A 72089-nucleotide genomic window follows, 5' to 3' on the forward strand; every position below is an offset into this window, starting at 1 on the left:
TGCTACATTGTCTATGTATATTGTATACACTGTCTACCGATAAGTATTTGGACACCCATGCAAATGCAAATGAAGATACCTGCGGTTGTGATGTACGTCACGCCTTAAGCCCTCAAATATTGTGTAGGAAACAGCATTGGCATTAGTCGCATGCAAGATGCAGAGTTGTCCGATTTTGAGAAAGGGGAAATTGTGGGGCACCACAGAAATGGTCAATCCTTTACCGGTTAAGGACCGGGCCCAAAAGTATGTTAACCCCTTAGCGACCCTTGATGTAACTGTACGTCATGGGTCGCATGGGGATGTATGGAGCGAGCTCACACGCTGAGCTCGCTCCATACACGGCAGATGCCGGCTGTATAATACAGCCAGGACCTGCCAATAACAGCAGCGGTCGGTGCCCGAGCCGATCGCTGCTGTTAACCCTTTACACACTGCGGTCAAACGTGACCGCAGTGTGTAAACGGCGGCACGGGCGCCGCCATGTTTCGCCGATCGCCGCCCTCCTGAACGTCACATGAGGGCGGTGATCGGTTGATATTGAAGGCTTCCAGGCTTGTCTCTGCCCGAGATCTATTACAGGATGCCAGAGGCCAGAGGCATCGTCTAATAGAAGTGCTGCGATTCTGCTATTCACTGCAGTACTGTAGTATTGCAGTGAATAGTATGAGCGATCAGACTCCCTAGGTTTCAAGGTACCTAAGGGGTCTGATCATAAATGTAACAGAAGAAAAAAAAAAGTTTTTAAAAGTATTAAAAAAATAAAAAAAATATAAAAGTTCAAATCACCCCCCTTTCCCTAGATCAGCTATTAAAGTAATTAAAGAACATTAAACATAAACATATTAGGTATCCCCGCGCTCCAAAATGCCCGAACTATTAGAATATTAAAACATTTATCCCGTACTGCGAACGGCGTAGCGGCAAAAAAAATAAAAACAGCTAAAAAGCGTTTTTTTCAACACTTTGCCTCCTATAAAAAATTGAATAAAAAGTGATCAAACCATCAGATCTTTCCCCAAATAGTATCAATAGAAACGTCATCTTGTCCCGCATAAAAAGACACCACAACCAGCTCCATACATGGAAATATGAAAAAGTTACAGGTGTTAGAACATGATGACACAAAAAAATTTTTCTATTTTGCAAAGTTTATCATTTTTTTAAAAGTATCAAAACATGTCAAATACTATATAAATTTGGTATCACCGCGTTCGTACTGACACGTAGAACACAGGTAACATGTCATTTGTACCAAACAGTGAACGCTGTAAAAATTAAACCCATAAGAAAATGGCGCAAATGCATTTTTTCTCCAATTGCACCTCATTCTGAATTTTTTTCCAGCTTCCCAGTACATTGCACAGCATATTGAATGATGCCATTACAAAGTACAATTTGTCCCGCAAACAATAAGCCATCATGTGACTCTGTGAACTGAAAAATGAAAAAGTTATGGCTCTTGAAATGTGAGGAGGGAAAAACGAAAGTGCGAAACCAAAAAAATGGCCGGGTCCTTAAGGGGTTAAAGACCAGGCCTTTTTTTTTTCAAAACTGACATGTGTCACTTTAAATGGCAATAACTTTGAGACGCTTTAACATAGACAAGTGATTCTGAGATTGTTTTTTCGTAACACATTGTACTTCATGTCAGTAGTAAATTTTGGTCGGTATGTTATGTCTTTGATTATTAAAAAATATGAAATTTGACGAAAATTTGGAAAAAAATGCAGTTTTCAAACTTTGAAATTGCAAGTCTTTCAAATAGAAAGTCATACCACCCAAATGTTTTCATAAATATAATTAACCATGTCTTTCATTTATGTAGAAGTCAAATTTTAATCTCTCTTTAATTTTTTTCAGATATTATAAGGCTTACAAATCAAGCAGTAATTTTCAAAATTTTCAAGAATATTTCCAAAACACATTTTTCAAGGGACCAGTTCAGTTCAGAAGGGAACTTGAAAGGCCTCTGTAATAAAACCCCCCATATGTCACCCCATTCTAAAAACTGCACTCTTGAAAGAATCCAAAACAGCAGTTAGAAAGTTTCTTAACCCTTTCAGCATTTCACAGTAATTAAAACAAAATGGAGGTCAAATTTACATTTTTCAATTTCTATCACTAATATATTCATTTAGCCCTAGACTTTACACATTTACTAAGGGTTAAAAGAGGAAATGCACCCCAAATTTTGTTGCACAATTTCTCCGAACACGACAATACCCCATAAGTGCTGTTACCCTAATGTACGGGCAGGCGGTCGCTCTCAGAACGGGTGGAGCGCTAATTGGATTTTGTAGGCCAGATTTTGATAAAATAGTTTGCAGGTGCCATGTCCCTTTTGCAGAGCCCCCAAGGTGCCAAAACAGTGGAAAGCCCCCAAATGTGACCCCATTTTGGAAACTAGACCCTTCAAGGAATTTATCAAGGGGTATAGTGAGCACTTTGACCCTACAGGAGTTTTACAGAATTGGCCCAGCAAATTGGAAAATGACATTTTTTGCTATAAAATGTTGCTTTAATCCCAAATTTTGCATTTCCACAAGGGGTTAAAGGAGAAATTGCACCCCACATTTTGTTACACAATTTCTCCCGAACGTGACAATACCCCATATGTGCTGGTACCCTAATGTACGAATGGATGGAGCGCTAATTGGATTTTGTAGGCCAGATTTTGCTAGAATAGTTTGCAGGCATTCAGTAAGTGCTTTAGCATCTTCTTAGAGTATCCGGATTTTTTGTGAAATGTTGAAAAAGATGCAAAAAATGTAATTAGTATTTTTGTTCCCCCAACGTATTTATCTAGGGGTATAATTTAGGAAATTTAGAGTTTATAACAATAGGAATTTTCAGGTTTATGCAAAAGATGGGGCTTGGTGGCAATCACAGAATTAGAAGTAGAATCTACAAGAAGAGCTCTAATAATGAAGAACAGTGCGGTATCTCTCATAACAAGGAACAATACACAGGCCTGGTTGTGAGGGGCATGAGGGACAATGGTAACGGGTATCTCTGCGTCGCCCATTTTTGGTGCAGACACGGCATTTTTTTGTGCGTTAGCTCGTGTTGTTGTTGAGGGAAGTAGACTAATAAAATGCCTTTCAGTGAGTCGTTTGACATCTTCAGACTGGGGGTTCTCTATGGGGTCCTGAGGGTCAAAAAGGAGGCTGTGAATTATTTCCTCCTGGAAATCCCGGTATTTGTCGGTGCCTCCCTTCTTTTTATAAAGTAAAAAGGCATTGTGAATTCCAATTTGAAAGCGGTAAATGGCCACTTTTTTATACCAGGTTTTGGTTTTCCTTTTTATCAAATAGGGCTGTAAGATTTGATCACTTAAATCCACCCTCCCCCATGTGTTTGTTGTACTCGGACACACTTATTGGCTTATGTTTGTCTGCTGTGGCCCCTCTTTCCCTCACGGCCGTTGTTCCTGTGGGGTGCATTGTGCTCAGCACATAGACATCTCTCCGATCTCTTTATTTCACTGCCATCAACTCTTCACAAGAATAAGAACAGGACTCCCCCTTTTGTATGCCCTTCCCCACTAGCTGCTGCGGAAAACCAGCTCGGCTTTTGCGCATGGTTCCACATGCTCCTGTGCTTGCACAATGCAAGTGTCTAAATAGGGCCACACCTGAATAGAAGTTGTCACAATACAAGTGGTACCCTTTGTGTAGCAGGGGCTGCATTATCTCCACCACTATTGTACTGCTGATGGGAATATTAGGGAGGCATCCTGGGGAATCAATTTTTTTATCTCGTCCCTCATAGATTCTGAAGGCGGTGGTGTATCCGGAACTGCTTTCGCAAAGCTTATATAGCTTTATGCCATATCTTGCCCGTTTGGAAGGGAGATATTGGCGAAAGCTCAGTCTACCGTGAAAACTAAGGAGGGATTTGTCCTCACTGACATTTTGCTCTGGGGTGTAATGTTGTAAAAAGGAGTGGTTCAAATCATTTATGAGGGGTCTCAGTTTGAATAAACGATCACGGTTTGGATCATCACTTGGGGGGGCCTGTGAATTATCACTGAAGTGAAGGAACCTCATTATTCGCTCATAGCGAAGCCTGGACATGACTGCCAAATATATTGGGGTTGACTGTGCGGGACTTTTTGACCAATATGACCTGATTGAGGGCTTTTTTACAATACCTATATTTAGCGTGAGGCCCCAAAATTTTTTCATTTCCACCAGATCTGTGGGTGTCCAATCTTTGGCATGGGCAGATGAAGGTTTTTGGGTTATATACTGGGTGGCGTATAAATTCGTTTGAAGGACAATTTCATTGAGGAGGTCGTCGCTTATAAATAAACTAAAATAATTAATGTGGGTAAATTGGGAATCGTCCACTGTTATGCCAGGAGATGCAGTAAATGGGGGCACTCTAGGGGCAAAAGATGGAGCAGGTGCCCACTGGAGGGAACGCACATCAACTAGTGGGAAAGTGTCACCGTCTGCTGCCGCACTGCTAGTTCCTGCACCTTCACCATCTGAAGTGTCAATTTCATCAGGGAGAACGTCCCCTGAAGACAAATCTGAAATGACACTTATATTGTCATTTTCATTGCCTGCAAATGTTTCAGTGTCAGACGCATCTGATGCATCTGACCAAAGAATGGCGTATGCCTCCTCACTAGTATAAAACCTCCTCGCCATAATGTCACTGATTGCGAGCCCTCTTTGGTAGAGTGGCTGTAAAGCGCCGCAGAATATGTTAGCGCTATACAAGTGACAGATATATGGCGGGTATATATATATATATATATATATATATATATATATATATATAGTGCTAGAGAGCTGATTATTGTGAGCCCTCTTTGGTACAGTGGCTGTAAAGCGCCGCAGAATATGTTAGCGCTATACAAGTGACAAATATATATATATATATATATATATATATATATATATATATACCTATATGGCGGGTATATATATATATATATATATATCTCCCTATCTACCTCTGATATACAGATATACAGTGGGGCAAAAAAGTATTTAGTCAGTCACCAATAGTGCAAGTTCCACCACTTAAAAAGATGAGAGGCGTCTGTAATTTACATCATAGGTAGACCTCAACTATGAGAGACAAAATGAGAAAACACATCCAGAAAATCACATTGTCTGATTTTGTAAGAATTTATTTGCAAATTATGGTGGAAAATAAGTATTTGGTCACCTACAAGCAATCAAGATTTCTGGCTCTCACAGACCTGTAACTTCTCCTTTAAGAGTCTCCTCTTTCCTCCACTCATTACCTGTAGTAATGGCACCTGTTAAACTTGTTATCACTATAAAAAGACACCTGTGCACACCCTCAAACAGTCAGACTCCAAACTCCACTAAAGACCAAAGAGCTGTCAAAGGACACCAGAAACAAAATTGTAGCCCTGCACCAGGCTGGGAAGACTGAATCTGCAATAGGCAACCAGCTTGGATTGAATAAATCAACTGTGGGAGCAATAATTAGAAAATGGAAGACATACAAGACCACTGATAATATCCCTCGCTCTGGGGCTCCACGCAAAATCTCACCCCGTGGGGTCAAAATGATCACAAGAACGGTGAGCAAAAATCCCAGAACCACGCGGGGGGACCTAGTGAATGAACTGCAGAGAGCTGGGACCAATGTAACAAAGCCTACCATCAGTAACACACTACGCCGCCAGGGACTCAGATCCTGCAGTGCCAGACGTGTCCCACTGTTTAAGCCAGTACATGTCCGGGCCCGTCTGAAGTTTGCTAGAGAGCATTTGGATGATCTAGAAGAGTATTGGGAGAATGTCCTATGGTCTGATGAAACCAAACTGGAACTGTTTGGTAGAAACACAACTTTTCGTGTTTGGAGGAAAAAGAATACTGAGTTGCATTCATCAAACACCATACCTACTGTAAAGCATGGGGGTGGAAACATCATGCTTTGGGGCTGTTTCTCTGCAAAGGGGCCAGGACGACTGATCCGGGTACATGAAAGAATGAATGGGGCCATGTATTGTGAGATTTTGAGTGCAAACCTCCTTCCATCAGCAAGGGCATTGAAGATGATACGTGGCTGGGTCTTTCAACATGACAATGATCCAAAACACACTGCCAGGGCAATGAAGGAGTGGCTTTGTAAGAAGCATTTCAAGGTCCTGGAGTGGCCTAGCCAGTCTCCAGATCTCAACCCTATAGAAAACCTTTGGAGGGAGTTGAAAGTCCGTGTTGCCAAGCGACAGCCCCAAAACATCACTACTCTAGAGGAGATCTGCATGGAGGAATGGGCCGACATACCAACAACAGTGTGTGCCAACCTTGTGAAGACTTACAGAAAACGTTTGACCTCTGTCATTGCCAACAAAGGAGAGAGAACAAAGGATTGAGATGAAATTTTGTTACTGACCAAATACTTATTTTCCACCATAATTTGCAAATAAATTCTTACAAAATCAGACAATGTGATTTTCTGGATTTGTTTTCTCATTTTGTCTCTCATAGTTGAGGTCTACCTATGATGTAAATTACAGACGCCTCTCATCTTTTTAAGTGGTGGAACTTGCACTATTGGTGACTGACTAAATACTTTTTTGCCCCACTGTATATATATATATATATATATATATATATATATATATATATATATATACAGTATATATATATGATCTATGTATAGATTTGGGGATAGGGGATTAGGAATTAGGGGATTGATGGGTTTTGGGGCAGGATCGGGCAGTGGAAACTGTGTATATAAGTGTTTTTTTTTTATCAAGGCAATGTCTCAAGTCTCTCTCCTTCTTCTCTTCTCCTCACAAAGTAACAATGTGTAAGGAGAAGAGGAGAGGGAGGAGACTTAAGACGCTGTCTTGTACTGTAAATAAAAGGGATCGCTGTGACTTGCTGTCACAGCGATCACGTGACCGGGGACCAATCAGATCGGTCCCCGGCATCTTCACCAAGTCCCAGGCTAGAAGTGGGGGCGGGACTGTTACCAGGGGGGGCGCGATCTGCTCCGAAATGGCACCTAAAGACCGGACGTATTTCGACAATAGTCCGGTCTTTAGGTACCAGCACATGAGGCCGTAAATTTACGTACAGCGGTTAAAGGACATAGCAAGCAAACTGAATTACCCAAAATCGACAGTGGCCTATGTGATTACGAAGTGGACGGTGAACGGTGATTGTCAGAATGTGCACCGAGTCGGCAGACCCCCGAAACTGCAGTCGTCCAAAATCGCTGAAAAAACTTACCTGTCTTCTCCAAGCCGAATGGAATAAAATACCACTAGCCGTCATACAAGGACTCGGGGAAAGCCCCGGAGGGATGAGGCTGTAATTGCCGCTCGTGGAGGCTCTACCATCTATTGAGTAGGAATAAATGATGTTTTCTATTCTACCACAGGTGTCCAAATACTTATTGGTAGACAAGGTATTCATCCAGTCCTGACATATTGTCGGCTGTGTAATGTGTGAATTCACATATAGTGCAATCATCTGCAGGACGGTCAGCACTAAGGATTGTGACCCCACAGTACAACAACACTAAAGTCACTGTTACCCTCCCCCCACACACATATATATCACTGCAGCAGCATCTTCAGGGGTATAAGGGGCAATAGCTTTATAATAGAATATAATACAGAGATATTCTGTCTAGCTCAGTGTATAATAGTGGTGTGGGGGAGGGGGCATTATGTTACCACATGGCACATTACACATCATCATTTATTACTATTATTACATATTTCCTTTCTTCTCCCCAGCAGATCAGTTTTTCTGTTCTTTTCTGATCTGAATAAAATGATAAAACATTTTGGGAAAAACACACAAGCTAAAAGTCCAGCACTGGAAGCCATTACTGCAAATATCTCCACGGCCACCATGTATTTCCCTCTGGTGCTCAGATAAGCCGGGATCATGGCCATCCAGACACTACAGAACAGCAGCATGCTGAAGGTGATGTACTTGGCCTCATTAAAACTGTCCGGTAATGTCCTCACCATGAAAGCCAGAAGAAAGCTGACAGCGGCCAGGAGCCCCATATAACCCAACATGGAGTAGAACCAGAGATCTGAGCCCTCATTACACTGAATGATGATCTTCTCAGGATAAGACTGAGTGTCCAGGTCCTGGAATGGGGGAGAAATAGACAACCACAGAACACAGATGACAACCTGGAAGGAAGAACACAACAACACTATGGTATAGGGCAGCTTCACACTCAGCCATTTTCTCCAGGGGCTTCCAGGCTTGGTGGACTTAAAAGCAACACAAACCATAACAGTCTTGGCCAGAAGTGAAGAGACTGCCACTGAGAAGAAGACTCCAAAACTGGTTTCACGTAATCTACAAGTGACATCACTGGGACGACCAAGAAACAAGAAGACAGAGAGGAAGCTGAGGATGATGGAGACCAGGAGGAGATAACTCAGGTTCCGGTTATTAGCTTTAACAATAGGAGTGTCCCGGTAGGAAATAAATATTCCAAATATGGAGCCGGTCACAAGACATCCGAAGAACGAGACACAGGAAGATACAGAAGCAATGGTGTCATTATGGTAAGAGATGAATTCCATTACTTTGGGCAGACATCGGTCTCTCTTCTCATTAGACCATTCAGCACTTTGGCATTTACTGCAGCTGTCGGCATCTGTAGGAAGATTTCATTACATATTAGATATCATAAAGGACATATCTGCATGGACGGACTGGGAACTCAAGGTGACCCTGGAAAAAATCTAAATGTTATAGGTTGGATAAATCTGCAGAAGTCGGGGGCAGCATATGTGGGTAACACACGACAACTGATTTAAGACTATCAGAGCCCATAACCATCTGGCTGTGTTCCTGCACTCAGATACTGGAGCTGTGTACTGGGAACATAAAACTTTGCTGGAGTTAAGTTAATTCTATGTTACATCTTCGTGTCTGGTCATTGTCCAGCTCTGAAAAAGTGGACAAAAGAGGGTGTGATCTTTTTTTTTTTTCCTTTGGTAGATTGGGAGCCTACATAGGGCTCACAAGGTATATTTTTTCTTTCCCTATCAGTATGTCTTTGAAGTATTGGATGGAAATCCACACAAACACGGAGAGAACATACAAACTCCTTGCATATGTTTTTTTTGGCCCTTGGCAGGATTCAAACCCAGGTCTCCAGCACTGCAAGACTGCAGTGCTAACCACTGAGCCACTGTGTGGCCCCAGGGTGTGATCTTGTGAGTGTGACTTCACTCCTGTACTGTACAACCTTTAGGGCAATTCACACGGAGTTAACGCGCTCGCATTCTGGCATGTATATAAGTGTCAGAATGTGAGCCCTCAAAACAGATCCTATTCATTTCAATGGGTCATTACGGGCGTATAACGTGCGTAATTTTGCGTGGGTAATTTTGCAGCTGCGTTATACGCCCGTAAAGACCCATTGAATGGGATCTGTTTTGAGCGCTCACATTCTGACACGTGTATACATGCCAGAATGTGAGCGCGTTAACTCCGTGTGAACTGGCCCTTATACTACAATATAAATATAACTTGAAGTTGGTTTGTGAGCTTGTGAATTTTGGCTAAATTTTGGCTAATAAGAAAGTAAATATAACTCATAGTGAAGGAAACGTCCCAATATGGCAACAATGAGAGAAAAATGAAACAATTATAATTCCTAGAATGTTACAATGATAAGACTTAGCAGGCGAAGAACACTTAGCCATTATGGTCTTATAACAGGATTGTTAAATGGATAAAATGGTCATACAGATGTGTCCTTCATTAACTTTACTATTGGTGGAACCTGCAATCCCCATAGAAAACAAAGAGCTCATCTCGTAATATATCAAAATACATCGATTTTACTCAATGCAAAAAAATACCTATGCTTATAAACATGAGGACCACACTGTTTCTTGTCACTATCCCCATAATAGATATACATGACCATATGAGGGCGGCTCTGAGATTAGTTATTATACATACACTATGTCATTGCTTATTGGATTTGTCTCATCACTAGCCATCTCTTGGTTTGTTCTGAGTGTTATATATTGCCATGTATATCCATTCTAGGGATGTTGCCAAAAAACTGCTGTGGTCCTCATGTTTATAAGCATGTGTATTGTTGTATTCAATAACTTAATGTATTTTTATATATTTTGGGTTGAGATATTTTTATTCTATTAGAATCCTGTCATTTTCTGTAATGAATGGATTTGTTCTTGTAGCTTTATGATGTCCACATATGAGTATCATGAGATGACCAGATATGTGTATCATGAGATGACTGGCTTTTCAAAACAACATGATTTTTCTATATTATGTCAGAAGATGCCTATCCTCTATTGTAATAGCATTTGAAGCTTGTTACAGGTTATTTCAGTAAGACAGTACTACTACTCCTACTAGAACATCATCACACTTATCAGACAGTACTACTACTCCTACTATCATATACCGGTTACATTGGAGATCTCTCCCTCGGAGCAAGGCACACAGTCATAGCAGCAGGAGTGAACTGTTTCTCTTGTCTTCTTCCTGCTTCCAGGTAAACATGGCTCTGAGCAGCGGGATACTGGGATCTGAGAGAGAAGACAAGAACCTTTACTACAGTGAAACACACAGAATGTCTATGTTTCATAGAAGTAATGAGGTGACCTCAGAGGGTGAACTACAGAGGGTATAGTGTCGAGGTGTCCCCAGGTCATTGCTCTTCCTTCATCTCTTGTTACATCAGTGTGACATTTTTCTGATAGGTGAAGTGTTTGCTCCAATATACCGTTTGATTTGAACTCTATCCTCACAAGATGGCAGTGCATAAGGGAAATGCTAAAAGAGAAATTTCCCAGTAGCTGCTGGTGAACCCTGGGAGTAGGGGCACAACAATACAGTGAGCCCTAACCTGTCCCTGCCTACTTTCCAGAACTGCCCTAGGCGACAGGTGACAACTGGGTGGCAGTCCCTTCTTAAGATATAAGTGATAACACAGAATGCAGACAAGACAAACAACAACAAAAGGGAGGTCAGCTAGCCAAGGTCGATAACAGTCGAGCAGCGCAGTACAGAATCCAAATCCGAGAGAATAGTCAAAAGTAAAGCCAGAGGTCAGAAATATGAATAGAGATAAGAAACAGCAAGAGTAACAGCCAGTACACATGAGGCAATAGCAAGGCAATACCAATGTGAATGTGAGCAAACAAATAAGAAGGAAGAATCCCCCCAGACCTGATAGGAAGATAAGCTATCAATGCCACATGTAATGCTAAGATTAACTATTAGAGGAGCAGAGGGAAATCAATGTGAAGGAGATGGGTGTGGTGGAAAATCAACTACCGAAGTGAGAGAATAGGACAGTGTTCAGACAACACAAGAAGAACCTTAAACAAAGAATCATAGCCAGACACATCTCCTGCGCCGCAGCATGCGGTCGGAGGATGGCTCTGAAGCCCATATCGTCAAGGATGTCTCATCACAGTTGGACTTTTTACATGATAGCCAGGACTATGATATCATTAGTGACCTAATACTCCTATAGTCCCTCATGTCTAGCCAAATGAGAAAAATAAGCAAAAACCCCAACAGTACACTATCACATTAGTTTAAGAACAAACAGCAAAAGTCACAGGAAGAACAATCCAAACGAGAGAGTCAAACAAGAACAAGGGGATAACAAGATTAGACAAGGAAACATAGAGGAAAAAAACATGGAAAAAATATCAACAAATAGCAATAGGGTCTGAGTCTGTTAATCAATAATGTCGGCCAGCCAGAAAAGACCCACCCTCAGCCACGTGACAGCCACAGGCCCAACGAGTCCAGCTGGGGAATTAGGGTGTAAAAGAAATGTGGTTATAGAGGACAGAGAAGAGGAAATAGGAAATGGGGCCAAGCAAGTGTGCCAGACATCCCTGATGAGCACGAAGGGACCCAAGAGGCTAGACCCAGGAGGAGAATATGGGTCCGACCAGATCATAGAGCTAGGGTGATGCGAGGCCAATCGTAACCTCTCAATCTCCATCCATATGTAATATGCATAGAGGGTAGGCCAAGCCAGAATCCTCTGCAACTGAGCAGCCGATAATATAAAACCAAGTTAGGAAAAGAAAGTCCCCCTCACGCCCTAGGAGTCATCATTAGCTGCCTAGAAAGCCTGTGTCTTCCCCTGGCCCACACAAACTGAAGAAGTGAGCCCTGCAGCGGCCGAAGGGGGATCAGCACTGGGAGGGTCTCAAACAAATAGAGCAACTTAGGCAAAACAGTAATCTTGACTACGGCAATGCAGCCAAAGAGAGACAAAGGCAAACCTCACCACTTATCAAGAAGAGCCTAGATGTGCCTATAGAGCGGGGGGAAATTAGCTTGATAAAGCTGAGTGAAAGAGCCCGTCAACTGTGTACCTAAATATTTCAGGGAGGAGGACCAACAAGTGTACCCAAATGAATCCTGAAGGCCAGCCAGATCAGAAGGGGAGATACGGATAGGCAAGGAAGTAATAGTTTTGGAAGTGTTAATCTTATATCCAGACAGCTGACCAAAACAGGAAAGTGAGGGTTAGTGAGGGTAAGGAGAATATTGTCTGAAATCAGTGAAAATTTAAATTCCCAATCACCTACACGAACCTCCGAAATATCAGGGCATAAATGAATGTCCATTGCCAGGGGTTCAATACAAAGAACAAATAGGAGGGGAGACAACGGGCAGCTCTTCCTAGTGCCATTATGCAACCAGAACAGGGGGAGGAAGCATAAGGGAGTTTAACCATGGCGGATGGGGACGAGTAAAGACTCCTGATTGCAGAAAAAAAAGGGCCTTGAAAACCATAAGAGGTCAAAGCCTCAAACAAGAAAGGCAAACCCAGGCATTCAAAAGCCTTTTCTGTATCTAAGCTAAGTACCAAAAGCTCAGAGTCAGAGCATGAAGCAACATCAATAAGATCGCTAGTTCTCCTGGTATCTTCGGGACAAAACCGACCTGATCCTTATGGACCAGGGAGGGGAGACACATATTCAGTCTGGATACAAGGAGCTTGGTATAAAGCTTAAGATCGACATTCAAGAGTGTAATGGGCCTATAATTTCTGCAATCAAGGTGGTCCTTACCAGGTTTCGGAAAAAGAGTGAGAAAAGAGTGTGAGAGGGAGCGCGGGATGGCCTCACCTGCCATAAAGGGCAAAAATAAAGAAACAAGGTGCGGAACTAGTTCCACCTTGAACACTTTGTAATACAAATAAGTGAGACCATCTGGGACATGAAGGCTTTCCATTGGGAAGCTCCTTAAGGAGTTGTGAGACCTTGTCAGCTGTGATGGGTTTGTTAAGGCAGGCAAGGTCATCGGACGAGTGCGTAGGCAGGTGACAGGAGGCCAGAATGTGCTGGGAGGTCCGCAGGAAGGTCCGACAGAAGGGAATATTAACTAGAATAATAGGCATGAAACATACACGCAATTTAAGTAGGGTCATACACAACAGCTCTATCAAAGCACCGCAACCGAACCTACCTCCCGTCAGTCACGTAACTGGTGAGCCAGGAGGGTATTGGATTTATAGCTCTGTCATAGTACCACTGTTTAGTATAAAGCAACAGTTTGGAAGTCTTTTGTAAAAGAGCCTCTCGGATTTGGGCCCAAAGGTCTTTCTGAGTTTTAAGAAGGGCTTGGGATGGGCAAGTTGTCATACCACTCTCCGTGCGACGCAGACGGGACTGAAGAGCCAGAATTAACATTCCTCTATAACAGGGAACTGAGGGCAATGCAGTGTCCTCTCATCACAAGCTTATGGTGCGGTTCTCTTTTAATATCCTATATGTTTCTGTATCATTTAATATACTATATACAGATTCCAAATAATCTTTGGTGTTTAGGACCACCACCACTCCCCCCTTGTCTGCCATAGTGTAACCAGGGAAGCCTTTGAAAGAGAAGCAAACATAACCAGAAACAGATTGAAACAGAGGGGTTACCCGGAGTGGTCTGTGAAAAGAGCGTATGATATAGCAATAGGAACTGACAGAAATAAATTACTGTATGATACACAGAAAGATAAACAGACAAAGAGGGATCCTAAAGTTCATTTCACAACCAGATACAGTTTGGGGTACAATGACATTGTTACCATTATTAAGGACAACTTACCCATACTAAACAGGACTCCATATTAAAAAAAATAATTTCGAATCGATGTAAGTTTTCATCAAAAAGAGGAAAGACCATAGGAAACTTCCTATCCCCCAGCATGTACATCAGCGATAAGGAAAAGAAATCGAACACATGGTTACATAGAAAGGGCTTTTCTAAGTGCAGACAATGCCGATGTGGGGTGTGCAGATTTGCTGAATCCTCTGAGATATTTTATAGTACAGATGTAAAACGGAAGTATAAGATCAAGGATTACATTAATTGTAATAATAGTCATGTGGTATACATGATTTTGTGTGAAATATGTAAAAAACACTACATAGGTCAGCAGTTCTCAACCTGTGGGTCGCGACCCCGACGGGGGTCGAACGACCAAAACATAGGGGTCGCCTAAAGCCATTGGAAAATACATATTTCCGATGCCTTTAGCAGCTGAGAAGCCGCACTACCTTTTGCAGCAGGGTAAATCCTAGTGGGCTGAAGGACCTGTGATGATGTCATGACCATGTGATCGGACTCTGTGGGCGGAGCTATTCAATACAGTGCCGAGTTACACAGGAAGAGGAAGCTGCAGTGAATGGAGACTGGAAGGTAAGATGGAGAGAAGAGACAGCATGTGTAAGCAAGAGGGTGGAAGGGGGTGCAGGCTGTGTGTGAGTATAATAGTGGGGTTCAGGCTGTATGTGAGCATGATAGGGGGGTTCAGGCTGTGTGTGAGCATCATAGGGGGTTCAGGCTGTGTGTGAGTATGATAGTGGGGTTCAGGCTGTATGTGAGCATGATAGGGGGATTCAGGCTGTGTGTGAGCATGATAGGGGGGTTCAGGCTGTGTGTGAGCATGATAGTGGGGTTCAGGCTGTGTGTGAGCAAGATGGGGGTGTGTTTCAGGTTGTATGTGAGCATAATAGAGGGGTTCAGGTTGTGTGTGAGCATAATAGTGGGGTTCAGGCTGTGTGTGAGCATGATAGGGGGTTCAGGCTGTGTGTGAGCATGATAGGGGGGTTCAGGCTGTGTGTGAGCATGATAGGGGGTTCAGGCTGTGTGTGAGTATGATAGTGGGGTTCAGGCTGTGTGTGAGCATGATAGGGGGGTTCAGGCTGTGTGTGAGCAAGATGGGGGGTGTTTCAGGTTGTATGTGAGCATAATAGAGGGGTTCAGGCTGTGTGTGAGCATAATAGTGGGGTTCAGGCTGTGTGTGAGCATGATAGGGGGTTCAGGCTGTGTGTGAGCATGATAGGGGGGTTCAGGCTGTGTGTGAGCATGATAGTGGGGTTCAGGCTGTGTGTGAGCAAGATGGGGGGTGTTTCAGGCAGTATGTGAGCATGATAGGGGGGTTCAAGCTGTGTGTGAACAAGATGGGGGTGTTTCAGGTTGTATGTGAGCATAATAGAGGGGTTCAGGCTGTGTGTGAGCATAATAGTGGGGTTCAGGCTGTGTGTGAGCATGATAGGGGGTTCAGGATGTGTGTGAGCAACGGGGAGGGGTTCAGCAGATTTTGTGGAAGAGAGCTTTTGTGATTAATCACTATGTTTAAATTATGTTTGATTTGTAGCAATGAGAATACATAATGCATATCAGGTATTTACATTCCGAATCATAACTGTAGCAAAATTAAGGCCCATTCACACGGGCACAGAGGGGATAGATTATGGTGAGAAATCCACATCATAATCCGCCCCCTCACAATGGAGGTCTATGTAGACCGTCAGGCTTGTTTTTTGCGTGAGCGGCATGCTGCCACTCACGAAAAAAAAAACAGCGGGCTGCCCTTCAGGCGGATTCCGCGGCTAGGTGAGCCGTGGCGTCCGCCTGGCGGCAGCAACCTCCAAAATTGGCCCATTAATTTGAGCCGAGTCTGGGGGGAAAGCCGTGACAGTCGTGGCAAGCGTGTTTAGACCCGAGAGTGACGCGGCTCCCCGCGTCACTCTCAGGGCCTAAATCCACTAAAAATCCGCTATACCGCCCCCTGTGTGAACTAGAGCTTACAGTTATGAAGTAGCCACCAAAATTATTTTTTGGTTTGGGGTCATCGCAACATGAGGAACTGTATTGCGGGGTCACGGCATTAGAAAGGTTGAGAACCACTGACATAGGTAGTACTACAAGAACTTTGAAAGTCCGTATATCGGAACATCTACAGAGTATTAATAAAGAAAATAGTACCAACAAAACGGGAGTAACCAGACATTTCAATATTAACCCCTTCCCGCCGATGGCATTTTTTGATTTTCGTTTTTCGTTTTTGACTCCCCTCCTTCTAAACCCCATAATTTTTTAATTCTCTGCTCCAAGAGCCATATGAGGTCTTAATTTTTGCGGGATTCAGAATGGGGTGGATTTGAAGAAAAAATGCATTTCTGCGACTTTCTTACGGGCTTTGGTTTTACGGCGTTCACTCTGCAGCCAAAATGACATGTCCCCTGTATTCTGTGCTTCGGTACGGTTCCAGGGATACCAAATTTATATGGTTTTATTTACATTTTGACCCCTAAAAAAAATTCCAAAACTGTTAAAAAATTTTTTTTCTAAAAGTCGCCATATTCCGACGGCCGTAACTTTTTTATACATAGCTGTACGGGGATGCATAGGGCATCTTTTTTTGCATGGCCGGGTGTACTTTTTAGTTCTACCATTTTCGGGAAATGTTATTGCTTTGATCACTTTTTATTCAAATTTTTATCAGAATCAAAACAGTGAAAAAATGGCGGTTTGGCACTTTCGACTATTTTTCCCACTACGGCGTTTACCGAACAGGAAAAATATTTTTATAGAGTTGTAGAGCGGGCGATTTTGGATGCGGGGATACCTAACATGTATATGTTTCACAGTTTTTAACTACTTTTATATGTGTTCTAGGGAAAGGGGGGTGATTTGAACTTTTAATTCTTTTTATATTTTTTTATATTTTTTTTAATTTTTTTTTTTGCATTTATTAGACCCCCTAGGGGTGTTGAACCCCCAGGGTGTCTGATCACTATTGCAATGCATTACAATGCTAATGCATTGCAATGCATTGCAAAAAAGCATCCTTTCTGCAAAAGAGAGGATTTGCAGACAAGCCTGGGAGCCTGTACAAGGCTCCCGGCTGTCATGGCAACGGGACGTCAGCCCTGGAGCATGCTCCAGGAGCCGGCGATCCCGGCCAAAATGGCCTTTGACCGCGGCGCCGGAGGGGTTAATGCCTCCGATCGGTCCGGGGACCGATCGGAGGCATTAGAGCCGGTTGTCTACTGCTTAAAGCAGTAGACACCCGGCGGCTATGGTGGCCGCCCGGCTCCCGGGCGGTCGCCATAGTTACAGACCCAACATGCGCCGTACTATTACGGCGCATGTCGGGAAGGGGTTAAACATGCAGGAGACATAACAGGGTTAAGTTTCAGAAGGATAGAACAAGTTAGATGTCCGGTAAGAGGAGGGAACTGGGAGCAACAACTCAGGATACGTGAGGTTTATTGGATCCTAGAATTGGGAACCAGGTTCCCAGAGGGCATGAATTACAGAAATGATGTATCCTATATATACCATACTAGTTAATAGATATCACAAATACTAGTACATATCTATGATAGCAGCTGTATTGTGATAGAGATACTTACCCAGTTGTAGGAGGTGCAGATCCATTTGGATTGGTTAAACAAAAGAACGGGGTTGGAGATGATTAATTTAGACCAAGCGTAGTAGATGTAGGATGATAAATCGCCATCTTTAGTAAGGGAATCTAGGTTCCGTACATAGAGAGAGGAGTATGGGTAGTATTAACCAATGAGAGATGAGTAGAGATGAGCGAACAGTGTTCTATCGAACACATGTTCGATCGAATATCACGCTGTTCGCCATGTTCGAATCGAATCGAACACCGCGTGGTAAAGTGCGCCATTACTCGATTCCCCTCCCACCTTCCCTGGCGCCTTTTTTGCTCCAATAACAGCGCAGGGTAGGTGGGACAGGAACTACGACACCGGTGACGTTGAAAAAAATAGGAAAAACCCATTGGCTGCTGAAAACATGTGACCTCTGATTTAAAAGAACAGCGCCGCCCAGGTTCGCGTCATTCTGAGCTTGCAATTCACCGAGGACGGAGGTTTCCATCCATTTAGCTAGGGCTTAGATTCTGGGTAGGCAGGGACAGGCTAGGATAGGAAGGAGAAGACAACCAACAGCTCTTATAAGAGCTAAATTCCAGGGAGAAGCTTGTCAGTGTAACGTGGCACTGATGGGCTCAATCGCCGCAACCCAGCTTTCCACAGCGTTCAGGATCCTGAATGGAATACACTGAAAGTGTATTCCCGTATACCCTATATACCCCCGAACCACGTTCCAACGGTGTGCCCCCCCACCTCCACCTCAGAAACTAACTTGAATACACTGGAAGTCCCCTAACAATAGAATTGGGGCTATATACACCCTCAATTTTAGCTACTGGTATATAGTGCCATTTTCTGACTGGGAATTCAAAGAATATATTGCGGTTACATACACCCTCAATTTTTGCTACTGGTATATAGTGCCATTTTCTGACTGGGAATTCAAAGAATATATTGTGCCTACATATACCCTCAATTCTTGCTTCTGCCATATAGTGCCAGTTTCTGAGTGGAAATTCCCCAAATAATTTGGGGATACATTCACCCTACATCTCAGGCTCTTGCCATATTCACCCAGGTTGTCAGTGCTGCACCAGCTCGTTCCCAGACAGCTCGGCCCAAAAAACCCATTACCTATATAGAGGATTTTGACAATGAAGACAACATGTTCTAAATCTAATGTCTGCACCTTCTCCTGAATTAAAATGAAGGCAGCTATTAACTTTCAAATAGCACTGCACAAAGGAAGATCTTATCAGCTTGTCTCATGACATGCTACTAAAAAGTGTCATTTGTGTATCTTAATGTAAATATAGTTGTAAGCTTGTTGGGTTTTAGGCACTGCCAAGTTATTTTTTACCACCCGCTGCCTTATAATGACGACAAAGTCACTGTGGGTGTTCAGAGCTCACAGCTTTTGTTGACATTTGTCTTGCTCTCTGTCGGTACCAGCTCTCTTTTTGGATACTGTAAAGTTATGTTGACTTTATTAACAGCTATAGAAGTTTTAGCCAGGTTGTGACGGTGTGTAACCCTAACAACACTAAGTGGGATACACATTAATAGTCAGTCTATGTACGCTAAACGCATCACTGAAGTAATTTTTTTTTCCTCTCCCCTAATATAAGAAAGGAAAAGACATTAGACCTAGACCGGGGTTCGAGGCTTGTAAAAATCCAGTATTATTTGTTCTTCATGATGTGAAATATGTGTTGAAAAGCAACCCAAGATGAAGTCAGCCATGTGTGCCAGTGTGTTACTTGGCATGCCTTTGCTGGCCCCAACTGTAAGGGTCACTCTGCATTTCCTCCATTTTCCACTCCCATTCACACCATCTGTGGTGAAGCAATGGGATGCACTGAAGTGCACCCTCTAGCCTCGTGTGGGACAGGGACATCAGATGCTACTCCAACCCCCTCGTCTTCCTCCGCCAGCCAACGGTGCGAAGATGAGAGGAGTGTGCTCTGAATGTTTTCTGCCTAGCAGAGGCTAGTTCTCACATACGAAAATGGCCCCACTTTGACCTGTATATCAGGCACAATGGTGTAGGTTTCAAAGAAACATGGCACCAACAAGTTGAAAATGTGGGTCATGTGTGGACCGTGTTTGAGTCTGGCAAGCTCCAGATCTGCTACCAGGTTCCAGCCATTATCACAGGCGCAAAAATGCCAGGCCCCAGGTGTAGCAGGGAAAAAAAACATTGCCATCTCAGACAGGATGGCATCCATGACCTCGGAGGCAGTGTGCTGTTTGTCCCCCAAGCTGATGAGCTTCAGCACGGCCTGCTAACATCTCCCCACGCCAGTGTTACAGCATTTGCCACTAGTAGCTGGGGTGGAGGTAGGCGCAAATATGCCAGGCCCCAGATGTAGCAGGGAAAAAAAAAATGCCATCTCAGCCAGGATGGCATCCCTGACCTCGGAGGCACTGTGCTGTCTGACCCCCAAGCTGATGAGCTTCAGCACGGCCTGCTGATGTCTCCCCACGCCAGTGTTTTAGCGTTTGCCGCTAGTAGCTGGGGTGGAGGTTGCAGCGTAGTAGGGTTTCAGTCTACTGCCATGAATTTTGGCCTGGGAGAGGAGATAGGGTACCCCAGTTTGCACCCGGGGACCAGACTCCACCACATTCACCCTGCCTGTCCTTAAAGATAAGCAGCATCCCTGACCACAGGCGCTTGTCCAAGTGTCGGTGGTCAAGTGGACCTTGCAGCAAAGCGCGGAACTAGTTGTGACGGCTAGGGATGGCATAGCGAGGTGCCACAGTTGCCATCAGGTTCAGGAAGGCCGGAGTTTCAACAAGCCGGAAGGCCAACATCTCCTGGGCCAGCAGTTTAGCGATGTTGGCGTTCAAGGTTTGCGTGGGTGGGTGGTTAGCGGTGTATTTCTGCCGGCGCTCCAATGTCTGAGAGATGGTGGGTTGTTGTAAAGAAGCGCCTGATGGTGCCTTTGATGGTACAGGAGAAGGAGATAAGACAGGGACAGGGGAGGATGAGGGAGAAGTCAACAAAGTGGCGGAGGCAGATGAAGTGATGTCCTGGCTCGTCCTCTAGAGTGCATCGCCAGCACTGTGAGCAGAGGCAGTGGCATGAACGGCGGGCGGTATTTGTCCTGCCGTTGCTGCCTGCCACTGATTCCAGTGCTTGGATTCCAAATGACGATGCATTGAAGTGGTGGACAGGTTGCTCTTCTCAGAGCCCCTACTCGATTTCGAGAGGCAAATTGTGCAGACAACACTATATCTGTCCTCGGCGCATTCCTTGAAAAAACTCCACACCTTCGAGAAATGTGCCCTCGAGGCGGGAGTTTTTCGGGGCTGGGTACAAACTGGAACATCTTGGGAGATTCTGGGTGTGGCCTGGCTTTGCCTAAGCTGCTGACCTCTGCCTCTAGCTACCCTTTTTGGTGCTGCACCTGCCTCAACATCCACACTACTTTCCCCGCTTGACATCCGCCCTGTCCAGGTGGGGTCAGTGTCCTCGTCGTCCACCACTTCCTCTTCCAACTCCTGTCTCGCCTCCTCCTCCTGCACAATGCGCATGTCAACTGGCTGCCCTGACAGCAACTGCGTCTCATCGTCGTCGATGAGGGTGGGTTGCTGGTCATCCGAAACCAAATCGACCGGAGATGGAGGAGACTCCAGTGTTTGAGCATCTGGACACAGATACTCGTCTGTTAGGTCCGTGGAATCGCGAAATGGAGGAGCAGGTTGCGGTACAGTCAAAGGAAGGGAGAACAGCTCTGGGGAGCAGGGACAGTTGAGGTTATTGTTCTGGGAAGATTGGGAATTTTGGGTGGAAGGAGGACAAGACTGTTGGGTAAGAGGAGGTAGAGGCTGCCTGGCTGGTGGACAATGTGCTTTAAGCGTTATCCGACAGCCATTGCAAGACCTGTTCCTGGTTCTCGGGCCTACTAATCTTTGTACCATTCAGCCTAGTTAATGTGGAACTTTTGTGCAAAGCGCAGAACTTAGGGCCCACCTGATGTTACGGGACACACGCTGGTACAAGGTTCAACTCACCCTAAGGGCCAAAAACACTGCTGGTGCAAGGCTCTACTCATGCCAAGGGCCTCAATCTCTGCTGGTAGCTCAGCTTAAGGTCCTGTAACTTTGTTTGGAAGGGTTAATGTTAAGGGCTAGAAAAGTGAATTTTGGAAGGTCTTACCACATCACTCACACACACACATACACACACACTCAAAATGACAGTTAAGGGTGAGGGCTTTTGGATTTCCCATTGTCTATTCCATCTGTGGTTGTTATGGGGAACGTGATTTAAAGGGGTGACTGTTACTGTTTGTTGAGCTTAAATTGGGGTTTGTGTCCATCCATTTGGGGAGTAAAGAAGGTTTCCAGGTATTTTCCCACTTTGATAGAGGTTTTTTTGAATGTGGAAAGTGTGTAGTTGTTAGGCTGTGATGTTGGGGTAATAGAGGGTCTTTGGTGTGTTAGATGCCCCCAGACATGCTTCCCCTGCTGTCCCAGTGTCATTCCAGAGGTGTTGGCATCATTTCCTGGGGTGTCATAGTGGACTTGGTGACCCTCCAGACACGGATTTGGGTTTCCCCCTTAACGAGTATCTGTTCCCCATAGACTATAATGGGGTTCGAAACCCATTCGAACACACGAACATTGAGCGGCTGTTCGAATTGAATTTCGAACCTCGAACATTTTAGTGTTCACTCATCTCTAGAGATGAGTTAATTGAACATGTGACATGAACAGAAGATCTTGATGGAGTGTACTCCGCTTATACATATACTAAGGTAATTCAATAGGATACAACTACAAATAAAGATATATTGGATCAGATTATATATAAGGATTGGCATTATATGAAGAATCCTCATGAGAGACGGACAGTAATCTTATTAGGACATGAAATTTTTTTGTATACGTAAAGAAATTGTCTTCTGTTTTTTCATTAGATATTTATATTGAGTTTAAAAGCATTGTATTATATGTTGGTTTGTAGTGTATGTATCAATGTGGTTTATATGTGGGGTTAAACTCTTTTCCCTTGTGGAGGTTTCTGCCGGATATAATTCCAAAATAAACAAGAGGTGATGGCAATTGGAACCAGATGGTTAAGATGGCGGTTTTCTCTATAAGCGAAAAGGGATAACATCAGTGTACAGGCTATGAGATAGGATGCATAGTCCGAAACGCGTCAGTCTGACGCTTGTATTCACTTTTATTGCGTGTTCAGTGTTTTACAAGGAATGTCCAAATAAAGAAGAAGTGTTTTATCTTCAAATGGTGGCCATGCTGGATTAGTTTTATCTAAGAATGTACCCAGGAAGACCCCACTTCTTACCCAGAGACATAAACAAACAAACAAAAAAAAAAAAAAAAAAAAAAAAAAAAAAAAGCCAGGCTGCAGTTTGCCAAAACTTACCTGATTGTGGGGATAACGTCTATCCTTAGGGATAGACCACCTTCTCAGGTGTGTGGAGACTTATACAGCCATAGTTGCTCCACTGCAAAGGAACATGGGAAGAATATGCAAATCTGTCTCCCAAGATGTAAACAGGGAGACAGTGCCTCTGTTATGCTGCCCTCTATAGCAAGCACCCTGAACAACATGCCCAGCCTCCCAGAAGCCTTTGCTGGGTGCTTGCTATAGAGGGCAGCATAACAGAGGCACTGTCTCCCTGTTTACATCTTGGGAGACAGATTTGCATATTCTTCCCATAAAACTTACCTGAGAAAGCCTAAAACGTTTTGGAAGAATGTTCTCTGGTCAGATGAGACAAAAGTAGGAAAAGGCATCAACATAGAGTTTACAGGAAAAAGAAGAGGCCTTCAAAGAAAAGAACACGGTCCCTACAGTCAGACATGGCGGAGGTCCCTGATGTTTTGGGGTTGCTTTGCTGCCTCTGGCACTGGACTGCTTGACCGTGTGCATGGCATTATGAAGTCTGAAGACGACCAACACATTGTGCAGCATCATGTAGGGCCCAGTGTGAGAAAGCTGGGTCTCCCTCAGAGGTCAGGGGTCTTCCAGCAGGACAAGGACCCAAAACACACTTCAGGTCAGCACTAGAAAATGGTTTGAGAGAAAGCCCTGGAGACTTGTAAAGTGTCCAGCAATGAGTCCAGCCCTGAATCCCATAGAACACCTGTGGGGGAGGGGGAGAGATCTCTTGATGGCAGTTTGGAGAAGGCCCCCTTCACATCTCAGGAGGGACCGCGAGCAGTTTGCCAAAGAAGAATGGTCTAAGATTCCAGCAGAGCCTTGTAAGAAACTCATTGCTGGTTACCGGAAGCGGTTGTGCACAGTTATTGTGTCTAAAGGTTGTGCTACCAAGTATTAGGCTGAGGGCGCCAATACTTCTGTCCCGCCCATTTTTGGAGTTTTGTGTAAAATGATCAATGATTTGACTTTTTTTTCATTCTCTTTTGTGTTTTTTCATTGCTAGCAAAATAAATGAAGATATTACCAAAGAGTTTGTGCTTGTAATCATTTTCTGGAAGACAACGAGTATTATCTGACAGAATTGCAGGGGGGGCAATAATTTTGGCCAACACTGTAGTTCTTGTATTTTTGTATTGTGACCAGTTTTTTTTTTTTTTTTTTTTTTTTTTTACTGTTATGACTTTAATAGACTGTAATTCACAAAAATACTGCAAAATGTAACTAATGTCCAATAATGTAAGTGCAAAGTAACTGAAGAGCTGATGTAGAGGAATCCTATATGTAACCTATATAATGATGTATAAGGGCAGACAGAAGCGTTACATAGTCACATGTATAATGGAAGGCTTCTTACCTCCTGTGTGTGTCTCCAGGGTATAGACGAGGTATTTATATAAAGCTTCTGACCACTGACAGCCCATGGGGTAATATTTCCTACTATGTCCTCCCGTATGTCCTTATATGTGGCCTCTTCTATATATACCCTGTATATTATCTTATATCCATGTACGGCTTCCCCCCGCTCATTAAAGTAATAGGAAGGTCTCATTGGATCCAGTGGACTCTTCATCCTCTGTAGGTGGCGCTGTAACTTCTGTGTGTATTGTATAAGTCCGGTTATTGGATTTTCTGGAGATTTGTCTTTTATATATAAGAACATTTCATGGAGAGCTTTTGCCAGGACTTCTACAGCCTCATACAGTCTTGGAGAGACGCCCGATGTGAGGAAATATCTCATACTTGGCAGAGTATACCAATGACTAGAATTATATTCTTCATATGTGAGTGAAATGAAGGAATCTTTCTCCACATACTTTGTCATTGAATCCAACACTTCCCAGAACATTTCTTTATTGAATATATCGGGCAGTTTCTTGTAGTTTTTCACAAAATCTTCAATTCCTTGAAAAGATTGAGATGAAAAGTCCACGACTAGACTTCTATTAAAGTCTGGATACCGATTCTCAGAACTGACAGAACTAAAGGCCAAGGATGGTGGAAGGATGAAAGTCTTATCCAAAAATACAAATCCAAGATTCTCTATCATATGAACTAACAAATGAGTGAAGGTCCCGCACAGTATAATGACCCTGACTTGTGGATTGTGTAATACCTGTAATATCTGATTATATTCTATATTCTTATATCTCTCATCTGTATATTTTACGGTGTAGGCCACACAGATCCCGCGCTCTCTCATGTACTTTCTCAGTATCTGCAGTTCTTTCTCTCCGGCATCATCATCTGATACTAAAATCCCAACCCAGGTCCAGCCAAAGTGCTCCAACAGTTCGGTGACCACCATATTGTGGATGTGGCTATTTTGGACTGTCCGGAAAACATGTGGATAGAGGAGTCTATCAGATAATGAGGGGTCGGTGGCTCCATAGCTGATCTGTACAAGACAGAAGAGAACAGAAAACATTGGGGCAGATTTACTAATCCTATGGAATATTCACACAGTGTTACCTTATGCAGAGATAAGTCCGAGCTCTCCAATTTGTGATGTAAAGTGAAGATATAATTTATTGGTGTTTTACCATTGGCACCAGTCATGTCATTCCTGCAGTGATATATAGTAATAGTCAGGCAGTAGTCGGTATATTAATTCGGTTAGGTCTCAGACGTTTTGTTGATTTATCACCTTCCTCAGTGGGAGAGGACAGATACCGAGGTAAATAATTGCCATTGTAGGGTACATATATAGACATGTAGTATGTGCCAAAAGTAAGGACTAGGTGGAAAAAGGGTAGTAACGTGTGCTTCAGAGTATGTGAGTGTGAGGAGTAGCGGCACATGGCATAGCCGCAGACAATAGTCACCATTAGAGATGAGTGAACGGCATTCGATCGAATTGATATTAGAACAAATATCAGGCTCTTCAAGGTATTCGATTACAATTGAATACCAAGAGGCAAACACACTAAAAATGTGTATCTCTTCCCACTTTCCCTGGCGCTTTTTTTGCACCAATAACTGCGCAGGGGAGGTGGGACAGGAACTACGACAACGGAGACATCGAAAAAAATCGGAAAAATCAATCCGAATACGAATGGTGGATTTAAGATCCGGGTCATATGAGACTGTGAACTATGTGACTGTGAGACAGGGATAGATGTACTGGCAGGGTTAGCTAGGGATTACCTTTATTTAGGTGGGAATGTTACTCAAACAGCTCTCTGGGGCTCTATCTCGTCGGGATGCCTGTCAGCTTGCGATATGCGGGAGATGAATTTTTCCCATAGAAATGCATTGACCTGCGTTGATTGGCTGAATGCCATACAGAGTACAGCATTCGGCCAATCAACGCTGGTTCTGTCAGAGGAGGCGGAGTCTAAGATCGGTCCACAGCAGTCTCCATTCTGGTCTGATCTCAGATGTAGACGTGTTGAGCTCAACCCTGCAGCAATATCGTTCTACCCGGCAGCATCTCACCCTTTCATGCCAGGCAGCCCATACGCCCAAGGGGTACCACGAGCAGTCATGGCAACAAGTGGTGAAAAATTAGATCTGTCTGAGTTTGCCAGGTTTATGGTGAGCAGAGAGCTAATCAACACCAGTCTCTCAAAATTTGACAACCGTGCGGAAAGCTACAGGGCCTGGAAAGCTACCTTCAAGGCCGCCATTGCCAACCTCAACCTAACTGCAGAACAGGAGCTCAACTCCATGATCAAATGGCTAGGCCCATGGTCTACAAACCGCATCAAGAGCCTCAGAACATCTATGTGGGACAAGCTAAAGCAGGTCTCGCTGCTGCTTGGCTGAGACTCGAATGTACCTTCGGCAGTACGGAAGCAATTGAGAAAGCCCTATTCAAAAGATTGCAGAACGTCCCAAAGATCAGTTTGAAGGACGTCCATAAACTTCAGGACTTAAGTGATCTGCTCATGGAATTAAAGCTTGCCAAAAGAGACCCTCGTCTATTTGGGCTGTGCTACCTGGATACAGCCCACGAAGTGAACCCAATTGTCGTGAAATTACCGTACAGTCTGCAAGAGAAGTGGGCGGCATCAGTTTCCATCTACAAAAGAGCGCATACTGTCATCTTTCCTCCATTTATACATTTCTGCAGGTTCATCGATGAACAGTCCCAGATGAGGAATGGCCCCAGCCTTGATTTCCTGGAGTGCAACACAACAGCTTCAGAGACTTCATCATCAAGGCATGAAAGTGTTATGCATAAACACAGAGACTTTAAGAGCAGCGTGAGCGTCAGAAAGACTAACCTACCTGCAGTACCCACGAGTAAACAGTGCACTACCTCCTCAGGAGACAAGTCCTTCATTCATGAATGTCCGATTCATAAAAAAAAAAAAAACACTCTCTGAATAAATGCAGAGAGTTGAGATCCAAACCCATACAGGAGCGCAAGAAAGTCCTCACCGAGCTCAGGGTATGTTTCAGATGCTGCGCTTCATTAGAGCACATGGCCAAGGACTGTAAATCTGTCATCAAGTGTGAAGAGTGTCATAGTGAAAAATACACCTCAGCCATGCAACCATCTCCACTTGCCGGAGAGTCACCAGCCGCAGCTGCCATTGGTCCTGTTCCAAGTCATGTTGGGGAGCCCCAGAATGACACACTGCCACAGTGGTTTCCTGCTCATGTTTGGAGGTATGTGGGGAGGCCCAAAGAAATGTTGCGCCCGAATATGTCTAATCAAGGTCTACCCAGAGGGGCTACCAGAAAAGGCAGTAAAAATGTATGCCATCATTGATGACCAAAGTAACCGCTCGCTAGCAGGACCTAAATTCTTTGAAGCATTTGGGATCAAAGGGCCATCAGAACCCTACACATTAAACACCTGCTCTGGCCGCATAGAGACTAGCGGTAGAAGGGCACAAGGATTCATCAATTATCCTATCAATGGGGATACTGAAATACCCCTACCAACACTGATTGAATGTGACCAAAAACCCAACCATAGGGATGAGATCCCTATCCCAGAAGCTGCATTTCACCAACCACATCTAAGGCACCTGGCTAGCATTATCCCACTTATGGACAACAACACAGAGATCCTACTCCTGCTCGGCAGAGACAATCTAAGGGTATACAAGGTGCATCAACAGTGTAATGGTCCCAACTACGCACCATACGCCCAGAGACTGGACTTGGGATGGGTAGTCATAATAAACATATGCTTGGATCAACCTCAAATTGACTCCTTCAAGACTTACGTACATGGAGATGGACGCACAACTTGTATTAAGCCGTGTCCGCATCACTATGAGGTGAAAGAGAAGCCTCCAGACCTCGTACAGATACCTGATGTCATTTCTCCCCTCTTTTTCTTATTTCTTATTTCTTATGGTAGAGTTGGAAGGGGCCTCAAGGGCCATCAGGTCCAACCCCCTGCGAGTGCAGGTTTTCCTAAATCATCCCAGCTATATGTTTATCCAGATTCTGCTTGAAGATTTCCATTGATGGAGCGCCCACCACCTCCCGTGGCATCCTATTCCACTCTCTCACTACCCTCACTGTCAGAAAGTTTTTCCTAATGTCTAATCTGTATCTCTTTCCCTTTAGTTTCATCCCATTGCTTCTTGTACTTCCTTGTGCTAATGAGAATAGGGGAGATCCCTCTGCACTGTGACTACCTTTCAGATATTTGTAGACTGCTATTAAATCTCCCCTCAGCCTTCTCTTCTGTAAACTAAACAATCCCAGTTCTTTTAGCCGCTCCTCATAGGACATGGTTTGCAGACCTTCCACCATTTTGGTTGCTCTTCTCTGGACTTGCTCCAATATATCGATGTCTTTCTTGAATTGAGGCGCCTAGAACTGTACACAGTATTCCAGGTGTGGTCTGACCAGGGAAGAGTACAGCGGAATAATGACCTCTCTTGATCTAGATGCAATGCTTGTCTTAATACATCCCAGAATTTTATTTGCCGAAAATTTTGGGAGATCAGTCTTTCATACAACTAAGGACGATGATAAAGTAGCTTTGTCAGTAGATGTCAGAGAATTTGTCAAGATCATGGACAGAGAGTATTTTAAAGACGAAACTAATCACTGGGTCTCTCCATTACCCTACCAGGGTAAGACTCCCGAACAATCTGGAACAAGCTCTGTCTAGATTTAAATCTCTTCAGCGTACCATGAACAGCAAGCCTGAAATGAGAGAACACATTGTTGTTTTTATGGATAAAATATTCCGAAACAACCACGCAGAACCAGCTCCACCCTTAAATAAACACGAAGAATGCTGGTACTTACCTTCATTTGGAGTGTATCATCCACGGAAACCTAATCAAATTAGGGTTGTTTTTGGTTCACGTGCCAAACACCAAGGTGTATCTCTCAATGATGTTCTTCTCACAGGTCCCAATCTGACAAATAACTTAGTAGGAGTGCTGATGAGGTTCAGGAAAGAACTCATTGCTATCACTGCTGACATTGAACAGATGTTCCACTGTTTCGTAGTCAGAGAAGACCACCAGAATTTCCTCAGGTTTCTGTGGTACAAAGACAATGACACCAACTCAGAGATAGTGGAGTATCCAATGAGGGTGCACGTATTTGGAAACAGCCCTTCGCCTGCCATTGCGACTTACAGTCTTCGGAGAACTGCGTTAGAAGGAGAGGCTGAGTACGGTACAGACGAAAAAGACTTTGTGGAAAAAGACTTCTACGTAGATGATGGGCTCAAATCACTACTGACTGAAGAAGCAGCTATTGATCTGCTCAAAAGGACTCAAGAAATGTTGTGCCAAGCTAAACTTAGACTACACAAAATTGCCTCAAACAGCCTGGCTGTAATGAGAGCCTTTGAGTTAGATGACCATGCACCTGGATTCAAGGACATTAACCTGGGATTCGACAGTCCTCCCGTGCAGAGGAGCTTGGGTCTCAGGTGGAATCTTTCGGCTGATTCGTTCGGGTTCCAAATAAGTTGAGCAGACAAACCATTCACAAAACGTGGTGTCCTATCTGTGGTGAATAGCCTATTTGATCCACTGGGGTTTGTAGTACCCATCACCATACAAGGCAAATCCCTATTGAGACAGCTTTCTGAAATCGTCAAGGATTGTGATGCTCCACTTCCTTCTGATAAAGAGCAAAAATGGGAAGCCTGGAAGCAATCCTTGTGTGCCTTGGATGAGATCCACATCCCAAGATGCTATGTCAAGGCATCATGTACCTCTAGCATAAAGAAAGAACTTCATGTGTTCTCAGATACTTCCACTGAGGCCATAGCAGCGGTTGCCTACCTGAAGGTGACAGAACCCAACAACCAAAATCACATTGGATTCATCTTTGGTAAGGCTAAGTTAGCCCCCAAGCCTGATCATACTATTCCCAGACTTGAAATCTGTGGGGCTGTGTTAGCAGTGGAGATTTCTGACTTCATACAACAAGAACTGGGTGACGACATAGATGAGGTCCAGTACTACACGGACAGTAAAGTCCTCTTAGGCTACATCTATAATCGGACAAAGCAATTTTATGTGTACGTCAGCAACTGCATAGAGAGAATCAGGAGGTCCTCCAAACCATAACAATGGCGCTATGTACCATCAGAACCTAATCCAGCAGACCAGGACACTAGGCCTATGTCTATAGGTTCCTTCACTGACTCTTCTTGGCTTACAGGTCCAGAGTTTCTGCTGGTACAGGTGGAAAAATGCGAACAGGAAATTTTCAGCATCCAAGATCTGGATAATGATCCAGAAATCCGTGCTGAAGTTAGTGCATTAGTCACTGCAACAAAGCAAACCTCCTGTCTCGGCTGTCAGCGCTTTGAACGTTTCTCCAGTTGGATGAGGCTCGTTAGAACTATTGCAAGGTTAGTGCACATTGCGAGAAGTTATCACAATACTCATTGAAATACATATTGTCATGGTTGTCACGTCTGCCATAAACCCTTCTCTGCAGAGGACGTCTCTCATTGTGAATCCCTCATAATACGTGATGTCCAGCAGGAGGAATTCAACGTAGAATGGAAGTGCTTGTACAACAAACAGCAGATTCCAATAAAAAGTCCTCTTGCCAATTTGAATCCAACTATGGACAATTTGTGGTTGCTGAGAGTCGGTGGTCGTTTGAATCAAGCCCACCTAGGAGTCGCAGAACAAAATCCTCTTATCATTCCCAACAAAGATCATCACGAAAAGGTTGAACAACGAGACAAGCAGATCACTGAGGGCAAGTTATGGTCTGCAGGCCTTTGGATTATAGGTATGAAAAGACATGTAGCCCAATTACCGCATGACTGTGTACACTGTCGTAAAGCGAGAGGAAAACAACTACACCAACAGATGGCTGACTTGCCTGCAGATAGACTACAAACAGAGCCACCTTTCACTTACACTGGCCTAGATGTCTTTGGGCCATGGATGGTATCCGCACGCAGGACCCGCAGCGGTCACGCGATCAGTAAGCGTTGGGCTGTACGTTTCACTTGCATGATTGTGCGTGCCGTTCACATAGAGGTGATAGAATCCATGGACACATCCAGCCTTATTAATGTTTTAAGACATTTCTATGCAATTAGAGGACCAATGAAACAGTTGAGTTCTGACCGTGGAAGCAACTTCATCGGAGCATGTAGAGAACTGAACATCGACACTAAGCCCATTCAAGATCAGTTGACGGAAAAGAGTTGCACCTGGATTTTCAATCCTCCTCACAGTTCTCACATGGGGGGCTCCTGGGAAAGGATGATTGGGATTTCACTCAGCATCTTGAATTCTATGTTAATGGATGTAAACTCTTCAAGACTCACACACGAGACTGTAGTCACCCTTCTCGCTGAAGTTTCGGCCATAATCAATTCAAGACCACTCGTGCCAGTATCTTTGGATCCTGAGGCACCAGCTATACTAACTCCGGCTATTCTCCTTACTCAAAAAACTGAGAACACACTAATGCCTAGTGGAGATTTTACTCACGCAAACATTTACCAGAAACACTGGAAACGTGTACAATACATAGCGGATTACTTCTAGAACAGGTGGCAAAAGGAGTATCTAGTGATTCTTCAAGGAAGAAGAAAATGGCAACACCACAAACCAAATTTGAAAGAAAGAGACCTCGTGTTGATGAAAGATCAACAAACCGAACGGATTGACTGGCCTATGGGACTAATTACAAAGGTTCTTCCCAGCAAAGATGGCAAGGTCCGGAAGGTGAAGTTGAAGATCTCCAGGAAGGGTGAACCTAAAACGTTCACAAGGCCAATTAATGAACTCATTCTGCTACTCCCCATTAAGAACGTCCCTGCAGAATAAACAGGACTGTATTCGAGTTTGTGGAGCTTTTCCATTCCAAGATAGAAAACAGGACTATATTATAATGTTTTCTATCTCATTCTAACATGTTCTTTATTACAGGCTGAATATATATATATATATATATATATATATATATATATATATATATATATATTGTGGTAAAGTGTACGGCAAGGTGGTGGACAGAGACGGAGTGTATATCTCTCCTGGTTTCCTCAGCCAGGCGAGATAAAGGAAAGCCAGAGCAGTCATGTTCTAGCAGAGCATAGTCTGCTAGAGCTCTTGTTCCATATTATGGGCTGGCTTTTCTGGACTGGAGGGCAGATTGGTAGTGGGAGCCTTCCAGTCCACACCCTTACTCCACCACAGGTTTTGCTCTGAGTCCAGGGCATTCACAGGTGAAGCTTCCTTAGGGCTATTTACTGGGGAAGGAAGCTCAGTTATGGGGCTGATACACACATGGAGTGTGTGAGGAAAACACTCCTGAGACAAACAGGTATAGTGTGGACTTTGACCTGCTAATGTGGTGACTCTACCTGCTCTAGGTCAGAGAGGTAACCTGTTGGTTAGGTAGAGCCAGACAAGGTTTAGGTTTTGTTACTTTGCCGGCACTGTGGTTTTTATGCTGAAATACCAAATAAAAACCCTCTGGACTTGTTTATCATACTACCTGTCTGCATGGTGTCATTGCCGGTCCCAACCGTATGAGATGAACCCCTTACAATTGGTGGAGAACGTGGGGCACAACGGCATAACAGAAGTATGGACAGTTGTGTGTGGCACACATTAAAGGAGCCAGAGGTATATGTCCTGGGTGAAAGCTGCTGCGACTTTGCAAGGACAATCCAATACCATGGAAGAGGTATTAAAGCAGTTGGTACAAGTCCAGATGCAGCAACAACAGGTCCAGGCGCAGCAACAGGAAATTAACCGCCTGTTAATGGAGCAGATGGCTGCGCTCCGAGAGTCTGGTGCGACTCAAGCCCAACTAATGGAGGTAAGCCCGCCTGAGACTGCTAAGGTAAAGAGGGTCTGCAGAGTGGGCAGATGTGATTGCGCCCTTCCTCTCCGGTGAACCCCAAAAGGCCTACTATGACCTCAGGGAGCAGGATGTCCGGGACTATACCAAACTAAAGTTGGAGATCCTTGCTCGCCTGCGTGTCACACCAGCTGTCCGCGCTAGGAGAGTTCACAGTTGGACCTACTCCATTGACAAACCCACCAGGTCTCAGATGTATGACCTAATCCATCTGGTACGCAAATGGCTGGAACCAGAGACCTGCACACCCACCCAAATTGTGGAAAAGGTGGTCATTGATCGCTTCTTCAGGGCGCTGCCGGCAGAACTGCAACGCTGAGTCGGACACGGGGACCCCAAGACTGCTGATCAACTTGTCAACCTGGTGGAAAGGTAAATAGCAACCGAGGACTTCCTCCATGATGTTCCCACGGCACCAACCCCTCTCAGGACTGCCAGTCCCGTGACGTCTGTGGGTAAGAGGGGTACAATGGGAGGAGTGTGGAAAACTGCGAGAGGAAACAGGGCTCTGGAGCTCGGGCGAGGGCAAAAGACTGAACTTGAACCTAAGGGGCCCACAGGTCCTAGAAAGGACTCCCGGTTAAAAAGGCCTGGGACCCTCCAGTGCTGGAGGTGTCATGAGTGGGGACATGTGGCCGCCCATTGCCCTCTTACTTCAGAACTCATGGGTGCTGAACCGGTGTGTGCAGCCATGCCAGGGACTGAGCTACATGCATGCATGTTAAGGGTTAATGACCATTCGGCAACAGCCCTGCTGGTCTCTGGTAGCTCAGTGACTTTGGTTAAAGCCAGCCTTGTGACTGGGGACTATATACCAGGCAAACATGTGAAAGTATTATTCATCCATGGGGATATTATAGCTTACCCCGTGGCCTCAGTTAAACTGGTAACTTCCTCTGGGACTGTGACCTATGAGGTCGGTGTGGTAAAACGGCTCATGTATGAGGTGATTTTGGGCCATGATTTCCCGTTGTTTTGGGAATTATGGAAGAAATGTGACGCTCCTGCTGCCAGTGAAGTAACTCCAGCAGAATCTGTTCCTTTCTCTGAAAATAATGGTTCATGTGAAGGGACCCCTGGAAATAGTAATATTAATTTGGGGAAAAATGTGAATGAACCTGAGGTGTGCAATAATGAATGGTTCCCCCTGCAAGTGTTAGCCGGGGAAGAAGAAGAAACTTCCCCACCAGGGCAGCAGGTGTTAGATTTAGGAGTGTCTCGGGGTAACTTTGGGACTGAGCAAGCGAGAGACCCCACTTTGAGTACTGCACGCGCCAATGTTACGGTAATAAATGGTGTACCACAGGATCCTGAAGCTGACCACAAATTTCCACACTTTGCTATGAATGGGGACCTGGTGTATCGAGTCACCAAGTGTAACAATGAAGTTGTGGAACAGCTTTTGGTGCCAAAACTGTACCGTCGCATGGTGCTAGATATGGCACATAATCATGTGTTGGGTGGTCATTTGGGGACTAGTAAAACACAAGAGAGAGTCCTCCAACAATTTTTTTGGCCTGGGGTATATGAAGAGGTGAGGAGGTACTGTGAGTCATGCCCCACGTGCCAATTAAGTGCCCCAACACCCCACTACCGTAGTCCTTTTGTGCCACTTCCCATCATTAAGGTACCCTTTGATAGAATTGCAATGGACCTGGTGGGGCCTCTAGTCAAATCCGCTAGGGGACATCAATACATTCTGGTTGTGTTAGACTATGCCACCAGGTACCCGGAGGCAGTTCCCTTAAGAAACATGGCCTCCAAAAATATAGCTCGAGAATTGTTTTACATGTTTTCTCGCACAGGTATTCCCAAAGAAATACTCACGGACCAGGGTACCCCCTTTATGTCGAAAGTTATGAAAGAACTGTGCAAATTGTTTAAAATCGCGCATATCCGTACCTCAGTGTACCACCCCCAAACTGATGGATTAGTGGAGAGGTTTAATAAAACCCTCAAACACATGTTGAAAAAGGTAGTGGAAAGGGATGGCCGGGACTGGGACTGTCTGTTACCGTATCTTATGTTCTCCATCAGGGAGGTACCCCAAGAATATACAGGGTTCTCCCCCTTTGAGTTAGTTTATGGCCGGCATCCAAGGGGTTTGTTAGATATCGCCAAAGAGACCTGGGAGACTGAGGCCACCCCATATAAAAGTGCTGTTGAACATGTGGCTCAGATGCAGGACCGAATAGAGACAGTGATGCCCATTGTCAGAGAGCACATGCAAAAAGCTCAGGAGGCCCAGAGCAGAATTTACAACAGGTCTGCCCGAGTGAGGACCTTTAATCCAGGGACCGGGTCCTAGTTCTAGTTCCCACCATTGAGAGTAAGTTTCTGGCAAAGTGGCAGAGTCCCTATGAGATTGTAGAAAAGGTGAGTGAGGTGAATTACAAGGTGCATCAGCCAGGCAGGAGAAAACCCTTCCAGATTTACCACATAAACCTCATCAAATCGTGGATAGATAGAGAGGCTTTGGTAGCCACCCCGACTGTGGTTAAAGAAGGGTTACAGCCAATTCCCCCAGTAAGAATAGGAGAGGCCCTGTCAGGACACCAGAAACAGGAGGTAAGGGAATTCCTACAGCGCAACAGAGGCAAGTTTTCTGACCTACCCGGCCGAACTCACCTGATTAAACATCATATTAAAACTGAGCCCAATACTAAAGTGAGCCTGAAGCCGTACAGGATACCAGAAGCCCGCAGAGTGGCCGTATCCTCTGAGGTCAAGCGCATGCTTGAACTGGGAGTCATTGAGGAGTCGAACAGCGAATGGGCAAGCCCCATTGTACTAATCCCAAAGCCCAATGGGACATGGAGGTTCAGTAATGACTTCAGGAAATTAAATGAGGTTTCAAAATTTGATGCGTACCCCATGCCCCGAGTGGATGAACTGATAGAGAGGCTGGGGAATGCCAGGTACATCACAACACTTCACCTTACAAAGGGTTATTGGCATACCATACCATTATCTGATGAGGCAAAGGAAAAGACTGCATTCTCCACTCCGTAAGCCTGTTCCAATATGTAGTGATGCCATTTGGGTTACATGGGGCCCCTGCTACATTTCAGAGGCTGATGGATCTGATCTTGAGACCACATTGTGATTATGCCGCTGCCTACCTGGACGATGTGGTCATTTTTTCGCCTGATTGGAAAAGTCACCTCTGTAAGGTACAGGCCGTCCTAGACTCCATCAGTGATGCAGGCCTGACCATAAACCCTGAAAAGTGTGCAGTGGGTCTGGAGGAAGCAAAATACCTGGGCTACATTATTAGTAAGGGATTGGTTAAGCCCCAGATAAATAAGATTGAGGCGATACAAAATTGGCCTAGACCGCTAACGAAAAACAGGTCAAGGTCTTCCTGGGCATTACTGGATATTACTGCTGGTTTGTGCCCAATTTTGCCTCCATTGCATCACCATTGACGGACTCAACAAAGGGCAGTAAGTCAGTCATGGTAAAATGGACCCCAGAGGCAGAGAAGGCTTTTCAGAGTCTAAAGTCCGCTCTGTGTGAACAGCCAGTGCTAATCTCCCCAGATTTCAGAAAACAGTTTCTGGTTTAGACTGATGCATTTGATACAGGGTTGGGAGCCGTCCTGTCACAGGTGGTAAATGGGGAGGAACACCCAGTGATGTACCTAAGTAGGAAACTGACCCCAGCAGAGAAAAATTATGCCATAGCGGAGAGAGAGTGTCTGGCCATCAAGTGGGCCCTGGAGTCCCTGAAATATTATCTGCTGGGTAGAAAGTTTGTGTTGGTGACAGATCACGCTCCACTGGCCTAGATGAGGCAAAATAAGGAGAGAAATGCGAGAGTGACCAGATGGTTTCTCTCCTTACAAAACTTCTGTTTCAAACTTGAACATAGACCAGGGAAATTACAAGGAAATGTGGATGCATTGTCCAGGGTCTACTGTCTGTTCAGTAAAAAGGCCCAGACCTCTGGTCTGGAGAAGGGGGGGGGGGGGGTATGTGGTAAAGTATACGGTAAGGTTGTGGACGGAGTGTATATCTCTCCTGGTTTCCTCAGCCAGGTGAGATAAAGGAAAGCCAGAGCAGTCATGTTCTAGCAGAGCATAGTCTGCTAGAGCTCTTGTTCCATATTATGGGCTGGCTTTTCTGGACTTGAGGGCAGGTTGGTAGTGGGAGCCTTCCAGTCCACACCCTTACTCCACCACGGGTTTTGCCCTGAGTCCGGGGCAGTCACAGGTGTGGCTTCCTTAGGACTATTTACTGGGGAAGGAAGCTCAGTTATGGGGCTGATGAGGAAAACACTCCTGAGACAAACAGGTATAGTGTGGACTTTGACCTGCTAATGTGGTGACTCAACCTGCTCTAGGTCAGAGAGGTAACCTGTTGGTTAGGTAGAGCCAGACAAGGCTTAGGTTTTGTTACTTTGCCGGCACTGTGGTTTTTATGCCAAAATACCAAATAAAAACCCTCTGGACTTGGTTATCCTACTACCTGTCTGCATGGTGTCATTGCTCGTCCCAACCGTATGAGATGAACCCCTTACTATATATATATATATATATATATATATATATATATATATATATATATATATATATATATTATATTTTATGGACAATTGTCATAGTGAAATCCCCAAAGGGAATTTCAGAGGGGGAGTGTGCTGTTGTCCTCATACTTATTAGTTAAATGTCCTGTATTACTATTTCCCTTTCATGTTATTTCTATGCATTTTTGTTTCTGCCATCTGATGGCCAGAATTTGCATGCCGCACGCCCTTGTTCTTGTTAATAAAGTTTTTTTCTCTCTGAGCGTGGTTTTAGTCAAAGCCCTGGTCCATGTCGTCTCCCTGCAGCCATTTTTAGTTTTTCATAGCTGTGTGACAGGACTTGCTAATACTTGGGCTTGTGAAGGCATCAGTGTTTGACCAGCAGTTAGCCTCAGGAAAGACACCAACAGGACTGCATTTAATACCACTACTACCAAGGCTATTACAGTATTGTGTTATCGCTTGTCGCTGTTCTTGGGTCAAATAAACCCACGTTGGTTCATCATATCATCGTGTCTATGTTAGAATCCATCTATCCTGAGCTCCTGCCGGTTCAGTCTGCTCCACTGCTTCGATATGAAGGTAGGAGAGTCACACGGCCACTATTAGTTACACCTTCAATCACCTTCATATGGGAACAGAACAAGCATCTTATATTGTGTATGTGACTGTAAAGTCGCCATCTACGTTCCATTATTGGCTGAGAGTCTGTCAGGTGATGCCAGAAGCCGGCCAACATCACAGCACATATGTGATCTGCAATGAATCATACTGCGGCAATTTTAGTTTTCCCAACACAGAACACAAATGTTTTGTTTTCCAGGAAAACTATGGAAAATTTGGGTTGAATCCGGCCCAATGCAAATCAGTTCTCCCATCTCTAGTATTCACTATTAGAGATGAGCGAACACTAAAATGTTCGAGGTTCAAAATTCGATTCGAACAGCCGCTCACTGTTCGTGTGTTCGAACGGGTTTTGAACCCCATTATAGTCTATGGGGAACATATACTCGTTAAGGGGGAAACCCAAATCCGTGTCTGGAGGGTCACCAAGTCCACTATGACACCCCAGGAAATGATACCAACACCCTGGAATGACACTGGGACAGCAGGGGAAGCATGTCTGGGGGCATAAAAGTCACTTTATTTCATGGAAATCCCTGTCAGCTTGCGATTTTCGCAAGCTAACTTTTCCCCATAGGAATGCATTGAACAGCGCTGATTGGCCAGAGTATAGAATTCGACCAATCAGCGCTGGCTCCTCCGGCAGAGCCAGCGCTGATTGGCCGAAGGCTGGCCAATGCATTCCTATGGGTATGTAGAGACTTAGCAGTGCTGAGCCAGTTCTGCTCAATTACACCGTGTGCCGGTCAGCCCATCTGATATAGCAGAGCCGAGTGTGCACACTCGGCTCTGCTACATCAGATGTAGCAGAGCCGAGGGTGCACTAGAACCCTTATGCACACTCGGCTCTGCTACATCTGATGGGCTGACCGGCACACGGTGTAGTTGAGCAGAACTGGCTGAACACTGCTAAGTCTCTGAATTCCCATAGGAATGCATTGGCCAGCGCTGATTGGCCAAAGTACGGAATTCGACCAATCAGCGCTGGCTCTGCTGGAGGAGGCGGAGTCTAAGATCGCTCCACACCAGTCTCCATTCAGGTCCGACCTTAGACTCCGCCTCCTCCGGCAGAGCCAGTGCTGATTGGCTGAAGGCTGGCCCATGCATTCCTATGGGAATGCAGAGACTTAGCAGTGCTGAGCCAGTTCTGCTCAACTACACCGTGTGCCGGTCAGCCCATCAGATGTAGCAGAGGCGAGGGTGCACTAGAACCCTTATGCACACTCGGCTCTGCTACATCAGATGGGATGACCGGCACACGGTGTAGTTGAGCAGAACTGGCTCAGCACTGCTAAGTCTGTGCATACCCATAGGAATGCATTGGCCAGCCTTCGGCCAATCAGCGCGGGCTCTGCCGAGGGAGGCGGAGTCTAAGGTCGGACCTGAATGGAGACTGGTGTGGAGCGATCTTAGACTCCACCTCCTCCAGCAGAGCCAGCGCTGTTTGGTCGAATTCCGTACTCTGGCCAATCAGCGCTGTCCAATGCATTCCTATGGGAAAAAGTTTATGTCACAAAAATCACAATTACACACCCGATAGAGCCCCAAAAAGTTATTTTTAATAACATTCCTACCTAAATAAAAGCTATCCCTAGCTATCCCTGCCTGTACAGCTATCCCTGTCTCTTAGTCACAAAGTTCACATTCTCATGTGACCCGGATTTGAAATCCACTATTCGTCTAAAATGGAGGTCACATGATTTCGGCAGCCAATGACTTTTTCTGATTTTTTTCGATGCCTCCGGTGTCGTAGTTCCTGTTCCACCTCCCCTGCGCTGTTATTGGTGCAAAAAAAGCGCCAGGGAAGGTGGGAGGGGAATCAAATTTTTTTGGAGTTGGCCCGTGATGTTTGATTCGAATCAAACACATCGAACAGCCTGATATCCGATCGAACATGAGTTCGATAGAACACTGTTCGCTCATCTCTATTCACTATACGTCTAGTAATATCTCTCCATTATCTAAGACACTTTATGACTGTTATAGATTTGTGGCCTTTCTATAGGTCAGGTATACACTCACATATATTCCATCTCAATCATACTGCACTTACACTGATAGACAATGCCCGAAGTATCTAATACCTGAGGATATCCATATAGTCCAAGGATTTGTGCTGCGGGAATAGTGGTAGATGAGTGGTGGTCTCCAATGATACCGGCCAGCTGGCCATGCCCCCTACAGGAGTAATTAGGTATCACCATACCCGGGCCAGATAAAAGATGTAGTACATGATGTACCGCCAAACACTCATCTATACATGTGTCATAAATATCATATCCCAGTGTAATATTGGGTAAAATATCAGGATTCTGGTTAATATTATCAATGGCAAAGAGAAAAATCAGAGAATGTACAAATCCTTCAAAATGTTCCCTGTAAATAGACAAAAATATATCAAGATGAGGAACTGACGAGAGATCTGGACTCCATTTATTCACTACATAACCTCTGCAAGACTGTTAAGTTTTTACTCTTTATTCTCATACATTGAAGTAAAAAAAGTATGCACCCTAGACCGCCCAATATTAGGACTATCTATCTATCTATCTATCTATCTATCTATCTATCTATCTATCTATCTATCTATACACAACATGCTAATGTACTGCACAGACAAGACTTCTAGGACTATATATCTATAATACATAGTGTATAACACTGTCAGGACTCCTAGGACTATATATCTATAATAATTAGTGTATGACACTGTCAGGACTCCTAGGACTATATCTATAATACATAGTGTATGACACAGTCAGGACTCCTAGGACTATATATCTATAATACATAGTGTATGACACTGTCAGGACTCCTAGGACTATATATCTATAATACATAGTGTATGACACTGTCAGGACTCCTAGGACTATATCTATAATACATAGTGTATGACACTGTCAGGACTCCTAGAACTATATATCTATAATACATAGTGTATGACACTGTCAGGACTCCTAGGACTATATCTATAATACATAATGTATGACACTGTCAGGGCTCCTAGGGCTATATATTTATAATACATAGTGTATGACACTGTCAGGGCTCCTAGGACTATATATCTATAATACATAGTGTATGACACTGTCAGGGCTCCTAGGACTATATATCTATAATACATAGTGTATGACACTGTCAGGGCTCCTAGGACTATATATCTATAATACATAGTGTATGCTCCCACGAGAAGACATCTCTGAAACTACCATCATGGGGATCAACAAAGAGCTGGTGACCAGAATCAGACAAACATCAGGCATCACCCTGGCACAACACCCCTCCATAGATAAGCGTCACCTACTGTATATAATAACAAACACCTCAATAAACATGGCGTCAGCCTTCTAGCGAAGGAATTTAAAGACTTAGTGCTCAACAGAGCCCCCGGGCCTAGACACCAAACAAGACAAAGAGTCATGGAAATAATACTAGACAACCGCCAATATCCAAGACAAAACCCCCCAAAGAGGCCTATCAAGAAAAAGCCAACAAGAGCAACCCAGAGCATTGGCATAGAGACAATAAAGAGAATAGAGAGACTGGAGTCCGCAGTCATTACAATGACCACAACAATGACACACACGAACCAATACCTGGCCACACTGCTATCAACCAAAAATCCAACCCTTCCTCTGCAGGACAGCTCATTACAAGGTTTACACACCGAAGATGAAATCACTAACTATCAGTAGTTGGAACATACAAGGGCTGAACGCCTTTGGATCTAAACCAAAAGATCCAGACTTCATAGACAGACTAAAAAACATAGACATCCAAATCCTCCTAGAGACATGGACCCGGGCAGAAGACGAGTCCCTAACGCCCATGGACTACAAGGAATTCTCAGTGCCCGCCCTGAAAAATAAGACCACCAAACATGGCCACTCAGGAGGCATACTAATATGGTTTAAGGAGGAGCTCAAAGAACACGTAAAAGCTACCAAACATGGAACTAATCACATATGGATAAAAATAAGTAGCTCCATCCTCAGTGGCCAGCAGGACATCTATCTCTGTGCAGTATATATGCCCCCACCAGGGTCCCCCTACCATGTCCCTGACACTTACGAGGTCCTACAAAGGGAAGCCGCCCAATTCCGACCCAAAGGCAGAGTATTAATATGCGGAGACCTGAATGCAAGGACAGGCACAGAGATAGACTACCTGCCCCCTGACGACAACCCACATACGCACGGTAGTGAGATCCACCACCCAGAACCCACACAGACAAGAAGAAACAGCCAAGACAGAATTGTCAACAAGAGCGAGAGACAACTGCTGAACATGTGCCGAAGCCTAGGACTGTACATAATAAACGGACGTGTCACAGGCGACACCACAGGACGCTTCACACTAAACTCTCAAGTGGGCAACAGCGTGGTGGACTATGCCATTACAGACGCAGACCTGTCAGACATTGAAGACTTCACAATCGCACCTGACTCCCATCTATCAGACCACAACCAGATCCTACTATACATGAGAACCAGGAACAAAACACCCATACATGAGCCCCAACAGTCCGGCCTCTACAACCTACCAAGACATTTCACATGGGCCAACCACCAGGCCATAGAATATACCAACGCAACCAACCGACCCGAAATCAAGACACTGCTCACAAACTTCCATACAAACACCTATCAGCCAGAACAACAGGGAGTCACCAGAGCTGTGAAGGATTTCAAGTACATCCTACAGACCACAGCAGAACTAGCAGGCCTGAAACAAACCAAACCAATAAGACAAACCAACAAACAGTCCCACAAATGGTTCGACAGCGACTGCAGAGCACTACGCCATACCCTAAGAACAGCCTCCAACCGAAAACACAGGGACCCCAACAACAAGGAGGTGAGGGAAGCCTACAACAATCTATGCAAGCAATACAAGGGCACCCTCAGAGAGAAGAAACAGAGGTACCTATCCCACAAAATAGAGCAACTAGAGGACTCCCTCCAGGACAGCTCATTCTGGGAGACCTGGCACCACATGGGCACAAAGCCCAAGAAAAACTCTCTCCACATCCAAAATGGCAATATCTGGCTCAACTACTTCAGAGGTCTCTACAAAAACATCCCAGAAGAAGAACTAATCCCAGAACAGCAACAGATAATCACCAAACTGAGGGACATGGAGAAAGTCATCAAAGACTCCCAGAACCCTCTGGACTCGCCAATCACCATAAAAGATATACAGGAAAGAATTGCCCTGCTGAAAGGCAAAAAGGCCAGAGGCCCTGATGGCATCCTACCAGAGATGATCAAATACAGCCCTCCAGCAATACACGCGGCACTGGCAAAGCTATTCACCCTTGTGCTCAATGCTGGACACTTCCCCGACGATTGGAACAAAGGCCTCATAACCCCCATCTACAAGAATGGGGACCAATATGACCCCAACAACTACAGAGGGATCTGCGTCAGCAGCACGCTGGGGAAACTGTTCAACAGCATCATCAATAACAGAATCCTCACCTTCCTCACACAACACGGGGTCCTCAGCAAGAGCCAAGCAGGGTTCATGCCAAACCACCGCACCACAGACCATATCTACACCCTGCAAAGCCTCATCAAGACGCACGTCCACAACACCAGAAGAGGAAAGATATTCGCCTGCTTCATAGATTTTAAGAAGGCGTTCCACTCAGTATGGCACCCAAGCCTGCTCCTAAAACTCCTAGAGAGTGGAATAGGAGGAAGAACGTACGACGTCATCAAGAGCTCCTACACCGGAAACCAGTGCAGTGTGAAGGTGAATGGGAAAAGTGTAACATACTTCAACAGGCCCGAGGGGTCAGACAAGGTTGTAGCCTGAGCCCAATGCTCTTCAACATCTATATTAATGAACTGGCTACAGCCCTGGAGACCTCACCAACCCCAGGCCTCACCCTGAATGACCGGGAGGTGAAGTTCCTGCTATACGCCGACGACCTCCTACTCCTGGCCCCCACCGAGAAAGACCTCCAAGAAAGCCTGTCCGTGCCGGAAAAATTCAGCACCACATGGGCCCTACCCATCAACCAGAAGAAGACCAAAGTCATGGTATTTCAGAAGAAGGGCCACAATAAAGCCTCCACCCCACAATTCACACTGAACGGCTCCACACTGGAGAAAACCAACAGCTACACCTACCTGGGGCTGGAGCTCAGCCAATCAGGAAGCTTCAAAGCAGCAATAGAAACCCTGAAAGCAAAACCCTGCAGAACCTTCTACGCTATCAGAAGACAACTGTACCACCTCAAACCACCGGTGAGGGTCTGGCTGAAGATATTTGACGCAGTCATCTCCCCGATCCTTCTCTATGGCAGCGAGTTTTGGGGCCCAGCCACCTACCCAGACCAGTCAAAGTGGGATTCCAGCCCAACAGAGAACTTCCACCTGGAGTTCTGCAAATACCTGCTCCATGTCCATCGCAACACCTCCAAAATGGCCTGCAGGGCAGAGCTAGGCAGACTCTCCCTATGAATAACCATACAGAAGAGGGCGCTAGCTTTCCAGGCACACATCCAGGGGAGCAAGCCCGACTCCTACCACCACCAAGCATGGCTAAGCCACCTGAGCAAACCAGACACCCAACAACCAAACAACAGCCAACCACCAAATCAAAAACACGAACAGTTGATAACCAAGGCCGAAATAAAGGCGACCACAGAGGCAAACAGAGAGCGGTACATTGAAGAATGGAGAAACGAAATAAATAACTCCAAGAAACTCACCGTGTACCAATCAATACAAAGGGACTACACCATGGCCACCTACCTGGAGAGAATACGACACCCCAAACACAGACAGACCCTGAGCCAGTACAGACTGAGCACCCACAACCTAGAGATAGAGACGGGGCGATACAGGCAGACGTACAAGCCACGGGAGAACAGACTGTGCCAGCACTGTGACCAGGGGGCCCTAGAAGACGAGACCCACTTCCTGCTACACTGCACCAAATACTCAGCTGTGAGGGCCGTCTACTACCAAAGACTCTCTGCCCACATCCCAGACTTCATATCTGCAGACAAGAAGAGGAAACTCTACATCCTACTGGGAGAAGAAGAGGCCACTGTGGAGATCGCTGCCCAATACGTGTCCAGCTGTCACCAAATAAGAGGAAGATGTGACTCCATGGACTGTTATATTTATCCCAATACACCCACCCCACCCCCACCCCCCCATATAGCGGTCACCAACGAAGAGGAAGATGAGACTCCACGGACTGTTATACCCCAAACCAACCGCCCCGCCCCACCCCACCCCACCCCACCTCCCCATATAGCGGTCACTAACTAAGAGGAAGACAAGACTCCATGGACTGTTATACCCCAAACCACCCACACCACCCCCCCATACCCACCACTCACCCACCCGTATCCAACCCCCCCCCCCCCCCACACACACACACACACACACACACTTTACTAGCTTTGGCAATGCCAAATATCTATTCGGACGTGCCAATAAAGCTTTTTGATTTGATTTGATTAGTGTATGACACTGTCAGGACTCCTAGGACTATATATCTATAATTCATAGTGTATGACACTGTCAGGACTCCTAGGACTATATATCTATAATACAAAGGGTATGACACTGTCAGGACTCCTAGGACTATATCTATAATACATAGTATATGGCACTGTCAGGGCTCCTAGGACTATATATCTATAATACATAATGTATGATACTGTCAGGATTCCTAGGACTATACATATATAATGCATAGTGTATGACACTGTCAGGACTTCTAGGACTTTATATCTATAATACATAGTGTATGTCACTGTCAGGACTCCTAGGACTATTTATCTATAATACATAGTGTATGACACTGTCAGGACTCCTAGGACTATATCTATAATACATAGTATATGGCACTGTCAGGGCTCCTAGGACTATATATCTAAAATACATAGTGTATGACACTGTCAGGACTCCTAGAACTATATATCTATAATACATAGTGTATGACACTGTCAGGGCTGCTAGGACTATTTATATCTATAATACATAGTGTATGACACTGTCAGGACTCCTAGGACTATATATCTATAATACATAGGGTATGACACTGTCAGGACTCCTAGGACTATATATTTATAATACATAGTGTATGACACTGTCAGGGCTCCTAGGACTATATATCTATAATACATAGTGTATGACACTGTCAGGACTCCTAGGACTATATATCTATAATACATAGGGTATGACACTGTCAGGACTACTAGGACTATATATCTATAATACATAGTGTATGACACTGTCAGGGCTCCTAGGGCTATATATCTATAATTCATAGTGTATGACACTGTCAGGACTCCTAGGACTATATATCTATAATACATAGTGCATGGCACTGTCAGGGCTCCTAGGGCTATATATCTATAATACAAAGGGTATGACACTGTCAGGACTCCTAGGACTATATCTATAATACATAGTATATGGCACTGTCAGGGCTCCTAGGACTATATCTATAATACATAGTATATGGCACTGTCAGGGCTCCTAGGACTATATATCTAAAATACATAGTGTATAACACTGTCAGGGCTGCTAGGACTATATATCTATAATACATAGTGTATGACACTGTCAGGGCTCCTAGGGCTATATATCTATAATACATAGTGTATGACACTGCCAGGGCTCCTAGGGCTATATATCTATAATACATAGTGTATAACACTGTCAGGACTCCTAGAACTATATATCTATAATACATAGTGTATGGCACTGTCAAGTCTCCTAGGACTATATATCTATAATACATAATGTATGATACTGTCAGGATTCCTAGGACTATACATATATAATGCATAGTGTATGACACTGTCAGGACTTCTAGGACTTTATATCTATAAAACATAGTGTATGTCACTGTCAGGACTCCTAGGACTGTATATCTATAATACATAGGGTATGACACTGTCAGGACTCCTAGGACTATATATCTGCAATACATAGTGTAAGACACTGTCAGCACTCCTAGGACTATTTATCTATAATACATAGTGTATGACACTGTCAGGACTCCTAGGACTATATATCTAAAATACATAGTGTATAACACTGTCAGGGCTGCTAGGACTATATATCTATAATACATAGTGTATGACACTGTCAGGGCTGCTAGGACTATTTATATCTATAATACATAGTGTATGACACTGTCAGGACTCCTAGGACTATATATCTATAATACATAGTGTATGACACTGCCAGGGCTCCTAGGGCTATATATCTATAATACATAGTGTATGACACTGTCAGGGCTCCCAGGACTGTATATATCTATAATACATAGTGTATGGCACTGTCAAGTCTCCTAGGACTATATATCTATAATACATAATGTATGATACTGTCAGGATTCCTAGGACTATACATATATAATGCATAGTGTATGACACTGTCAGGACTTCTAGGACTTTATATCTATAATACATAGTGTATAACACTGTCAGGGCTGCTAGGACTATATATCTATAATACATAGTGTATGACACTGTCAGGGCTCCTAGGGCTATATATCTATAATACATAGTGTATGACACTGCCAGGGCTCCTAGGGCTATATATCTATCATACATAGTGTATGACACTGTCAGGGCTCCCAGGACTGTATATATCTATAATACATAGTGTATGGCACTGTCAAGTCTCCTAGGACTATATATCTATAATACATAATGTATGATACTGTCAGGATTCCTAGGACTATACATATATAATGCATAGTGTATGACACTGTCAGGACTTCTAGGACTTTATATCTATAATACATAGTGTATGACACTTTCAGGACTCCTAGGACTATATATCTGCAATACATAGTGTAAGACACTGTCAGGACTCCTAGGACTACATATCTATAATACATAGTGTATAACATTGTCAGGACTCCTAGGACTATATATCTATAATACATAGTGTATGGCACTTTCAGGGCTCCTAGGACTATATCTATAATACATAGTGTATAACACTGTCAGGGCTGCTAGGACTATATATATATATCTATAGTACATAGTGTATGATACTGTCAGTACTCCTAGGACTATATATCTATAATACATAGTGCATGACACTGTCAGGGCTCCTAGGACTATATATCTATAATTCATAGTGTATGACACTGTCAGGACTCCTAGAACTATATATCTATAATACATAGTGTATGACACTGTCAGGACTCCTAGGACTATATATCTATAATACATAGTGTATGACACTGTCAGGGCTCCTAGGACTATATATCTATAATTCATAGTGTATGACACTGTCAGGACTCCTAGGACTATATCTATAATACATAGTATATGGCACTGTCAGGGCTCCTAGGACTATATATCTAAAATACATAGTGTATAACACTGTCAGGGCTGCTAGGACTATATATCTATAATACATAGTTTATGACACTGTCAGGGCTCCTAGGGCTATATATCTATAATACATAGTGTATGACACTGTCAGGGCTCCTAGGGCTATATATCTATAATACATAGTGTATGACACTGTCAGGACTCCTATAACTATATATCTATAATACATAGTGTATGGCACTGTCAAGTCTCCTAGGACTATATATCTATAATACATAGTGTATGACACTGTCAGGGCTCCTAGGGCTATATATCTATAACACATAGTGTATGACACTGTCAGGGCTCCTAGGGCTATACATCTATAATACATAGTGTATGGCACTGCCAAGTCTCCTAGGACTATATATCTATAATACAAAGGGTATGACACTGTCAGGACTCCTAGAACTATATCTATAATACATAGTATATGGCACTGTCAGGGCTCCTAGGACTATATATCTAAAATACATAGTGTATAACACTGTCAGAGCTGCTAGGACTATATATCTATAATACATAGTGTATGACACTGTCAGGGCTCCTAGGGCTATATATCTATAATACATAGTGTATGGCACTGCCAAGTCTCCTAGGACTATATATCTATAATACATAATGTATGATACTGTCAGGATTCCTAGGACTATACATATATAATGCATAGTGTATGACACTGTCAGGACTTCTAGGACTTTATATCTATAATACATAGTGTATAACACTGTCAGGGCTGCTAGGACTATATATCTATAATACATAGTGTATGACACTGTCAGGGCTCCTAGGGCTATATATCTATAATACATAGTGTATGACACTGCCAGGGCTTCTAGGGCTATATATCTATAATACATAGTGTATGACACTGTCAGGGCTCCCAGGACTGTATATATCTATAATACATAGTGTATGGCACTGTCAAGTCTCCTAGGACTATATATCTATAATACATAATGTATGATACTGTCAGGATTCCTAGGACTATACATATATAATGCATAGTGTATGACACTGTCAGGACTTCTTGGACTTTATATCTATAATACATAGTGTATGACACTTTCAGGACTCCTAGGACTATATATCTGCAATACATAGTGTAAGACACTGTCAGGACTCCTAGGACTATATCTATAATACATAGTGTATGACACTGTCAGGACTCCTAGAACTATATATCTATAATACATAGTGTATGACACTGTCAGGGCTTCTAGGACTATATATCTATAATATGTAGTGTATTACAATTTTAGGGCTCCTAGGCCTAGGCACTATACATAAAATGTGTATGCTAGAGATGAGCAAGTAGTATTCGATCGAGTTGGTATTCGATCGAATACTACGGTATTCAAAATACTTGTACTCGGTCGAATACCATTTGGTAAATGTAGTAAAAATTTGAACATTAAAAAAAATGTATACAGTAGAGATGAGTGAGTAGCGAAATATTCGAAAATTCAAAATTTGATTTGACTATTCGATCGAATATCTACTCGCTCATCTCTAGTGCATACATCAAGCTTTTCAAGTAAATAACACAGGATAAAAATCACAAGACGAATGAAACCAATGGTACTTGCATCTTAGTAAGTCATTAAGGACATATACTTAAGAAGTGATCATTCTAAAGAGCAATAATAAATGATATAGTATTGAATGTATTATAGCAGAATAGTAGTTGCAGCCAAACTTAATATTTCTTGAAAAAATGATGTCTACAAATGAGAAAATCCGATTTACAAAATTGCAATGGTTTTGAAATCGCAGTATTTGTGCTGTAGATATTTTTCTGCAATATGTGGGTGGAATAAGCTAGAATCCCATTCACTTTGTAGGTAATGTTAAATGCCATGGTTTTTGCCGCAGAGTTTCCTCCGTGGTCAAATTATGGCGTTTTTGCAAGGTGGGGCCTCAGCCTTACTGAGAGATTATTAAACCATAGTGAGTGTAACGATTGTAAGTGAGGCCTATGTATAGCTGAGGATACTGATAGGAATACATGAGCAGCATTTACTAGGAACTGGAATATGAGGAGAATCACAAGAACCTGCACAAGATCCTCCGGCTACAGAAAGATCACAGACACTTCCTTATGGTTTATCGAGTCCTTATCTTCAGAGAATTGACTACAGACCTCACACAACTCGCTCTACTTTTCTGATGACAATTTGCACATGAAATAAGGACTTACTCATGACACTGAAAATCTGTGTCGTTGTAGTCTGGGAGTTGATGATGGTCTGTATATTTATACATTGTCAATAACCCCCCAATGATGAGATCTCCATCCTGGGAACAATTCTGTACATGCTCAAGAACTTCTCTTATCCTGAGATCACAGACTAATTCTGTTACAGGAAACCAAAGCAGAAGGAACATAATATTGAGACTGTGCATGTTCTTATAGGAGTAAGATAATGATAACAATGATAAGATGATGATGATGATGATGATGATGATGATGATGATGAGATGACGTGTATTCTGTCCTCAGTAAGACATGATGGATAGAAGCAGTGAGGCAGCAGTGACACAGACAGCACGGCCCCCAGGATCAGTACATGCTATATGGTGACTGCTCTCATCTCCCCTCCTTTTATACAGTATTATGGGATAGATTTTACATTCTCTGCTCTCATCGCACATCATTCTGGATCTGCTCTCCGAGGATTGTGCTCTGATCCGTCCTTACTATAGAGACTTGTAGAAGAAATAACCGGTCTCAGGCGTCCTTGTGTTATACAGAATATACCACAGACATATTCCACAGCCCTGTACAAAGATTGTCATCACTCGCATTAACCCCTGACACTACTGAGGCTACAATCTAATGTTCTTACTGATAAACCCACATATACAATGGGAGGGAAATCTCATAGATAGGAAGTCAATGAATCTGTAGACTGTGGTGAAGGCTGTCTTGAGAAATAGTCTGCAGGGTTCTTAGATCCTGCTTGATATTTCAAATGGAAGTGATGGTTCTGTAGGTGGAGTAGCCAGTGTTCCAGTCGTGGGAGAGGCTTTGATGAATGTTTATTGCAGACTGGAATGAGTGGTTTATGGTCACTTACCAAAGAGGTAAAGATGGAAATGAAGGCATCCCCATACAACTACAAGAGAATTGGGAATAGAGGTGTTCCATCTCTGTTAAAGCCTTGCTTGCATAGGAGACTGTGGAAATACTGTCAGTTTTGGACACCTGAGTTAAAATCTCACCAAAGCCTACAAGACTGGCATCAACAATGAGCTCAGTAGACTTTAGTGGGTCAAAATAGGCCATGGCTGTGTTGCTAGTCAAAAATCCTGTACACATGAAAGAGGACCAAGGGCTTGGCCCACAGGTTCAGAAGGTACACGATGCCACCCAGACACAAGCAGTGTTTTAATTCCTAGGACAAAGTTTTACTGAATAAGTCACAGAATAGAGATGTTGGAAAATTATGAAACAAGGTATAAACAGAGAAGAAATACAAACTAATATGGAACAGAATATTGCAGCAAACTAACACTATACTCCTAGTTCCCACAGTTACTTAACAGGTAACAGATACAAGTCCTTTAAGAACATGGTTCTCCTGGATCGGTCCCTCGTTGGGCCGCACCCTAAGTATTGCGCAATACTATTTGTAATCCACAGGGAAATGGTGTCTTCACTTACAAGTACAGTTATATCCTATGCTCCAGCTCTCCACTTAACAGACAGGCCCATTTCTCAGATGATAAGGTGTCAGCTTAAGAGTCCCTTATATATCACCACATGGAACACATGGACGCGGCCAAGCCATGCTTACAAGTCCTTGAGGCCTTTCTCTCATATAGTCTCCTTTACCTTCTGAGCTTCAGAGCTTTCCAGACTCAGTCCCCAAAGTAGCACCACAAACTCTGTGTCTCCAGACTCAGTCCACAGCCAGCATGGCGGTTCTTCCATCCAGCACAGCACAGGCTGCCATCCAATATGTCAAGTCTCCAAACACATTTTAAGACTGGGAAAGTACCGCGTCTACCTAACAAGCATTTTCCTCTTAGCTATCACTCCACCAATCCTATCTCGGCCTGCAGGGGTGTTTCCATCTTGTTTTACCATAATGTTCCATTTCAATGTACACAATCATATGAGGACTTGGAGGGTAGGTTCCTGTTCCTAAAAGGCACCATTGCTTCTTCCAAATTCACATTCGCAAACTTATACGCTCCAAACCAGGGTCAGGTAGCCTGGATTTCGGAGGTCCTCAAAAGATTGGAAAGAAAATCTAAATGTTTTATTTCAGAGATCAGAGATCATAGAGGACAAGCCCAAAAACTTACAGAGAACATTGCCTCGGCCTTTCAAAAGTTTTACTCCGATAATCTAGCTCCACAACGCTCCTCAGAAACCACTACAGACCACTTGGACAAAATTGATAAGTTTCTATCCTCTATTACCTTACCCTCCCTTACAGAGACAGACTTTACCCCCCTACTTGATCCCATCTCTGAAATTCAACAAGTTTTAAATAGCTTCCCGAAAGGGAAAAGCCCAGGCCCTGATGAATTCCCATTACAATACTACAAAACCTTCAAAGCCATCCTTATTCCCCATCTCTCCCAATCTTGTAACGCTCTCCTCTAAGGCAAAAAACTCCCTCTCCAAGCTCAGGAAGCGCACATAACCCTCCTCCCCAAGGAAGGCAAAGACCATTTGTTATGCGGAAGCTACAGACCTATTTCTTTGCTTACTGTAGACCTTAAAGTGTGGGCGAAAGTTCTGGCCCTCAGAATTAAAAATCTTATTCCCAAACTCCTACGTATTGAACAGGAAGGCTTTGTCATAGGTAGGGAAGGGAAAGATAATTTGCATCGCATTCTCCATGCCATCTCCCATGCCAGAAAGCATAATATCGATCTAGTCCTCTTGGGATTAGACGCTGAAAAAGTGTTTGACAGAGTGGACTGTCTCTTTATGAAAGTTACGTTAAGAAAGTTTAACTTCCCTCCTGCATTTATTGAAGCAATATACTCCCTGTACGATAAACCCCACGCCAAACTGAAAGTTAATGGCATTTTGTTTCCCACATTTACAATATCAAACGGTACACGACAAGGCCTCCCCCTGTCCCCCTCCCTTTTCATCATGACCCTAGAGCCTCTTCTCCAGTCATTTAGATCCCACTCGGACGTACAAGGCTTAAAAATAGGACGGCATATTCTTCAGTAGGCAGCTTTTGCTGACGACATCTTGCTACTAGTAAGAAATCCTGAGATAGGCCTCCCCACTATAACGTCACTCCTGCAAGACTATAGCACAGTTTCAGGCTATAAGGCCAACTTAGAAAAGTCAGAAGTTCTTAATATTACCATTCCTTGAAATAGGGCATTGCAACTCACCTCATCCACCCCCTTTCAGTGGGCCCGAGAGAAAATCAAATACTTGGGGGTATACTTGAGCCCAAACATTGACGACATATATGGCACTAATTTTTTACCCCTCTTAGCAGAGATCAAGAAAATGTTCCTCTCATATCAGGGCATACCATTCTCTTGGTTTGGCAGAAGGAACCTACTCAAAGCGTATGCCTTACCAAAAATATTATATAGACTTCATATGCTCCCAGTTTATCTTCCTCCTCTCTTTTTCAAGTCAATCAAAACACTATTCTCCTCCTTTTTGTGGAGAGATAAACGTCACAGACTTGCGATGTCACTTATGACAAGAAGGAGACAGGAGAGGAGCATGGGAGTCCCAGACATTTCAGGTTACTATAGAACTGTTCAACTTACGAGATGGGTAGAGCTCACAGCATCAGACTCAAACTCACATTTGGCTGACTTCACTCTGGATACATTTGGTCTTCCCACAATAGCGACTCTGTGGCTGTATGATACCCCAAACCACAAATTCACAAAGGTCCCTCATCTGCTATTGGGGGCTTGCTGGGTTTGGAAGAGTTTGAGGTCCACTCTGGCCCCTCACCCCTCACCTATCCTTCCTTTGGGCATTCTACCAGAATTTCTGGGGAAGTCAGCTTCTATCAACCCTCCTTTGTGGACCCAACTTTTATCACACCGTTTAATGGACATTGTTAACCAAGATCGTAGATTTGACTCTGATAGTTTCTTGACCCTACTGCCAACTGACTCGCACCCATCTTTTTTACACGAATTTCATACAAATGAAGTTATTAAACAGGCACTGACTCTTGACCAAATAAGAATGGAGTTCACAAACTTTGAGCACTTTGTCTTGGCCAAGAACAAACGCTTAAAGAAAACAGCCTTTGTTCTACCCACCTTTGTGAGGCCTCTGCAGGTCCAAAAACCTACCTTTCTCACTTCTTGGGAGCAGGAGCTTGCTATCTCCCTAACGGAAAAGCAACTGCAACAGATCCATAATTCCTCTCATGGATTCTCACCATGCGTTCGTCTTCAAGAAACGCGTTATAAACTCTTGACATGATGGTACCGAACGCCTCAATGGCTATTTGATAGGAAACATACAGACTTCAATAAGTGCTGGAGATGTGACCAACATGACGGTACTTTACTTCACATATGGTGGTCCTGCCCAAAAATTACACAGTTCTGGGCTGATGTTCAGGACTCAATCAATAAATGTTTCACAAGGAACATTGAACTCACACACTCAATGGTTCTCCTAGCCCTCCCTTCCACGTCATATAAACCTTCCAGGAAAAAATTGGTCTCCCTCTTACTTTTAGCCATGAATTCACTGATTCTAACCAAATGGCTATCACGAGATTCCCCCCACGATGAGAGATTGGATTGAAAAAGTAAACCAAATTTCTCGATTCGAAGAGATCCATGCTGTGTAATGTACTGGGCTTGGCTGATGCTGCAGCTCTTACTCCTCCTTATACTTGTGGCACTCGCAGAAGAGATGGAGAACTTTGATTGAGATGGACAGGGAGTGGGCAGAGGACTCTTAGGCACTCTTGTAACTGGCACTTGCAGTGGTCTCCCTAAAAGCACCTCCAACCTGGGCATACAATACCTTAGGAAGCAGGGTAGAATTACCCCATCTTGTCTTTATAATGAGGTTCTCAGAGCACTGCCTTTTAGTCCTCAGCCCTCTGCTTAATGCTAAGAATATGCTTGGCACAGTGTAATCAGAGGGTCATACACCCTGCCATGCCTTCAAGTCTGTGCTCAGACCTGCCATGATTGGTGTTTTTGGCCAGTCTAATCATCATTATTATAATCTTTGAAGAAATAAGGATCACCCTCCTCCCCTGGCTGTGACTTATACAGAACCCCCTTCTCCATCCAAAGGAGAATATTCATTTTCCTTCTATTCTAGAAGTCCCAATTCCTCCTCTACTATGACATTGAACAATTTTTTCATCCTCTTCATTTCTTCCGTCATGAACTCAGGGCAATGATGGTGACTAATAGATAGAAGGCGTCCTTCTTCTTCTATCTCTCGTTGTGGGTTTCCTGTAAGAGATATAAAAGAAGGATTATCGCTGAAGCTGCAGTTGTCCCTTTTGACAAATTAGGCGGCCTCCTCAAAGGGCTTTAGAAGGAGGCATACTTCCCTCTCAAGACTCTAATAGTGGAATGAAACATTAGTGAAATAAAACATTGTGCCTTTTGTTTGCTGAATGTAGTAATTCCATTAAGTTAGAACATCGGAGGTGAGGAGGTGAAGTTGCAGACTGATTTGTCACTGCAAGTCCAGCAGAGTGTTTTTTTGCAATATTAGGTTGAGGCCCTACATTGTTGAAATGCTTCTTTTTTGTTGCAGATTATGTTCCTTTTTTTAAGCCAAAGTGAAGAATGGCTACTGTAGACAGGCAGATGGTCAAGTTGTAGGTGGCAGGTACATTCCACTGAGGTGGCTGGTATCCACGTGGTGACTGGCTAGAGTATAGCTCCAGGATTTAGGAGTGGTTGCAAACCCAGGCCCATGCTCCAGTCCTGATTTGTTGGCTAACCCAAGTGATCAGCTATTAAAGACCTGAGGTTGCCCATGGGAAGGGGGTGTGGTCGTCTCTTGTAGGAGAACCTGGTTAGACACACTGCCTTATGTGTCTGGAGGAACAGTTCAAACAAATCCCCTGGTGTCTTGGTGAGAAAAACCTTGGAGGGTGAAATTAACATTGGTGTCCCGTTTTTGGGACGACGGCTTGACTCTGAGGGATCACATTTGGGCCAAAACGGCTCACATTTGGGACAAATAGACTCTGCCCCATCCCATTTTTGGGACCAAATGACCTGGCTTTCATATTCCCCATTGAAAATCATGAGAGTGCGAGAACCCTGAGTTTGACCTCCTATATACTATATACACTGTGGGGTGGGAGGTGCCTGGCGGCACGGGGGGCGGGGGGGGGGCGCGACATCGCGCAAAATAGCCTCTCGGTCGCCGTTTGGCGTTTCTGCGACGGTTTTTACGTGCGGTTGCGACCGTGGGGCGGGCGGGAGTCCGGCGTCCCTCGGGGTTGCCTTGCTTCCGGCTTTGCACCTTACCTCTACGACGTAAAAACCGCGAATACGTTTTTCCTTGGGGACGCGATTTGCGGTTTGGAACCGCTCAGTTTTGAGGGAACGGCGACAATCTGCGTGGAAACATCTCAGAGCGTGGCTTGGTGGCACTCCCCCGAGCACGTTTCCATCTAAAAAGATCCTGAAAAAAAATTCGGAAGCGGCGAAATTCGTGCTACGCGTCGCTGCATCCTTGAGGGTTCAGGGGCTGGGGGTTTTAAAATTTTAATGCGCACGGCGTATTTTTAGGACTCGTGTTTTGTCAAAGTCTGAAAATCCGTAAAGTGAGTGCCGTGTCACGTGATTGCGCACTTCTTGAAATTTGACAAGGCCCTAGCATGGTTATCGTATAGAAACTGCATTCTAAAAAAAAGACCACAGGATGGCAGTGCTGGATCAAAAAGGGAAATTTAGACTCTTTAGGAGAAATACCAAAAATCCTCCACCAGATGTCGCCTGTATGAAGGTCCGGTCGTACGCTAATGCCGTAGGCAGCAAATGACTTGGCTTTCACTGTCTATATAAAAATATATATCTTTATACTTATATATCTATATCAATATCTATCTATCTATCTATCTATCTATCTATCTATCTATCTATCTATCTATCTATCCACACATTATTTATATATGTATATGTGTATATATATCTTCGTATTCATATATATATATATATATATATATACACAAATTCTATATATACAATTATATATATATATATATATATATATATATATATATATATATATATATATATATATATAATGTGTCTGTATATATGTTTATATTTACATATATATATGCCACACAAATTTTATACATTATATACAGTCCTATGAAAAAGTTTGGGCCCCCCTATTAATCTTAATCATTTTTAGTTCTAAATATTTTGGTGTTTGCAGCAGCCATTTCAGTTTGATATATCTAATAACTGATGGACACAGTAATATTTCAGGACTGAAATGAGGTTTATTGTACTAACAGAAAATGCGCAATATGCATTAAACCAAAATTTCACCGGTGCAAAAATATGGGCACCTCAACAGAAAAGTGACATTAATATTTAGTAGATCCTCCTTTTGCAAAGATAACAGTCTCTAGTCGCTTCCTGTAGCTTTTAATCAGTTCCTGGATCCTGGATGAAGGTATTTTGGACCATTTCTTTCTACAAAACAATTCAAGTTCAGTTAAGTTTGATGGTTGCCGAGCATGGACAGCCCGCTCTCAAATGATCTGAAAACAAAGATTGTTCAACATAGTTGTTCAGGGGAAGGATACAAAACGTTGTCTCAGAGATTTAACCTGCCAGTTTCCACTGTGAGGAACATAGTAAGGAAATGGAAGACCACAGGGACAGTTCTTGTTAAGCCCAGAAGTGGCAGGCCAAGGAAAATATCAGAAAGGCAGAGAAGAAGAATGGTGAGAACAGTCAAGGACAATCCACAGACCACCTCCAAAGAGCTGCAGCATCATCTTGCTGCAGATGGTGTCACTGTGCATCAGTCAGCAATACAGCGCACTTTGCACAAATAGAAGCTGTATGGGAGAGTGATGAGAAAGAAGCCGTTTCTGCACGTACGCCACAAATAGAGTTGCCTGAGGTATGCAAAAGCACATTTGGACAAGCCAGCTTCATTTTGGAAACAAAGATTGAGTTGTTTGGTTATAAAAAAAAAAAGGCGTTATGCATGGCGTCCAAAAAGAAACAGCATTCCAAGAAAAACACATGCTACCCACTGTAAAATTTGGTGGAGGTTCCATCATGCTTTGGGGCTGTGTGGCCAATGCCGGCATCGGGAATCTTGTTAAAGTTGAGGGTCGCATGGATTCCACTCAGTATCAGCAGATTCTTGAGAATAATGTTCAAGAATCAGTGACGAAGTTGAAGTTACGCCGGGGATGGATATTTCAGCAAGACAATGATCCAAAACACCGCTCCAAATCGACTCAGGCATTCATGCAGAGGAACAATTACAATGTTCTGGAATGGCCATCCCAGTCCCCAGACCTGAATATCATTGAACATCTGTGGGATGATTTGAAGCGGGCTGTCCATGCTCGGCGACCATCTAACTTAACTGAACTTGAATTGTTTGTCCAAAATACCTTTATCCAGGATCCAGGAACTGATTAAAAGCTACAGGAAGCGACTAGAGGCTGTTATCTTTGCAAAAGGAGGATCTACTAAATATTAATGTCACTTTTCTGTTGAGGTGTCCATACTTTTGCACCGGTCAAATTTTGGTTTAATGCATATTGCACATTTTCTGTTAGTACAATAAACCTCATTTCAATCCTGAAATATTACTGTGTCCATCAGTTATTAGATATATCAAACTGAAATGGCTGTTGCAAATACCAAAATATTTAGAACTAAAAATGATTAAGATTAATAGGGGTGCCCAAACTTTTTCATAGGACTGTATATATATATATATATATATATATATATATATATATATATATCTCTATCTCACAGAGCAAAGGTGTACGTCCTTCCTCCGGAGGATATCTTGAATCAACACGGACGCAAGAGGTCGGGAGACAACAGCAATTTATTGTAATCCACAAAGTTAGTAGCCGGCGGTAGTCACATCAACCGTAATAACAAGTCCACGGAAGTCACAATCCAATGATAGCTTTGGTTCCTTGGTCCTGTAACTAAATCCTGGCTCTCTGCAGAGCTGTGCACAGGTCGGCTAACACATACTAACTGCTAGCTACATACTATATACTAAGACTGTTACATCCTATATCTGTGGGTGGGAAGGGCTGAGTCACAGATCCTTCCCCCCTCACCTATACCAATGAGAGCAGACTCCCTGTCTCCTTTGGACAATGCACCGTCCAACATCTTCTTGGAGACACCGATCAGATTATCTCCACCCATTGTCCTCCCTGGTCCTCGCTAGTTAGAGGTATTTGCATACAATGTGCTAACACACTAGACCCTAATCAGCCAACTACACACTGATGTATACAACAGGTTAGAGGATACATTACACACAAAATATATATTACACATGGCCTATAGTATAGACTCTAAACATCCAGTGACTATATATATATATATATATATATATATATATATATATATATATATATATGCACACACATGACATGACACTTACCTAAGGTGCTTTTCCATAAAGTGAGGGCCAGGTCATATGCACACGGATGTGTGAAAATGACGCGGCTCTCACTCTCAGTGTTTCATCAAGAAATGAAGGCCCGGTCAAATGTAATCACATACTGAGCAAATGACATGGCCCTCATTGCCAATGTTTTATTTATATATATATTTATATTTATATATGTGTGTGTATGTGTATATATATATATATATATATATATATATATATATATATATATATATATATATATATATATTATACACACACACACACACACACATTATATATATATATATATATATATATATATATATATATATATAATATATATAGTGTGTGTATGGTCATATCTACATATATATTACACACAAATTTTATACATGTATGTATATATATGTGCACACACACGACATGACACTCATCTAGGGTGCTTTTCCCAGGAGTGAGGACCAGGTCATATGCACATGGATTTGAGCATATGATATGGCTCTCACTCTCAGTGTTTCATCAAGAAATAAAGGCCCGGTCAAATGCAATCACATACTGAGCAAATGAAAGGGCCCTCAGTGCTAATGCTTCTCTATAAAGTGAGGGCCAGGTCATATGCACACCAGCTGTTTGTATATTGAGAAGCCGGTGGCTACCCATATATTCAAAAAGTGAGACATCATATGAGATTACCATGGACTATAAATGGACGGTGATAATGGAGAAAAGCATCAGCAGACCTTGACTGGGGGAAATATTATAATAATTTTTTCTTTATGAAAGGGAAACAGATGTGTATCAATGCACACGATGAACCATGCCCGTGCCACCCGGACATTCCATCAACATTGGGCTGGAAGATGAACCATTCGTGCAGAATAGACAACGTTAAACCAGTTCTCCGATATGTTGGCAATGACAAAAAGCCAACAATTATGCAATTATACTCATGCACTTTTTTTTTCTGTTTTGCTATAGTTTATAGTTTGACGTTCATTTGCGGTTATTTATGGTTATGTATTGTTTACTTATATTTATTGTTTGGTATTTGTTGATTATTTAGAATTTGCTAAATAAATAGTTTTACAGTTGGGTACTTTGCACTTGATTATCTTAGTGTTATAGGCTGGCATTCCTTGTGGTGGGATGGTGCCAGTGTCCCACCCATTGCAGAGCTGAGGTGTGTCCTACTGTGCAAAGCCCACTTTTAACCCTTAGTATGCCAAAGTTGCAAATTTGCATACAGGATTATGCCGTCTTCCCCACAGCGTTTTATGATTTGAAAATATGGGCATGAAGTGGATCCTGATGCCAGCACTTCTACATGCTGCAGGAACAGCAAGGAGCCTGTGGCCCCCGGCCCGGGCCCTGTGTCCCCCAGCATCCTGGGAGATCCTGCAGATATTCCGGGCCCTTCGGCAGCTCAGGAACAGCCAGGAGCCTTTTGTCTCCATCCGGGCCCCGTGTCCCCTGCACTTCTCTAGTGCTCTAGGAGTTCCTGCGGTGTTCTATCACACTCCCTTTGCGCCCTGGGAGGTCCAACAGGCCATCCAGAGATTCAGAAGCTTCTAGCAGCCTGTGGCCCCTGGCTAGGAGTGGTGTCCTCACACTCCCAAGTGCCCTGGGAGGTCCTGCAGATGTCTCACGCCGAATCGGCAGCTCAGGAGCTGCCAGGAGCCTGTGGCCCCAAGCTGGGCCCTGTGTTTCCTGCACTCCCCTGGCACTCTGGGAGATCCTGCAGACATTCCGGGCCCTTCGGCAGCTCAGGAGCCGATAGGAGCCTGTGGCCCCCAGCCAGGTCCCATGTCTACTGCATTCCCCTAGTGCTCTGGGAGGTGTCGTGGATGATTCTGGTAATTCGGCAGCTCAAGAGCCGCCTGGAACCTGTGGCCCCCAGCTGGGCCCTATGTCCCCCGCACTCATCTAGTGCCCTAGGAGGTCCCGCGGATGTTTTGGGCCCATCGGTGGCTCAGGAGCCACCAGGAGCCTGTGGCCCCAAGCCGGGCCCCGTGTTCCCCGAACTCCCCTGGAAGGTCCTGCAGATATTCCGGGGCCCTTCGGGGGCTCAGGAACAGCAAGGATCCTGTGGCCCCCGTGTCCCCTGCACTCCCCTAGCATCCTGGGAGGTCTTGCAAATATTCTGGGCCCTTTGGCGGCTCAGAAGCCGCCAGGAGCCTGTGGCCCCCGAACGGACCCAGTGTCCCCTGCACTCCTCTAGTGCTCTGGGAGTTCAAGCGGATGTTTTGGGCCCTTCGGCGGCTCAGAAGCCGCCAGGAGCCTGTGGCCCCCGAACGGACCCAGTGTCCCCTGCACTCCTCTAGTGCTCTGGGAGTTCAAGCGGATGTTTCGGGCCCTTCGGTGGCTCAGAAGCCGCCAGGAGCCTGTGGCCCCCGAACGGACCCAGTGTCCCCTGCACTCCTCTAGTGCTCTGGGAGTTCAAGCGGATGTTTTGGGCCCTTCAGCGGGTCAGGAGCCGCCAGGAGCCTGTGGCCCCCGGATGGACCCCGTGTCCCCTGCACTCCTCTAGTGCTCTGGGAGTTCAAGCGGATGTTTTGGGCCCTTCAGCGGGTCAGGAGCCGCCAGGAGCCTGTGGCCCCCGGATGGACCCCGTGTCCCCTGCACTCCTCTAGTGCTCTGGGAGTGTTCCTGGGCCGCTGAAGGGCTTGGAATGTCTGCTGGACCTCCTAGGGCGCTAGGATAGTGCTGGAGACACGGTGCCTGGCTGGGGGCCACAGGCTCCTGGCGGCTCTTGAGCCGCTGAAGGGCTTGGAATGTCTGCGGGACCTCCCAGGGTGCTAGGGGAGTGTGGGAGACACGTGGCCCGGCTTGGGGCCACAGGCTCCTTGGGGCTCCTGAGCCACCAAATTGTCTGGAATGTCCGCGTGATCTCCCAGGGCGTCAATCAGTGATGACTTGGTCATCTGCACATAACATATTGTCCTAATGACATGGCTTATACTGGTGTCCTATGCTTATATGGAAATTTCTAATGTCAGATGACATGGCACGGCATAGTCCTCCATGTTGAATTTGAGAGCCGTTTTGGAGTGAGTAAATAACCTGTCATGGTCATAAACTATTGAGCAAAACAAGGATTTCACGGTCAGTGCTTTTTGTTACGTTTGCGTCTATGACCAGACACAGAATACAGACTGCAGAATGCACCGCTAAGGGAACAAGGGTGGGAGACTTTCCCTGACGCTACTGCGGCTAGCTAGGCCCTGCCTGCGGGTGGTGGTCAGCTGTACCCAAGCTAGCCTTGGCCCCGACAACTCCTGGCTCTCTAACAAGAAGGCCTAGCAGACAGATAGGGCGAGAGCTACAAGAGAGCTAGGAACTGGGGATGCTAAGGTGGTCACCCCTAAAGAAACCAAGGTGCTGCTGCAGACAAACAAACAGGATGGGATGTGCTGGACAACGGACACACAGCACAACACAATACACAACAAGAGAATGAGGAGAGGGACAGTGGAGAGGTGAGGAAAGGGTTACACAGGACTGGGGCAAAACTAACTGGAACCCAAACCTCACAAATAACCAGATAGTGCCAGGTAACCAGAACTGATGGACAGGGCAGAGTAGAAGTGTGGGGGGAAAACCAGACTCACACACAAGGCAACACTCACACCGCTTACAAGTCAGCTAAAGTTTCCACAAACAATCCTCCTCCCTGAGCCACGAAATCTTGTTGGTTACAACGAAAACCGGCAACTAGTGGAGCCAGCCCTCTTCCTTATACAGGCCCCAGAACCGTCCGATAGGATGATGGTAACGACCAACACCTGAGGCTCAATCCAAAGAACCTCAAGAGTATTCTGAAGGCTGACACTCTGTATACAAACAGAAGGCTCAACGGCAAGGAAACCACCAGAAGACCACAGAACACCGGATCAAATCCCCACCTGAAACACAAACAAATGTTACACAAATATTCAGGTCATGACACTTTTCCTGGGAGTGAGGGCCTCATAGGCCCATAACATAGAGGGCATAAGGCATGGCATTCACTGTCAGTTACTTCACTGGGAGTAATGAGGGTCCTGTCATCAGCCAATATTGTATAGAGCAAATGAAATGCCTTCACAGTCAGTGACATCCCTGGGGGAAGTGAGAGACCGGTCATCTGCTATTACCCTAATGAGCCACTGACATGGCTTTCACTGTGAGAGACTCCAATAAGAGTGAGGGCCCAGTCATCTGCCAATTACATATGTAGCAAAGGACTTGGCACTCACTAATTTGTTCAAAAGCGCGAATCGTGTATTTACGGAAATATTTTTTCGCAATTTTTGCGAGTCAGTATGTCTCAGGGGTGTTTAAGCCGGAGGCACTGTGCGCCATTTTGGATTTGAGGGCCTCCGTACCCCTGCAATTTGAATCGTTCAAAAGCACGAATCGCGTATTTGCGGAAATATTTTTTCGCGATTTTTGCAAGTCAGTACGTCTCGTGGACGTTCAAGCTGGAGGCTCTGTGCGCCGTTTTGGACCTGAGGGCCTCCGTGCCCCTGCAATTCGAATTGTTCAAAAGCGCGAACCGCGTTTTCACGGAAATATGTTTTCACTATTTTTGCAACGTGATACGACTCAGCGGTCTCATAGGAAGGATCTTTTCTGATTTTTCAGATCATTGAAAAGGACCCTGCAATTCATTGCCATATGTGACTTATTTTCCTGGAGCGAGGCTGCCATCCTGTGTTCGTTTTGTGTAAGAACACCATGCATTATGCCACCTGGTGGACACGTGGATCCTGCAGGTAATGGGGGGGGAGCATGTAATGTCAAAGGGGCGGGGCATGGGCGGAGCATGGGCGGGGCAGTGAGGGCCTGGTCATTTGCTCAACTTTTGGAAAAATATTTTGCCGCCGATTTTACCGCTGCGGATCGTTCTCTCGGCTCATCTGAATTCAGCCGTGCGCCCTGAGCGGGGGGGCCAATGGCCGTGTAGGCGTGGCGCCGCCCGGAGAGTGAGAAAACGGTCAAATGCCTTTTTGGCTGAGCCGCTAGTCTGGAGAAGCCGAATCAGTGGTGTGACCGCCGGGCTGGCCCTAGAACGGTCCATTTTTGCCACAGTCAAACTTGAAATTTACTTTCTTGTACCCTGAAGTAAGGACTGCTTATATTATTTTGAGTTATCCGTTTTGCTGAAGAATGCCAATTTGTGTTATTTACTGCTGGACTGTCTGAACTGTTACCAATAAACCTACACGTGTGATCTGAACACCCTTGCCTCCGTCTGATTGTCCCAGCAACTTACCTTCTCTGAAGGTCCCGCACTTACACTACCAAAGGAATGAGAAATATATAAGAGGTTTTTATACGTCTCCCTTCTGCTCAATCCACTCCAATATTTGGCTTAAAAAACCGCGACAAAATCCACAACATGGGGCCTCAGTCAGGAAATTTAGATGTTGGGTCTGCACATTGGCTGGAATCATTACTATCTCTACTGTCAACCTCCTTTTCCTCTGATGTCATATTATCACCATGACCCAGTTGCCGGATACTATTTATGTATATACGAGTAGAGTGTTTATATAAGTATCTGGGTGCGCTCCTCAATTATAAACTAGACTGGGCTGACCACCTGGAGGCGCTGCACAGAAAGGGCCACAGCAGGCTCTACCTGCTCAGGAGGCTGAGGGCCTTCGGAGTCCAGGGGCCACTTCTTAGGGCCTTTTTTAACTCTGTGGTTGCTTCAGCCATCTTTTTCAGTGTGGCCTGCTGGGGGAGCAGTATATCAACCAGGGACAGAAATAGACTTGACAGGCTGATCAGAAGGGCCAGCTCTGACCTGGGGAGATCCCTGGACCCTGTACAGGTGGTGGGTGACAGAAGGACACTGTCTGTGGTGACCTACATGCGGGAGAACAAATCCCACCCCATGTATGAGACCTTGATGGCACTTGGCAGCACTGTAAGTAACCGTCTGCTTCACCCCAAGTGTGAGAAGGAGCTATCGCAAGTCCTTCCTTCCAACCGCGACCAGGCTGTATAATCTACATCAGACCAAGCGAAGACACTCCGCACAGAGAACTAATGACTATGAAGTCTTATTTCTTTCTTCTTCTGTTCCTTAGCTTCTATGGACTCCTAGTATCTTCTCTTCTCAGCTTATGTGTGTCTACGTCTGTAATATATTACTGTGTATTATCCTGTATCTGTATTACTAGGCTGCTGTAACATGCTGAACCACTGTGGGACTATTAAAACTATGTTTTACAGTCACTAAATTAGTAAGCAAGATTTTACAATTTAATATTTCAAAGTTAACGCGTAATCTGCCGAGTGTAACAAACCTATTTTATAAAATATTCATTTTAGATTTCTCAGAAGAATGAAGCCGGTTTTCAAGATCTGCTATATCCGGTATAACAGAATCTCAACTTGGTAAATAGAATTTATTTACAGTTTTATGGTTTTACACACACACAGACACACACAGACACACACACACACACACACACACATACACACAGACGTACACACACAGACACAGACACACAGACACAGACACAGACACACACACACACACATACACATACACACACATACACACAGACGTACACACACACACACACAGACACAGACAGACACACACACACACACAGACACACACACATACACACAGACGTACACACACAGACACAGACACAGACACACAGACACAGACACAGACACACACACACACAGACACAGACACATACACACACATACACACACAGACGTACACACACACACATACACACACACAGACACAGACACACACACACATACACACACAGACGTACACACACACATACACATACACAGACACACACACACACATACACATACACACACACACACACACACACACACACATACACATACACACACACACACACACACACACACACACACACATACACACACATACTATACACCAACAATAATCTGTATTCTTTTTAAAAGTTGTTGCTTTTGAGACGCCTTTTGAAGATGACAATCTAACCCCGGGGCTGTGTAGTGGAACGCCCAGGCAGATGAGCACAGCGCGTGGTTTACCTGATGCGTTGTCTGGTGGGGTCTTTTTCTGGCCATTGTGAGAACATATCTCTGACGCCGGCTTTGCAGCCTCAACATCGGGCGAACCGCGCGCTGTATAAATAACCAAGTGTTGTTAGATTTTGTGGCTGCCTTTATATAAGTAACATGTTCCCTTATTTCTGTGGCTCATTACTAGATACCTAATTTATGATGTTTTTTAAGGAATAAAATCAGTTTCTTCTGCATCATCATCTGCTAAAGGCACAACAGCTTTATTATTATATAACAGAGCCTGAATGCTACATTGTCTATGTATATTGTATACACTGTCTACCGATAAGTATTTGGACACCCATGCAAATGCAAATGAAGATACCTGCGGTTGTGATGTACGTCACGCCTTAAGCCCTCAAATATTGTGTAGGAAACAGCATTGGCATTAGTCGCATGCAAGATGCAGAGTTGTCCGATTTTGAGAAAGGGGAAATTGTGGGGCACCACAGAAATGGTCAATCCTTTACCGGTTAAGGACCGGGCCCAAAAGTATGTTAACCCCTTAGCGACCCTTGATGTAACTGTACGTCATGGGTCGCATGGGGATGTATGGAGCGAGCTCACACGCTGAGCTCGCTCCATACACGGCAGATGCCGGCTGTATAATACAGCCAGGACCTGCCAATAACAGCAGCGGTCGGTGCCCGAGCCGATCGCTGCTGTTAACCCTTTACACACTGCGGTCAAACGTGACCGCAGTGTGTAAACGGCGGCACGGGCGCCGCCATGTTTCGCCGATCGCCGCCCTCCTGAACGTCACATGAGGGCGGTGATCGGTTGATATTGAAGGCTTCCAGGCTTGTCTCTGCCCGAGATCTATTACAGGATGCCAGAGGCCAGAGGCATCGTCTAATAGAAGTGCTGCGATTCTGCTATTCACTGCAGTACTGTAGTATTGCAGTGAATAGTATGAGCGATCAGACTCCCTAGGTTTCAAGGTACCTAAGGGGTCTGATCATAAATGTAACAGAAGAAAAAAAAAAGTTTTTAAAAGTATTAAAAAAATAAAAAAAATATAAAAGTTCAAATCACCCCCCTTTCCCTAGATCAGCTATTAAAGTAATTAAAGAACATTAAACATAAACATATTAGGTATCCCCGCGCTCCAAAATGCCCGAACTATTAGAATATTAAAACATTTATCCCGTACTGCGAACGGCGTAGCGGCAAAAAAAATAAAAACAGCTAAAAAGCGTTTTTTTCAACACTTTGCCTCCTATAAAAAATTGAATAAAAAGTGATCAAACCATCAGATCTTTCCCCAAATAGTATCAATAGAAACGTCATCTTGTCCCGCATAAAAAGACACCACAACCAGCTCCATACATGGAAATATGAAAAAGTTACAGGTGTTAGAACATGATGACACAAAAAAATTTTTCTATTTTGCAAAGTTTATCATTTTTTTAAAAGTATCAAAACATGTCAAATACTATATAAATTTGGTATCACCGCGTTCGTACTGACACGTAGAACACAGGTAACATGTCATTTGTACCAAACAGTGAACGCTGTAAAAATTAAACCCATAAGAAAATGGCGCAAATGCATTTTTTCTCCAATTGCACCTCATTCTGAATTTTTTTCCAGCTTCCCAGTACATTGCACAGCATATTGAATGATGCCATTACAAAGTACAATTTGTCCCGCAAACAATAAGCCATCATGTGACTCTGTGAACTGAAAAATGAAAAAGTTATGGCTCTTGAAATGTGAGGAGGGAAAAACGAAAGTGCGAAACCAAAAAAATGGCCGGGTCCTTAAGGGGTTAAAGACCAGGCCTTTTTTTTTTCAAAACTGACATGTGTCACTTTAAATGGCAATAACTTTGAGACGCTTTAACATAGACAAGTGATTCTGAGATTGTTTTTTCGTAACACATTGTACTTCATGTCAGTAGTAAATTTTGGTCGGTATGTTATGTCTTTGATTATTAAAAAATATGAAATTTGACGAAAATTTGGAAAAAAATGCAGTTTTCAAACTTTGAAATTGCAAGTCTTTCAAATAGAAAGTCATACCACCCAAATGTTTTCATAAATATAATTAACCATGTCTTTCATTTATGTAGAAGTCAAATTTTAATCTCTCTTTAATTTTTTTCAGATATTATAAGGCTTACAAATCAAGCAGTAATTTTCAAAATTTTCAAGAATATTTCCAAAACACATTTTTCAAGGGACCAGTTCAGTTCAGAAGGGAACTTGAAAGGCCTCTGTAATAAAACCCCCCATAAGTCACCCCATTCTAAAAACTGCACTCTTGAAAGAATCCAAAACAGCAGTTAGAAAGTTTCTTAACCCTTTCAGCATTTCACAGTAATTAAAACAAAATGGAGGTCAAATTTACATTTTTCAATTTCTATCACTAATATATTCATTTAGCCCTAGACTTTACACATTTACTAAGGGTTAAAAGAGGAAATGCACCCCAAATTTTGTTGCACAATTTCTCCGAACACGACAATACCCCATAAGTGCTGTTACCCTAATGTACGGGCAGGCGGTCGCTCTCAGAACGGGTGGAGCGCTAATTGGATTTTGTAGGCCAGATTTTGATAAAATAGTTTGCAGGCGCCATGTCCCTTTTGCAGAGCCCCCAAGGTGCCAAAACAGTGGAAAGCCCCCAAATGTGACCCCATTTTGGAAACTAGACCCTTCAAGGAATTTATCAAGGGGTATAGTGAGCACTTTGACCCTACAGGAGTTTTACAGAATTGGCCCAGCAAATTGGAAAATGACATTTTTTGCTATAAAATGTTGCTTTAATCCCAAATTTTGCATTTCCACAAGGGGTTAAAGGAGAAATTGCACCCCACATTTTGTTACACAATTTCTCCCGAACGTGACAATACCCCATATGTGCTGGTACCCTAATGTACGAATGGATGGAGCGCTAATTGGATTTTGTAAGCCAGATTTTGCTAGAATAGTTTGCAGGCATTCAGTAAGTGCTTTAGCATCTTCTTAGAGTATCCGGATTTTTTGTGAAATGTTGAAAAAGATGCAAAAAATGTAATTAGTATTTTTGTTCCCCCAACGTATTTATCTAGGGGTATAATTTAGGAAATTTAGAGTTTATAACAATAGGAATTTTCAGGTTTATGCAAAAGATGGGGCTTGGTGGCAATCACAGAATTAGAAGTAGAATCTACAAGAAGAGCTCTAATAATGAAGAACAGTGCGGTATCTCTCATAACAAGGAACAATACACAGGCCTGGTTGTGAGGGGCATGAGGGACAATGGTAACGGGTATCTCTGCGTCGCCCATTTTTGGTGCAGACACGGCATTTTTTTGTGCGTTAGCTCGTGTTGTTGTTGAGGGAAGTAGACTAATAAAATGCCTTTCAGTGAGTCGTTTGACATCTTCAGACTGGGGGTTCTCTATGGGGTCCTGAGGGTCAAAAAGGAGGCTGTGAATTATTTCCTCCTGGAAATCCCGGTATTTGTCGGTGCCTCCCTTCTTTTTATAAAGTAAAAAGGCATTGTGAATTCCAATTTGAAAGCGGTAAATGGCCACTTTTTTATACCAGGTTTTGGTTTTCCTTTTTATCAAATAGGGCTGTAAGATTTGATCACTTAAATCCACCCTCCCCCATGTGTTTGTTGTACTCGGACACACTTATTGGCTTATGTTTGTCTGCTGTGGCCCCTCTTTCCCTCACGGCCGTTGTTCCTGTGGGGTGCATTGTGCTCAGCACATAGACATCTCTCCGATCTCTTTATTTCACTGCCATCAACTCTTCACAAGAATAAGAACAGGATTCCCCCTTTTGTATGCCCTTCCCCACTAGCTGCTGCGGAAAACCAGCTCGGCTTTTGCGCATGGTTCCACATGCTCCTGTGCTTGCACAATGCAAGTGTCTAAATAGGGCCACACCTGAATAGAAGTTGTCACAATACAAGTGGTACCCTTTGTGTAGCAGGGGCTGCATTATCTCCACCACTATTGTACTGCTGATGGGAATATTAGGGAGGCATCCTGGGGAATCAATTTTTTTATCTCGTCCCTCATAGATTCTGAAGGCGGTGGTGTATCCGGAACTGCTTTCGCAAAGCTTATATAGCTTTATGCCATATCTTGCCCGTTTGGAAGGGAGATATTGGCGAAAGCTCAGTCTACCGTGAAAACTAAGGAGGGATTTGTCCTCACTGACATTTTGCTCTGGGGTGTAATGTTGTAAAAAGGAGTGGTTCAAATCATTTATGAGGGGTCTCAGTTTGAATAAACGATCACGGTTTGGATCATCACTTGGGGGGGCCTGTGAATTATCACTGAAGTGAAGGAACCTCATTATTCGCTCATAGCGAAGCCTGGACATGACTGCCAAATATATTGGGGTTGACTGTGCGGGACTTTTTGACCAATATGACCTGATTGAGGGCTTTTTTACAATACCTATATTTAGCGTGAGGCCCCAAAATTTTTTCATTTCCACCAGATCTGTGGGTGTCCAATCTTTGGCATGGGCAGATGAAGGTTTTTGGGTTATATACT

At 44.1% G+C, this 72089-nt stretch overlaps 1 protein-coding gene across 1 annotated transcript; it reads right to left on the reverse strand.

Annotated features, from left to right (window-relative positions):
• Window positions 1-7665: 7665 nt before the first annotated feature.
• Window positions 7666-25407, reverse strand: LOC142184619 (vomeronasal type-2 receptor 26-like). The gene is made up of 5 exons (XM_075259657.1): window positions 24457-25407; window positions 13127-13382; window positions 12865-12947; window positions 10429-10552; window positions 7666-8634 (listed from the first exon to the last, which is right to left on the reverse strand). Exons 1-5 carry the CDS (start codon window positions 25405-25407, stop codon window positions 7706-7708), a joined length of 2343 nt encoding a protein of 780 aa, XP_075115758.1. The 3' UTR covers window positions 7666-7705.
• Window positions 25408-72089: the final 46682 nt, after the last annotated feature.

This window comes from Leptodactylus fuscus, chromosome 1 (genome assembly GCF_031893055.1).
Source record: "Leptodactylus fuscus isolate aLepFus1 chromosome 1, aLepFus1.hap2, whole genome shotgun sequence".
NCBI classification, from domain to species: domain Eukaryota; kingdom Metazoa; phylum Chordata; class Amphibia; order Anura; family Leptodactylidae; genus Leptodactylus; species Leptodactylus fuscus.

Bases quoted from the DNA above. Each gene is read 5' to 3' on its own strand.
- LOC142184619 (XM_075259657.1), bottom strand. From the start codon at position 25,407: ATGGTGGTCACCGAACTGTTGGAGCACTTTGGCTGGACCTGGGTTGGG. The intron at 12,948-13,126 runs GTGAGGCCATCC...CTGGTCCATAAG, and splicing joins ATTTTTGCCCTTTATGGCAG to GATCAGGTCGGTTTTGTCCC. The intron at 10,553-12,864 runs GTACTTAGCTTA...CTTCTCTCTCAG, and splicing joins GCTCTGACTCTGAGCTTTTG to ATCCCAGTATCCCGCTGCTC.